This window comes from Mauremys mutica, chromosome 1 (genome assembly GCF_020497125.1).
Source record: "Mauremys mutica isolate MM-2020 ecotype Southern chromosome 1, ASM2049712v1, whole genome shotgun sequence".
Classification (NCBI taxonomy): Eukaryota; Metazoa; Chordata; order Testudines; family Geoemydidae; genus Mauremys; species Mauremys mutica.
Window position 1 is genome coordinate 267,188,239 of NC_059072.1, and position 72,089 is coordinate 267,260,327.

A 72,089-nucleotide genomic window follows, 5' to 3' on the forward strand; every position below is an offset into this window, starting at 1 on the left:
AGGAGCTTTCCCCAAAGGAACTTGGAATTGAGGATTTGCCTTATGAGGTATTCCTCCTGTCCTTGCACCATGAACACAGTGGGAGGAGACTGTGTCCCTCGTGTTTTTTTCAAGAGGCAGATGTGAAACTCAGAGTGCACTTGCTTCATGGGTGGTGGTGGCTGGAGACAGAAGGCAACCAGGTTAGTATGTTGAGTGACCAGAAAGGGGCCAAGATTCCCATAGTCAAGTTTCTAGGAGGGATGAAAAGTGTCCAATTGTCACATGGAAAGCCATTAAAGCAAATTGTGAAAACATTCATCATAGATTGTGTGTCCTTTCTCATAGTAGGAATTATGTCATATGTTTTTTCAGCCTCATAATCCAAATACCAAAGACTCCTGTTGATTTCAGTGGGCTTTGGATTGGGCTCTCGGAGTATACCAGCATTGATTACTGAACTACACAACTTGTGTTTATAAAATCTGTTTATAATACTTCATATAGATTTAAATTGCAATCTCTTGGATACTTTTCACTATTGTTGAATGAGCACCCTCTGACATGTGCATTAAACTATTCTATGGACCCAGAATTTTAAGCCCATAAAGAGAAGTTACTAATTGAAAATAAAGGAGCTGCTTTTAAAACAAAAAGAAAAAAACTATCAGCATTTATTCTTCCTGCTATTGCCAGTCTCAAATGTTCAAAAATAATGATTCAGGGCCCAAAATATCATTACATTGGCTTAAATATCATGATTTTAAAAAAAACACAACCTTGAGGTTCTCTGTTTGCTTCCTGTTTTTTCAGCCATTAGAGTACACTCTGGTCATGTATTCAAGCTTTCTTCCAGAACAATGAAGGTTAGAATCTTCTTTTAAATGACAGTTGAGATTCTTCCCTAATCACTTGACTTCAGGAGCTGGAGCTTTAAGAGGAACCAGAAGTAATGTGAGATCTGCAATACAATCACAAATGTTGGCAACAATGTCTTCCATTCTCGTTCTTATACCACACTCATTACTGTAGTAGTTGAGCAGCTTCCAGAATGTTTTAAGTGACATGACTAGCATTTTGTGTTTTGAGAATCTTTGTTTTCAAGTGGAATACCCTGTGAGGGTGGTTTTTTTTTAATGATGGTTTTTATTTATGTTATGTCTGATGTGCTTATTACTGAAAGAGCGGTTAAAAGAGTATGCCTTGCAACTGGAATGGAAGCAGTGAGCTTTGAGGCCAATTTTAGATCTGGTGAGGGTTTGTTGGCCCACTCCTCAAGAAAGCTCTGTCTTTTGCATAGATGAGCTTTACCTTCATTGTGGAGAGCTCCATTGTGCCCAAGGAAAGGAGTTGTGAACCAGGATCCACATCTAGAAACTTCAGGCTTTCTTTTAAAAATCCATTCAGCATCTTGAAGATAAACTCCATGGAGTGGCTTGTAGATTAAGACACAGATCTTAAATTTGACTTGATATTTTATGGGAAATAATTGTAGAGAGCAGTGGACAGGTTTGAGGTGCTTGCCAGCACTTTGTGTTGCTGAAGAGATACGTTGCTAAATTCTTTACTAGTTTTCCAAGGACATGTCTACACTAAGGGGACTATATTGGCATAGCTACCTTGCTATAGCTATGCCAGCGTTATCCTGTAGTGTAGATGCAGCCTATTGGAAGGGTTTTTTTCATTGGTGTAGGAACACCACTTCCCCAAATGATGGTAACTATGTAATCAGAAAAGCATTCTTCCATAGCCATGGCTGCATCAACACTGGGGATTAAATCAGCATAGCTATGTTGGCCAGGGGTGTAGATTTTTCAAAACCCTGACCGACATAACAGTATCGACCTAAATTTTAAGTGTAGGTCAGGGCTCAGAGATGATGGTGTCATGCCCAGGAATATTGCGTTGCAGCTCTGGGAGGTAGTGAAGGTATGTACATACATACTGTATGATGTATTTATATATCACTCAAGACTGATATCCTCCACAATCACTTAGAAGTACTTTTCCTCACTGTAACAACTGTTTCATGAGGAAGTGCAGAAAAATAGTTAAAAGAACATCTCATTAATATCATGGGTCAGGCTTCATAATTGTAAGTGTCAATTTTTACTCAAAGTGTGTTTACAAAAGCAACATTTCTCCCTCAAATAGCTCAAACTTCTGATCACAATAAAGCATACTTTGCACCAGGCATAATTCTCTAACATATCTTTGTTTGCTTGACAGGTTTGTGGCAATGCAAGGACCTGATAATCAGGGGCTCCACTGGACAGCAGCACAATCATAGGAGAGTTTCCAGAACTTTTCTGGTCTGTCCAAAAAAGTGCATTAACCTCTCAAAAACCATTCACACTTCAGCCTATGCCTCTGAGTTTCAGTAATTGCAAACATTAAAAAAATAGATTGAAAACATCCCCACCTAGTGGCAACGAATCTGAACACAGCAAGAATGGCTTCAAATCTTCCTGGCTCCAAAAACAGCCTTTCTGCCAAACTGTTTCTATTCATAATAAAGTAACCATTCTGAGAAAATTGGAAGTAACTTAACTATTCTGATTTATAAACTATATTTAAGTCTGGTTAAAAAAATGGTCAAAGTACAGTAGAACCTCAGAGTTACAAGCATGGAGGTTGTTTGTAACTCTGAAATGTTCGTAACTCTGAACATTATGGTTGTGCTTTCAAAAGTTTACAACTGAACATTGACTTACTACAGCTTTGAAACGTTACTATGCAGAAGAAAAATGCTGCTTTTAATCATCTTAATTTAAATGAAATAAACACTGAAAAAGTTACCTTACCTTGGTAAATCTTTTTTTTAAATTTCCCCTTTCCCTGAGAGCCCCCCCCAGAACTCCCGACCTATCCAACCCTCCCCCTGCTCCCTGACTGCCCCCCGGGACTCCCCTTACCACCATGCTACTCCAGCCACTGGCTCCATATGGAGCCATACCAAACAGGCTGCAGAGCATACAGCCCCTCCCCCGCAGAGTGCTAGTGATGCAACGCTGAGGCAGGGGGAGCAGGGGAGGGACTCTGTCTCCTGAAGGCCAATGGGAGCAGCTAACTCAGGCCCAGGCACCCAATCAGACACACTGCACTCTGCGGGAGGGGAGGGAGGAAAAATCCCTGACGCCCCCAACCACTTGGCGTCCTAGGCGGACCGCCTATTTCGCCTAGTGGTTGCACCAGCCCTGAGCTTATGTTTAACACAGTACTGTATTTGCTTTTTTCTGTTTGTTTCTGCTGCTGCCTGATTGTGTACTTCTTGTTAAAAATGAGGTGTGTGGTTGACCAATCAGTTCATAACTCTGGTGTTTGTAACACTGAGGTTTTACTGTAGTCACTTCCTGTTTCCAAATTACATTTTGCTAAATAAGGTTCCTTGCAAAAATCAATGGTTGAATCCAAGGAGTTTACTCTGATGTTTCCAGAACCCCTCAATGTAATGAGAGACCTGTACAGTTGCCAAAATATCTTTTCTCATAATACAGTACTCCTTTCAGTCAGGAGTTTGATATTAACTAGTCTTTACAAAAAGAATCATCCTTTGACTGATTAAATGGAAAGAGAAGAATTGCCAAATTAACATACTTCCCAGAAATCCTCCTCAACTGCTTTATTAACATTGTCATCGAATATTTAAGTGGAGTTTTTCACAAATTATCACTGTGTAGTTGACTGTAGGAGAAGGAAGGAGCTGGAAGCAAAGGGGTCTAATTCGGCAATATCTCATTTTGTGCTTAATGTTCAAGGGATGATCCTATTGCACGTTTTCCTTATTCTAGCCAGCTTTTGAAATCTCCAGCCCTTTATAGAAACTGATATTACAGAAAGCTGGTGTCTTTTCTTACTAGTACTTTGTCATGAACAGTGAAATTAAGCTTCCAGTGATCCAGACTTTTCCTGAAGCATTAGACTCAGGACCAGCTCCAGCTTTTTTGCCGCCCCAAGTAGTGAAGCGGAAAAAAGAAAGAAAGATAAAGCCACGATCAGAGGCATTTTGGCGGCAGCTCTACCGTGCTGCTTCATTCTTTGACGGCAATTTGACAGTGGGTCCTTCGCTCCGAGAGGCACTGAGGGACCCGTTGCCGAATTGCCGCTGAAGACCCAGACGTGCTGCCCCTTTCCATTGGCCGTCCCAAGCACCTGCTTTCTTTGCTGGTGCCTGGAGCCGGTCCTGGTTAGACTGTTCTGAGGTAGACATATCATAAAGCAGGAATTTCAGCAGTCACAACTGTTCCATTCACACAAGCTCTTTAATTGGTCACTATTCTAGCCACATTTGGCCTAAATTTCAAAAGTGTTCAGCATGCATAAGTCCAGATGATGTCAAAAGGAGCTGTGAGTGCTCCAAAACTCAGGTCCATTGTGGACACATTAAAATTTGACCCCCTGCCCTTTTGGGAGCATCTAGCTTCTCTGTCAGTGCTAAATATTCCCAATTTTTACTTGCCAAGAGCATAAGAACCATGTGTGGCCTCACCTAGCAAAGGTGCTCAGATGGCCTTATTGTGACCTCTCACCTATTTTTGTACCTGTGTGGGTCCAGCTATAATCTAGCCTTTCATCAATTACCCGAAAGAACTCTGGAAAGGGTCATTTAAAAAGTGGAAGAAACTTGGACTTAGCTATATTCACACTCTAATGTGAAGCTCTCCCAACTCTGTTCAAGCCTGTCCCCATTCAGCACTTCTGTTGTAAGCTGGATACTGTGATGGAGAGTATAAGTGGAATATTTGGCTGCTCAGGTCCCTATATCTTCACACAAATACAGAGGACTATCCTCCCCACTCCTACCCAATGCATATAGACCTAATACAATATATTTTTAATCTTTTCTGGATCCTGTGTCAAAATGTATAAGCTTCTAAGAAGATGGGTATTGCTATGTAAGTGCATAGCTTATTCTGTGCCCTCTTAACATCAAACTCAAAGATTGTATATTAAAAAAAATCCTCAGGAATGGTGAAATTCACCCTTGTGCAGAGAATCAGCACAAAACTTACACACTTCTTAAATCCTATTTTCTTCTGCACAGGGAGAATTTTACCCAAAGAGAAACTTTTTGTTCAGTAGCATTGTGATGGGGTATTCACCCCACACTAGCCCTGAAGGGGTTAATTTGGCTCAGAAGGGGCCAATTAACCTTATAGGCCTCACCTGGGGATAGTGAGGCTTAACTGATAAACCCGAGTTGCAGACAATGCCCACCTGGGGGAGGAGCTGGGAGTGGATTATAAAGAGAGGAAGAGTGCCTGAGACAGATTGTCCAGTGACAATTTGATACCCCAGAAGTAGGAAACCTGGCCTGTGGGCAAAGCCACGAAGAGGGAGCATCCTGAGTCAGGAAGAGGAAGCACTGCGACTCTCATTTCCACATAAGAAAAGTCTATTGGACAATGAATCAGAAACAGGTCTTTATGTTCTGACCAATAGTGACATCTACTGTTCTGTTCATGGCTTACACTTAAAAGTACGAATGTCCAACTGAGGGCACCCTGACTCTCAGAGTTTATGAAGTCATGTATACAGGTTTCAAATTTAGTGACAAGTGATCTAACATCCTTTTTAGTGGGCAGTGCAAAGCTGTTGGCTGGGTTCAGAGTTTTAGTTTTTCCAACCCACTCTTTTTAGCATTAAATTAATATTTACTTGATTTAGTTTTTCTTCCTTTTTACTAACATTTAATTTATTTATTGGCCAAAAATAGAGAGACAAGATAGCTGATCATTAAGAATTCTTAGTTTCTCAAAATTCTTGCATTACCAAGAACAACAGAATATAATGGACCAGGTCCTGAGCTGTGGCTGAGGAACACTTGGGGCAATTCAGGAGAGGAACATGCAGAGGTGTTGTTAAACCACCTTTCCACAGTTTGATCCTAGGGCTTTCCTAGTGCCTGGCCAGGAACTCGTGTAAATTAAGGCAGCCTGAAGGCTGTTTCTGATCCCAAGGTCTGCTCCAGCACCCAGGGGAGCTCTAACCAAGAGCCCTTGAGAGAACCAAAGACTAGTGCTAGCTGGTCAGGCTTTTAGGTTGACTAGCAGGTATCTTACCCAGGTCCCTGAAAGGTCCTGGACCTACATTGCTTATTGAAAGAAATGTGATTCAGTATCTTTTAATAAACGTATTAAAACACTTAAACCAAAAAAAAAAATCAAGAAAACATATCACAAAAGCTAAACTAAACTAAGACTAAAGCAACACAACAATACAATCAGAAACAAATCAAACAAGTTAGACTCAGAATTGAATTGTAATTAAATCATCAAATTAGTTAAATCATAATCAATCCTTACAAATTTTAAGGAGTCTAAGGAAATTACTGTGGGGTTTTGAATTCCAAATAAAGAATGTTACCAAAGTCAATCAGATATATAATTTGAATGGCTAACTATCTCAATTCTGAAACCAAATTATCATCTAACATCTGGACCACAGTGTCAGAGCCTATTATAAATCTTTCTCCTTTGACTTCAGTTCTTGTGTGGTGGCTAACCATTTCCTGTCTCCCCACCAATGACTTTACCAGAACACACTCACTAAGCAGAAGTTTGATAACTCTTCTTTATAAGAAATTACAGTTCACATTCAGCCTCAGATCTCTCAGACCTTTTCCAGACCTGAAGAAGAGCTCTGCATAGCTCAAAAGCTTGTCTCTTTCACCAGCAGAAGATATCTTTTACTGGACTATTACCTCACTCATATTGTCCCTCTCATATCCTGGAACTGACATGGCTGCAACAACACTGCAAACAACCAAATCTCTCAGGACTTTTTAACACAGAATACACTCTAATGAGTAATTTTATGAGACAATATTTAGGGCTGTATAGATCTGAGCAACATTTCTTTCATGTGCCTTCCTCAGGTGGACTTTATGGGTTTTCATACACACATACACAGTTTCACTTTCACACCTTATAAATAAACATGGGGAAAAAAGGAACTTGGACATCTCCCAGCTAATAAAAATAGAAAAAGGAAAAATCAGACACAAGATAATATGGGGTTCATGAGCTCTTCAGCTCTCACTGTCTTCTGGACTTTCAGAGAGTAGGAGCTGGAAGTGGAGTGAAGGAGCCAGTTGGTAAGTACATCTTGCTAGCAGGCTTCCTTTCGGGTGCAGGGAGAGAATGGTCAAAGGCTGGAGTGGCCTGTTTGTCAGGACTGTGACTTCCTTTCTCCACGGAGATCAGTCTTGGGGATTCTGGAAAGCCAGTCTTCCCTCAGGTGGCTTGTTTGACCATAAGACCAGGCTATTTGGCCTCACCCTTGATTCTTATGGTTTGCAGATTTTCTCATGGCTTATGCAGTGGCCACTGTGAGCAATGCACTGTCAGTCATGTCTAGTGCTGCCTGTAGAGAAGCGCAGCAATCAATTGTTGTCCCTTTGCCACTATGGATTTCAACTACTCCTGGTGCTCCTTGGGCAGTTTGTCTATGAATTGAGACAATCTGTCTCAGTTTAAAAATTCTAAGGGAGGGCCAGTTCTGTCCATACCGTCCTTGTATACAGGAGGTCAATACAGAGGACACTTCTTTAACTCAGCATACTAGTGACCCCAGTGCTGGTGGTTTGGCTATCATCACCCTCAATTTTTTCAGGAGAGGTAACTCCAGGCCTTCTGATATGTCACTCAAAATCAAAACCATATAAGGTTTCAGTGGCAAGAAAATTGGTACTGAGGCCCTGGGTACCATGAAGATAGTTGATTCCAAGGAGAAAGGTACGGGGTCCACAATAACAGAGGCACTTGGTGCTGAGACTCCAGATACTGATTTAAAGGGTACTGCACATGCTGCCTCAGAAGTTGGTACCAAGACACTAGAATGGGCCTTCTCCATCTTATGGGCCTTAGACGGCGGGTGTGTGGAGGGGTTTAGGCTAACTGAAACATATATAGAGAGGCCAACAGTCATGAAAAAGGGAAACTACATTAATTATACCAAATATTATATACAAGGCAAAGTCAATTGCACATTGGACAGAGTAAGCGGACATCGCAGGAGTTGTCTTGCTGCCACAGCTGGTCAGAAGGAACTAAGGGATGGCTGGACCTGCTTTGCCCTTTTTGCCCTTTGAAAGCGGTGGGAGTCAGGACACAAGGACACTTAGGGCAAAGCTACAGTCCCAATGGACACTGATGGCCAAAAGAATTGGATATTGCACACATGGGGCATCTGCACACCATGAGTGGAATCCATGTGGACAATCATGCAAAGAAGAATATTTGAGTGATATAGCATGGCCAGAGGGCAGCAGGAGAGTGATAGACGGGAGATATGTAAGCCCCAGAATGATGAGAGCCTTATTCCCTGTAGAGGGAAGAGAGGCTGCTGCAGATTCATTAGAGCACCTGAAACCAACTAAGCCAATTAGAGCAACTGAAGCCAGTCACCTGATAAAAAAAAAACCCTGCTTCAATCAGACAGTTGGAGGAGCTGAAGCAGAGTGGTTTGGTGTTGGAGCAGAGAGCAGTTTGAAGGAGAGCAGTTTGGAGGGAAGCAGAGGAGAGTTTGGAGAAGTGCTGTGGCAGGCCAGAAGACCAAGACCCTAGGTAAAGGGAAACCTGGCTTGTGCAGAGCAGAGGGACTCTACAGACACAAGGATTGGGAGAAACTTGGCCCAAGCAGAGAGAGGGCAGGAAGCCCCACAAGCTGAAGGGCTGGAGAGGGAAGTAGTCCAGGGGAAGGAATCGCTAGTTCAAGTGGTTCACTGCTATCCCTAGGGCCCCTGGGCTGGGACCTGGAGTAGAGGGCAGGTCCGGGTCCCTCCCCCTCCACTTCCCTTCTCTGGGATACTAGTGGGACAGTTGATACCCCAGTTCAGGGGTGAGAAACGGTGCCCTGAACCCCCACAAGAGGAGAAAGCACGGGACTCACCATAATAGTGCTGGCAATTTGCCACAATATATATTCATATATATGGAGAGCTGGCAACACCACCTATTGTTAAGGTTGCCTGACACTTTCTATTACAGGACGCTATTTTCAGCTGCTTATAATTTTGCCATCTTTTCATCTTATAGGCTGCAATATTCCATGCTGCATGTCTGCCTCAGGCTGAATTTTTAAGAAAGTTTCAGGAAAAATGAATTGGCCATTTCTCAAAACAAGATTAGGGGAAATACTTTGTTTTGCTCATGATCACATATTGTTTTTTCCACAGGAACCCAGCCTCATTCAGTGCACAGGACAGTGTTCTGGGGCTGAATCAGCACTGTGTAATGGAAGAGGCCATTATCTGTAGGACCCCCTGGCTTCTTTTGTTGCAGATGTTGGAAGGTGTGTAGTAAATGATGCAGGGGAGTGGAGGAAGGGAAAGCATGGGCTCAGTGTTAAGGCAATTGAATTCTGAACTGGATTCTGTTCCTCTTTGCCACAAAGTTCCTGTGATGCTGGGCAAGTCACTTAACCAAACTTGACGTAGGTGGCCACTAACTGGTCGTTCCACATTTTCTGGGTGCTCCACTTGAGAATCTAGGGTCTGATTTGCAGTGGCGCTGTGAAAATAAATTCATTAATGTTTATGAAACACTCAGATACAACAGTGATGAGCACCTTAGAAAGACCAGGAGGAAATTAATTATTCTGCATTCGAAACAGGGTTTGAATAGTAAGAAATCAAATAAGGCATGAAGAAGGAGTCAAAAACAAAACTGTGAATAGCTGCTCATTTTGTGATCACTATCCAGGATATGCACTGAATGAGGCAAGGTCCCATGGAAAAATATACTGTCCGATCGTATAATTGAAGACTATTATCACAACGCACTCAGAAAGAGGGAGAATTAAGGTTGCATAGCCAATCTTAATTCTGCCATTTCCTAATTTTTTACTCTGCAACCATAGCATTCTTTTAACATTGTTTTTGTGTGCAATATACAGACCAGATATATCTGAACATCGAGATTTGTATATGCCTTAAATGAGCAACTCAGTGACCTATAAGTGTAAACATTGTCCTTCCTCATGCCTTTCTGGTTGTTACCCTCACTCACTGTGTCATGTCTAAAACTAGGCTGTAAGTTCTTTAGGACAGGAACTTGTATTTTAATTGATTTGAAAGTGCCCAACATACTTTTGGAGCTGTGAAAATGATAAATAATGATGGCCCCAAAAATGTGCCTGAGGCTATCTTTAGATCTAATAATTAGAATAATTCCCCTCCTTTACACACCAGACCCACTTCTATCTGTGAGTTTGGATTTTTTTGATAAAACTTAAAATAATTCAGATACAATAAATATGTTTCTACCTTAGACCATAACTGTAGTATATATTAAAAGTCTCCAGTATTGGCTGTGAATTGTTATTTCTGATTTTTTGTGCCTTCAACTGGCATGTGCTGGGAAGAACACCAAGTCCTGAAAGTTACAATGAAGAGATGAACAGAAAGATTCCTCCTGTGAGATGCACAGAGAATAGGAATTCCAACCATTCCAAAAAGTCCGTAAGTAAAGAAATGGCACTTTCCTGCTGAAGTGAAGTTCCTGAATGTCTAAGGATCAAATTCTAATACCAATGCCTAGCTGGAGTAACTGGGCTATGTTCTAGGCAGCTATGCATGTAACCGTGCAGGACTCACCCCTGCGGCGCCTCCTCCTGGTACCTTCTGGGAATTAGCTCACCAGCCTCTGGAGCACCCTATGCAGGCCGGTGTCCCGCTTTTTCCTGGGCCCCATGTCCCTCCCAGACCTGGTGCCTCTTGCACGCCAGGGTGCTGCCCCCTGGCAGTACACCCCTCAGTCTCTGGGTCTCCCCTCCCCGGGGAACCCTCACCTCCTATCCCCACCTCGCCACAGTCTTTGGCTACCGCCCAGTCTCCATCTAGCCTCCATTCACTGGGGCAGACTGCAGTGTAAATGCCACTCATCACAGGCAAGGAGGGTTTGGACCTACTGCTTTTGCCTACCCCTTTGGGCTGCCTCCTGCAGCCCCAGTACCTATTCAGCCTTCCACTAGGCCAGAGCTCCCCAGCTCCCTGGGCCTTCCTCCAGCCCTGCTCCAGCTCAGGTACCTTGGTACACTCCCAGCAGCCAGGTCCCTCCCTCTCAAAGGCTAGAGAGAGACACTGTTTGTGCTCCTGGCCCACTGCCCTTTTATAAGGGCCAACTGAGCCCTGATTGGGGCGTGGCCACAGCTGAGCCTGCTTCCCCCAATCAGTCTGGGAACTGCTTGCTCCCAGCCACCACCCTCTCCTCAGTTTTAAGCCCTTTAAGGCCAGAGCAGGTGACTACCCCGCTACAATGCAATATTCAGGAATTCTTGTCCTGGTCCCCATGCAAGGATGTTGGTGCAGAGCTGTTCCATGAAAACTTATTGGCTAAAATCACCCTCAATGCCCCTTACAAGAGCCCTGAAGTGAAGGACTGGACAGTTACATGCCACTTGTTCCTATGGTTCTTCTCTGCCCATTTCACAGCTCACCACTGCCCCACCTCCATCTACCCCCTGTAAACACTGACCAGAGCCTCCCTGGAACAGGGCGCCATACAGCGCAAGATGGCATGTACCCTAACTCCAGTATGGCCTATCTAGATCTGTTTCCCTTACCTTTGCACAGGGGAACCACGCCTGTGGCTGAGTGTGGCTGAGGAGAAGGGGCAAGATTTTCCCCCACAGAGAACTGGAAATCTAAATAAGTTATATCAAAGGTTCAAAAAAAGGTAAAGGGGTGGGGAAATGCAAACTACTTTAAGAGCAGAGATGAGTCACTGGAAGATCTATGTAAGCGATACACACCCTTGAAAGAATGTGCACCAAGAAAGATAAGAAAAATACTCGTAGGTGTGTAGTAGAAACAGGGAAAGACAGGCTTTTTCTCTAAACACTACTAAGGACAGGTTTAAAAAGGATCTTCAAGGTCAAAATTAAAACAGAAAATCAAATGAGAAGCATGAACATCTAAATTAACGGATACAGGGAATCAGCTCCCGAAGATAGTATGTAGCCTCATCATGAGTGGCTTGTAGCTTACCTTGACAGATATACAAGGGGATTGTTTCTAGGTCTACACTGGCAACTGAATGACAAAATGTTTGTCTTTCAGAGGTGTTAACCTCCCCTTCCCCCAAAAGACAAAAGTTTTGCTGACAACAAGCACTGGTGTGAACAGCACTTTGTTGGCAGGAGCTCTCTCCTGCTGACAAAGCTAACACTGCTCATCGGAGGTGGGAGCTTTTTGTCGGCAGGAGAGCCAACAAGCAGCAGCTACACTGTGCGCCTTTTAGCGGCACGGCTGTAGTGACACAGCCATGTCACTAAAAGCTGCGTAGTGTAGACACAGCCTTACTCTTTGGTAAGAGTTGTATAGCTTGCTATGACAATAAGGTCTCATTGAATTTGAAGTGTCTAGTGTTTCCAATAAGATCTACCAAAGGGTGATCCAGAAGTGCACCGATTACAGGTGGAGGCTTCCCCTACCTCCCCTCCAGACCAAGAGGGAGTGCACAGATGTTAGAAGAGGTCAAGAATGACAAATTCCAGATAGATGTGAGGAAAGGGTCCTGAAGACCATTAGACTGTGAGGTTCTTATTTTTGGACTTTTCTCTTTACCCCAGCATGCAAATGGACTGAGTAACGACTCAGCTGGAGGGCTAGGCCATGGAAAATGCCAGATCGCTGTGGAACCAGAATGACTAAAAGGGGCACTGAACCGAAAAAAACCAACCAAAACCTGTAACACCACACCTGGACACATGCTAATGCTCAGGCAGCGAGAGACTCACCACGGAATAAGACCTAGCAAGGGACGTATGCAATAAAAAGAGGTTCTATAAATACATTAGGTGCAAGAGAAATACAAAAGAAAGACTTACCAAGGAAGGAGAGCTGATAACAGGTGACATAAAGAAAGTTGAGGATTTTAATATCTATTTTGCTCCAGTCTTCACTAAATAAGTAAATTGTGAACAGCTACTCAATACAATTAATATTAACAACAGGCGGGAAGGAACGCAAGCCAAAATAGGGAAAGAACAGGTTAAAGAATATTTGGATAAATTACATATATTCAAGCTGGCAGAGCCTGATGAAATTCACCCTAGGATACCAGCTGAACCAATATTGGAACCTTTGACAATTATCTTTGAGAACTCATGAAGGATGGGTGAGATCCCAGAGGATTGCAGAAGGCCAAACATAGCAACGGGAGTCCCATTTTTTAAAAATAATTTATTTTCTTTATTGGGAATTTTTTGTTAATTTGTTTTATCCATTTTCCAACCCTCACAGACAGAGCTGTCCCTAGGGGATGGTGAATTGGGGCAACTGCTCCAGGCCCCACACTTTGGGGGGCCCCATGGGCCAGCATGATTGGCCAGCACCACATGGGCAACAGGTGAACCACTGGCTGGGGGTGGCTATCCCCAGGCCTGCCCCTTCCACCCGAGGGAGAGTGTGCCCGCCACTGTGAGGGAGAGTGTGCAGTGGCACCGCTGCAGCCTCCCCAGTCCCGGGAAGGCGGGCGGCGTATCCCCAGCCCCCTGGAACCCAGCAACGCCACGGAAGTGGGGTCCTGGGCGGGGGCAGAGTGTGGGCAGGGCCATGCCTGGCTGTTTGGGGAGGTACTGCCTCCCCCAGCCTCCCCTACCTGCCCCCAGCGCAGTCAGTCCCGGAAGTGATGTCACTTTCACCCTGGGCCCCACATCCCCCCTAGGGATGGCCCTGCTCACAGAGGGTTGGGTCCTTCCTTGGGGAGGGGCAGACCTGGGGGTTGGGCCCTGCCTCGAGGGAAGGGGGTTGGCAAAGCAAGCCCACCCAGCCTCCCCTACCTGCCCCCAGCAGCTGCTCCTGATCTGCAGGGCACACACACACACATTTAGCCAGGACTCCCATCTGTCATCATGACAGAGGGGTGGCTGGGTGATATCTGAGCAGTGCTGAAACACTGTACTCTGGGTCACAATGCCCAGGGCAGGGATCTGGGCCCAGCACTGCAAGACAGGAGCCACACAAGCTGCTACTGTGGTATACATTTTTGTCATTTTAAGCACTGTTTGTTGTTTTTATTTTGCATTTCCAAAAAGTTCAGGGCTCTAAATATTTTAATTAATGACGTGGATAATGGAGTGGAAAGTATGTTTATTAAATCTGCAGATGGCTTCAAGCCGAGAGTAGTCGCTAGCACTTTGGAGAAGATTAGAATTAAAAATGACCTTGACAAATTGGAGAACTGGTCTGAAATCAACAAAATGAATTTAATAAAGACAAGTACAATGTATTGCACTTAGGAAGGAAAAAAAATCAAATGTACAAACCCAAAATGAGGAATAACTGGTTTGGCAGCACATCAGAAAAGGATCTGGAATGGGTTACAGTGGATCGCAAATTGAAATAAGCCAACAATGCGATGCAGTTGTGAAAGGCCAATGTTGTTCTAGGATGCATTAACAGGAGTGTCATATGTAAGACATGAGAGGTAATTGCTGCACTCTAGCTGGCACTGTTGAGACTTCAGCCAGAATACTGTGTCCAGGATTGGGCACCACACCTTAGGAAAGACCTGGACAAATTGGAGAGATTCTAGGGGAAAGCAACAAAAATGATAAAAGGTTCAGAAAACCTGAGCTATGAGGAAAGGTTACAAAAAAATGGGCACATTTAGTCTTGAGAGAAGAAGGCTGAGGGGGAAACCTGATAGTCTTCAAATGATCTGATAAGAGTCCTCAAATATGTTAAGGGCTGTTATAAAGAGTATGGTGATCAATTGTTCTCCAGGTCCACTGAAGGTAGAACAAGAAGTTATCAATTTAATCTCCAGCCAGGCTAGATATTAGGAAAATCTTTCTAAGGATAGTTAAGTACTGGAATACATTGCCAAGGAAGATTGTGGAATCTCTGTCATCAAAGATTATTAAGAACAGGTAGGACCTGTCAGGAATGGTCTAGGTTTACTTGGTCTTGCTTCAGCACAGGGGGCTGGACTAGGTGACTTCTCAAGGTCCCTTATCACCCTACTTCTCTATGATTCTAAGGCCTGGTCTATACTACACAGTTATGTTGACGTAAAAAAGTTTACTTCGACCTAATTATGTCAGTGTACATACTACAGCCTTGTCCCGCCAACATAAGTGCCCTACCACATCAACAGCCTAGGGCTTATGTCAGTGTAGGTAGAGCAACACAGTGTCTGTGTAGACACTGAGCTACTTACATTGGCTCTTGGCAGTCTTGTCGATTTGAGGACTCTATATTGGAGCTGTGCAATTGACAAAAAAGCCAGGCAGCTAGAGCCTGGCTGCCCGCAGTTGCCTCTGGCTCCCTGCTCCCAGCGGGCTGCGCCTGTCCAGCTCCCCACTCAGGGAGCTGAGAAGCCCAGGTGGCTGCCCCTTGCTGGGAGGTGAGAAGCCCAGAGGGCAGCCCAGAGAGAGCTGCACGGAGCTGAGAGCCCTGGCTCTCAGCTCCACCCATCCCACTGCCCTCTTCAGTCAATGGAAACGCTCCTGATGAAGATGCGCACCACCAACAGAAGGAGGGTAGTGTGGACATAGGTTGTCTTAAGTCTGTAGTGTAGACATGCCCTAAGTGTAGAAACAATGTTGTAATGAGAGAGAGAGAGAGAGAGAGAGAGAGAGAGAGGAACAGTTAAGATAGGTGCAACACATACAGTCAGTGAAGATGCAGGGGGAGATTTTCAAAGCCATAATGTGCAGTTAGGATACCAACTACCACTGGCATCCAATGCCAACTAGATGCCTATCTGCCCTTTATGCCTTTGAAAATCTCCACCTCAGTCAATATCTCCTCTGTCAAAGACAGGAAAGTTAGTCTCATCGAAAGCTTTATTTAGATGAGATCAAGCGAACTATTTCAGTCAGCATCCCTCCAAGATAAGCACTGATGCACCAAGAAACAGATTAAAGAGAAAATAGTGCAATACTAATACTTCAGCAAATGGCAGGATAGACCAAGTAGGCTTTGTTCTACATGCAAAATACATGCAAAAGTTCAGCTAATTCTGGGCAAGAAAAATCAGAGCAGGTTTGACTCTGGTAAGCCAAGTGACAAACTCAAAGCTAAAAACCAAACTAGCTCAACCGTATGTTTGTTTTGTTAAAAATGGGCATTAGTTTTATAAGAGTGTATTGAGTGTTTAGTCTATGAAATGCTTGCATTAATCTGGCTTGTAATGTCTCTATTCCATGCCATAAGGACATATGCAAATTTTGCTTTTTAACTTTGAAAATGTTTGCTCTGAACTTGTGAACCCAGACACAGGAATCATTTCCACTCCGCATCCCGTATGTCCATTCAGGAGGCCTACCAAGATTAAATGGGCCATGAAGGAATATCACAATACAAAGGATTTGTGAATGGCCCTATCAAACCTTGGAAATGCTATGTGCAAAGAAGCTCGTGTCATGGAATGGAAGGTCAAATGTAAAAGATAAAACAGGGTCACAAGAAAATTTTTCTTCTCTTTGCTGTTTGAGCTCTCATAGGGCCATAGACACTAAATGAAAGCAGAGATCCCCAGGGTCAACTTGAGTCCACCCTGAAAGACAGTTTGAAGGGACACACTACTACATTTCTGTGACCTTTAGAAACCATAGATGGTAACTCGTTTGTGTGTATATGTCTGCTTGCTTTAAACTGTACATAACTCTGATTTCTTTTTCCTAGTTAATAAACCTTTTGTTAGTTTATCACAGTATTGGCTACAGGTGTTGTATTTGGTGTAAGATCTAGGGTACCAATTGATATGGGGTAAGTGACTGGTCTCTTGAGACTGGGAGAAACCTGAATATTTTGTGACTTTTTTGGGCGGGGGGGGTGGTAAGTGACCATTTATCACTAAGTCCAGCTTGGCTGGATGGCAAGATAGAGTAGAAAGCCAAGTAGTACAGTGATCCAGGAGTTCATATTTGTTACTGAGTTGGTGAAATCTAATTATAGAACATACCACCAGTTTGAGGCATCTGCCCTACTTTTCACAGTCTGTCCTGAGGTGGGTCATGAGTCACTGCAGATAGCGTGACAAGGTTATTAAAGAGAGAAACAATTTTTCAAGGAGACAAACAATTAAACTTTGCCAAGGGAGGCATTATAGTGACAATATTTAATTCCCAAGAGACAAAATATGATGACTGAATTATTTTGTTAATTCATGACAACAAGGGCTTTAGCAACAAGTTGAAGACAACACATAACAGTGATAATCAATCTTGAAAAGTAGTAGAGCTACTTTGTCAAAGATTGGGTCACAGCAGCACAGCACTGCATGACAATATTTGCATTTGAGCACTGCTTCAGTATGTTATGTGATAACAATGGGGCATCATAACTCATTACTGGTTCTTGTTGATGTGGCATCACACTGATTTTATGGCACCTTTGACTCCATTCAGGGCAATATTTCTTCTCTCCTTCTGTCTACCTCCTTAGCCTGGGACTTCAGTCTGCTAGAACAGTAGAGACATTTCTTCTCTCTTCATCTCCACCCCCAACACTCCTGATGCCTGGGAGGGGGAGAGTGTTTCCTTTCTCTTTCTCAGCTTGAAAGTAGGTTGGATCCAAATGCCTTCTTTTCTCTTCCCACAATATAGAGGAAATAGTCCCTACACCTCTCAAACAGACCCACAGACTGTGAGAGCCACAGAAAGAGCCCTAAAGAATTGTGGCTTGAGGGAGAAAGGATTGTTTTGTGGCTAACATGCTGGAATAGGGCTCAAGAGATCTGGGATTAATGCCTGCATGTGCCACAGCCTTCCTGTGTGATCTTGTGCAAGTCACTAATGACACAGTAGTCAAAAGTGTCCACTAATTTTGAATGCCCCACTGGAGACACCTAGGAGCCTTAAGCTGTAAACCCCAAAACCGAGGCATGCAAAATGAAAATTTAGGCCTGTCAGATCTTCTCAAAACATTTTCATAGGGCTCCACCCCTCAGACTTCTCCCACACATGGTCTTCACCTAAACCCCCTATTCAATTTACACAAGCTAAGCACCGTGCTATACTCACTGCAATACAAATTATACCTTTGGGGAACAAAATACAAACATTTCTAACACATGCAATTAAATCACATTTGTTTGACAAGTGGTTTGGCTTCTCTTCTTGTTATGGTTATAGAAACGCTTTTGTTTAGATGGTAAACAAATGATGAGATTTACCTAATACCTACCCCCTCCTCTCTGGCAGTGCAGGCATCTTTGGGTCACAGACCTTAGCATGGGCTAAGGGCAGTGGAAAAGCCTTATGAAAATATTGGCAGCACGCTTTTGCTCTCCTCTTCAAGGTCAAACAGCACTGATCTAGAGCAACAGAGGTAATGTCTTTGAGAGTTTTACAGAGCATACAGACTCAGCTGTTGTCAGTGTGAGTTACACAAATAGGGTCTAGGTGCAGCAGGCAGACAGCTTGCAAAACAGATATGCTCTGAGGACTTCAAATTTGACAAAGTTTGTTTGAAGGGAAGTGATGCCAAAGAAATTAAGTCTAAAGAAGTTTGAGAAATGGTTGTTGCAGCAGGTGGGGATTTTCTCAGCATTTCTCAACAATAACTGCAAAGGTTAAAAAAGCTCCCAATTTGTATTAAGATTGCTGTGGGTGTGAGGAAAGAGTTCACAGTTTGGTATACATTTTGATAGCACATAAATGGCACATCTGTCTGGAACAGTCAGCAGGTGCACAATGGCAGACAGTTTTATATGCAATACAACTATTCAAACGAGTAGACAAGGGAAGGGGGAAGACTTACAAAGGGAATCTATCAGAAGCCAGCAGAAATTAAATAAGCAGGAAGAAAAAGATCAGTCAAGGAAAAAGTAGCAATATTGTTTTATTGTTAAATCTTGCAGTGAATTAAAGGTAATGAAAATGAGGGACTAGTAACATGTCTGGAATAAGACATGGCACAGGTAGGCACTGTGCAGGATTCCCCTCATGAACTTTATTCCTGGGCTGTCACCCATTTATTCCAGCCATTTATCCCAATTGAGCAGAAAATGTCTATTCTGCCAGTATATGAAATGTTGCTAGAATGAACACAAATTCATTTTCACCTTTAACTTAAGACCAGATCAAAACTTAAGTCTCCAGAGGTGGAACAACAGTAAACTAACCAACTTTGTCTACCAACCCCTGGAAGAAAATATTCTGATACAGATAACACAGGGGCCAATTTCAGCAAAGTTGGCATACAGAAGATGTACACCCTCTTGTGCCACATAAGTTGCTTGTAGCCACAAGGATCTACTTCCCTTTAGTTGCCTGCAAAAGGGTTTTCTGCAATAAGGACATCTTTAACTGTAACCATAGCTTATAGAGGGACTTCACAAGAGGGGCATTCTCCAGATGGCCAATCAGAGGACTCTACAGTTACCCTGGCCTTGCACCAAACCAATCACCTCTATCGATCTTGTGTTCCATACATCCCTCCTACTCCCCACTCCTCTATTTTTGTGGCAGAGGAGACCCACAAAACTGATCCAAGGACTGGAAAAATGCTTCCAGTGAGAGATTTAATCTATAAAGTTTATGAAAAAGAAGACTGAGAGGCAGAGGTGAAAGTAAGCCGGTCCGGTCTGGTACGGTGTACCAGCAAGAGCCAGTATGCCGTGCCGGACTGCACCAGCTTCCGCAGCGGGGATTTATAGGGCTCGGGGCTCCCCACTGCTGCGAGGAACCCCGAGCCCTTTAAATTCCCCCCGCAGCTCTGGCAGCCTGGCTGGGGTTGGGGCAGGCCATGGGAGTTTATAAATAATATGCAGAAAGTTCCTGAGCTATTTAGGATGCTGAGTAGATCCAGGCTGATGTTAGCATAGAATATATCTAATCTTGCACGGTCAATGACTGCACCGTGGAACACTGCAAAAGCTGATAACATCCCATGTCTATTATATGGATTATTGCATCACTATTATGCAGTAGTGGGTTAAATAATACAAAGAGATTTGTGAATATTTTCACAAATAAGCATGGCAATTTTGCCTGGGTGTTATTTGTCAGCTCCTACTATTTGTTGTTCCAAAGTACTTTTATGACCACCAGTTTATGAAAATATTCATGAACCCTGAAAGCTTCAAGTTCCATGTGACTTCAGTGAACAACAACAAACCACAAAACGCTGATAGTCAAAGAGCTGTAACAGGGTAGCTTGACCCTTAAGGGCAGCAGGGCCTGGAGCTTGCCAACCCTGATTACTACAGAGGCACACCTGGGTTGGAACAGGTAATTTCCTTTAAGAGGCAGCAGGTGTTTGAAATGAAAATGGAAGCTCAGGAACATGCAGGAATTAAGATTGGCTCCAGCGAGGAAAATGCTGATGCCATGGGGTTTAGAAGCCAGAGCCAGAAACCTGAGGCTTCAGATAGATAGGGCCTGGGAGTGGCCTGCCAAAACAGGACAGGCCTCAGGCAGAAAGGGCTGGGGATAGGATGACAGGAGAAGGAAGCCAAGTCCAGAGAGCTGAGCTCCAGCCAGAAAGGGCTGAGACTGGTGGCTTTCAGTGGAGCAGACTGGGAAGAACAGTAGCTCTAGGTGCAGCAGAAGAACCAGGACTGAATATGAGTTTTTGTGTTGTGGACTTCATTCTGGGACTCTGAGAATTGTTTGAATGATTTCTGTTCTTAAACCAGCCCTGAGTGGGGGTGCTGTTAGTCACATGAAAGACTTTGTGGAGTTCTTAAGGGACCAGCAAGAGGGAGCTAACAAGAGCAGGGTGCCTGCAAAGCGACCCCTGGCCATGAGAAGGAGCTCAGTAAATGGCAACGCTGGTACAAGAACAGTTCATGAACAACCCATGGACTTAGGGGTTACAGTGGACAAGAAGCTGGATATGAGTCAACAGTGTGGCCTTGTTGCCGAGAAGGCTAACGGCATTTTGGGCTGTATAAGTAGGAGCACTGCCAGCAGATGACATGATCATTTGACTCTATTTGGTATTGGTGAGGCCTCATCTGGAGTACTGTGTCCAGTTTTGGGCCCCGCCACTACAAGAAGGATGTGGAAAAATTGGAAGTCTCTCCAGTGGAGGGCAACAAAAATTATTAGGGGGCTGGAGCACATGGACTTATGAGGAGAGGCTGAGGGAACTGGGATTATTTAGTCTGCAGAAGAGAGGAATGAGGGGGGATTTGATAGCTGCTTTCAACGACCTGAAAGGGGGTTCCAAAGAGGATGGATCTAGACAGTTCTCAGTGGTAGCAGATGACAGAAAAAGGAGTAATGGTCTCAAGTTGCTGTGGGGGAGGTTTAGGTTGGATATTAGGAAAAAAATTTCACTAAGAGGGTGGTGAAGCACTGGAATGGGTTACCTAGGGAGGTGGTGGAATCTCCTTCCTTAGAGGTTTTTGAGGTCAGGCTTGAGAAAGCCCTGGCTGGGATGATTTAGTTGGGGATTGGTCCTGCTTTGAGCAGGGGGTTGGACTAGATGACCTCCTGAGGTCCCTTCCAACCCTGAGATTCTATGATTCATGGACTGAAGTTTGTTTGCATGAACTTGGTGAACAGTTACAAATACCATATATAGCTATATAAATCAGCACGGATTTGCAGACATTTTGAAGGGTTACATTTGTTGAATAATTTGGGTCTGATTTACTGCTGCATTACATTTATGCCAGTGTAAAACAATTTGGAAGTAATTGGTCACATCTCCAGTTTCAGGGTTTTTGTTTGGTGGGGTTTTTTTTCCATGAGAAAGGAAAATAATGCCTTCAAATGAGCAACAGTTCTAGGTTTAAGTTCCATGTCTCCAAATGATCAGGCAATTTAATCACAATGAATAATTCCCCTCATCTAAGCCTTTTCCTTTTCAAGGATAACAACTTCTCAGCTGTAGGCTTAAGTTTGCACATATTTAACTAAAAGTCAAATCTAGAACTGCTGATCCCTTGAAGGTAGTATTTTCTTCCTCATGAAAAAAGAAACCTGAACTGTAGAAGTGACCAAGTATTTTCAAATAATAGGTTAGCAGCTTGTGTGATCTTTCCTTCTGCATAATCCAGCAGATGACTGGCACCCAGCGATCGAAAAGACCTGCTGCAAAATGTGTACAAACACTGATTCCATATGAAAGATCTGTGCCAGTTCACGTTCTCAGTCAGTATCACACTAGAAAGACAAATGCGTCACTCTATCTAATATCTCTCTGGATACTTCTCCCCTCACCATACTATCTGAGCACTCTGACATGCATGCCAAGGTTTCCTTGCAATGCCACTGACATGAATGGCACAAGGAGGATAAGGAAGAAATCAGGCTTATAGTGCACCTGACAGTGTATGCATGCCATGGCTGCAGACTTTCCAAAACCAATATGCTGGAGGCACTTCTAGGAGCCCCTTGCTAAAATTCCACCCCAACCTGAAAGGATTGTTGAGGTGACTTCCCAACAGTTCACTTTTCTGTTGTTCTTGCTCATAAAGTATTTCTGCAGAGCATATTTTTGCCTTTAGGATGCCCCACATTACGCCATATCACTTATTTTACCAAATATATCCTGGGGGTGGATACACTCTGATGTCTTCACAAGGCTTTCACTCATAGACTCATAGACTTTAAGGTCAGAAGGGACAATTATGATCATCTAGTCTAACCTCCTGCACAATGCAGGCCACATAATCTCACCCACCCACTCCTGTAACAAACCCCTAACCTATGCCTGAGCTATTGAAGTCCTCAAATCATGGTTTAAAGACCTCAAGGTGCAGAGAATCCTCCAGCAAGTGATCCATGCCCCACGCTGCAGAAAAAGTAAAAAAGCCTCCAGGGCCTCTGCCAATCTTCCCTGGAGGAAAATTCCTTCCCGACCCCAAATATAGCGATCACTTAAACCCTGATCATGTGGGCAAGACTCACCAGCCAGCATCCAGGAAAGAATTCTCTGTAGTAACTCAGATCCCACCCCATCTAACATCCCATCACAGACCATTGGGCACAAGATCAATTAATTGCCAAAATTAGGCTATCCCATCATACCAGCCCCTCCATAAACTTATCAAGCTTAGTCTTGAAGCCAGATATGTCTTTTGCCCCCACTACTCCCCTTGGAAGGCTGTTCCAGAACTTCACTCCTCTAATGGTTAGAAACCTTCGTCTAATTTCAAGTCTAAACATCCTAGTGTCCAGTTTATATCCATTTGTTCTTGTGTCCATATTGGTACTAAGCTTAAATAATTCCTCTTCCTCCCTGATATTTATCCCTCTGATATATTTATGAAGAGCAATCATATCTCCCCTCAGCCTTCTTTTGGTTAGGCTAAACAAGCCAAGCTCTTTGAGTCTCCTTTCATAAGACAGGTTTTCCATTCCTCGGATCATCCTAATAGCCCTTCTCTGTACCTGTTCCAGTTTGAATTCATCCTTCTTAAACATGGGAGACCAGAACTGCACACAATATTCCAGATGAGGTCTCCCCAGTGCCTTGTATAACGGTATTAACACCTCCTTATCTTTACTGGAAATACCTCACCTGATGCATCCCAAGACCGCATTAGCTTTTTTAACGGTCATATCACATTGGCGGCTCATTGTCATCCTGTGATCAACCAATACTCCGAGGTCCTTCTCCTCCTCTGTTACTTCCAACTGATGTGTCCCCAGCTTATAACAATAATTCTTGTTATTAATCCCTAAATGCATGATCTTCCACTTTTCACTATTAAATTTCATCCTATTACTATTACTCCAGTTTATGAGGTCATCTAGATCTTCCTGTATGACATCCCGGTCCTTCTCTGTGTTAGCAATACCTCCCAGCTTTGTGTCATCCGCAAACTTTATTAGCACATTCTCGCTTTTTGTGCCACAGTCAGTAATAAAAATATTAAATAAGATTGGTCCCAAAACCGGTCCCTGAGGAACTGTACTAGTAACCTCCGTCCAGCCTGACAGTTCATCTTTCAGTATGACCCGTTGTAGTCTCCCCTTTAACCAGTTCCTTATCCACCTTTCAATTTTCATATTGATCCCCATCTTTTCCAATTTAACTAATAACTCCCCATGTGGAACCGTATCAAATGCCTTACTGAAATCGAGGTAAATTTGATCCACTGCATTTCCTTTGTCTAAAAAATCTGTTTCCTTCTCAAAGAAGGAGATCAGGTTGGTTTGGCACGATCTACCTTTTGTAAAACCATGTTGTATTTTGTCCCAATTACCATTGACCTCAATGTCCTTAACTACTTTCTCCTTCAAAATTTTTTCCAAGACCTTGCATACTACAAATCTCAAACTAACAGGCCTATAGTTACTCAGATCACTTTTTTCTCCCCTTTCTTAAAAATAGGAACTATGTTAACAATTCTCCAGTTGTACGGTACAACCCCTGAGTTTACTGATTCATTAAAAAATCTTGCTAATGGGCTTGCAATTTCATGTGCCAGTTCCTTTAATATTCTTGGATGAAAATTATCTGGGCTCCCCGATTTAGTCCCATTAAGCTGTTCGAGTTTGGCTTCTACCTCGGATGTGGTAATATCTACCTCCATATCCTCATTCCCATTTGTCATCCTACCATTATCCCTAAGCTCCTCATTGGCCTCATTAAAGACTGAGGCAAAGTATTTGTTTAGATATTGGGCCATGCTTAGATTATTGTTAACCTCCTCTCCATCCTCAGTGTTTAGCGGTCCCACTTCTTCTTTCTTTGTTTTCTTCTTATTTATATAGCTATAGAACCTTTTACTATTGGTTTTAATTCCCTTTGCAAGGGAAAACTCTACATGGCTTTTGGCCTTTCTCACTTTATCCCTACATGTTCTGAACTCAGGGGCGGCTCCAGGCACCAGCATGCCAAGTGTGTACCTGGGGCAGCAAGCCACGGGGGGCGCTCGGCCGGTCGCCACGAGGGCGGCAGACAGGTTGCCTTTGGCAGCATGACTTGCATGACTTGCATCTGAAGAAGTTGATATTCACCCACGAAAGCTCATGCTGCAAAACGTCTGTTAGTCTATAAGGTGCCACAGGATTCTTTGTTGCTTTTACAGATCCAGACTAACACGGCTACCCCTCTGATACTTCATTAAAAACGTTAAAAAGGTCTCTATCCATATCCAAATCGGATCCTGGCGGTCTGTAGCACACCCCAAGCACTATCTCCGGGGAGGCTGTAGTAGCTTTCTTTCCCAATGTGATTTTTGCCCAGACAGACTCTGTCTTATCCATTCCATCCCTTCTTATTTCTTTACAGTCTCCCTCACCCTTAGTCAAGTCCCACAAGTAGAACACTGTGGCATACTACTGATATACTCACTATATATATATGTTTTAGGAATAGTAGTGTGAACATTTCTAAACCTGTGCATTCAGCCCTGGTTCTTCAGGTCATGCCACCTCTCTCCTTGGTTATGAAGAAACATTTTCCTTTAACTGGAAAAAACGAATGTATTCCCTAGTTACACTTCCTTCCTCTTTGAGCACACACTTATCTCTCTGTTGTACAGGTAGGTTATTAAAGGGAAAGAAGGAACATAGTTTGGGGAGCCCTAGAGTAAAATATTGGCAGCACATCACTGAATCAAAGGAAGATAACTCCCTAGCTAATTCCCTTTCTCAGAGCAGAAATGTCTTGGGGAATCATTGGAGGTTTGAGCTGTGTGCAGCTTCTCTGTGCACTAAAATAATCTCTCACTTAAATAACTACCACCGAAGAGTGCCTGGGAGTGTTTGACTAGACCAGGGACAACCAGTTTAGCCAAACTAGACAGGTTACAAGCAGTTTCAGCTGAAGTGATGGGTTACATTCTCTCCTGTCCATATGACAGGCACACACACAGCTCCTCTATACAGGAACTGATACAGGACATCTCGCTGGGGATGAGAACTGTTCACAATCAGGACGGTGGAGCATGCTCTGGTTTTACTCTAAATATAACAACCGGCACCACTGGAAATGGATACAGATTATTCCCAGAGGCAGCTCATTAGGTAAGGTGTTTTGCCTGTGCCTTCACAGACAGTCTCAATATACCCGTTTTATTTTATGGAAAACAAACTTACCACATACTGCTCTGCAATACTCAAGGTTCCAGCTATGAAGAGGTCAGAGGAGACTGAAATATTTACAGGTAAACTACATTTTCTGTTGTTAACATTTTGACATTGGAGTGGAGGAGACTCCTGAGCAGCCATTTGGGCTGTAACAAGAGACTCAAGTAAGCCCTCCTACTCTTCCTTGAAATTTGCAGCTAAGAGCCACAGCAATGAATTATAAGCAGTAAGAAAAGGAGTGTTCAGCTCTTTCATCTTAAACCTAAAACTCTTGTTTCTTAAATATGATGATGTATAAAATGAGATAGTCACCTGTCTTTAGCTAAATCCTATTTAGTTTACTCAGCTACACATTTGTATGAAATACAGCATTGTCTGCAGCCATTGGACATTCATTTCCATCAGGCACTAATTAAACTGTCACAATGCAAGAGCAAATGTGTTTCCTCCATAAAAGACTTCAATTGAAGGCAGGAAATCACAACATTTTAAGTGACTCCAATCAATGGGCTACAGTACAGAATATCACCTAATGGATTTACAGTTGTGACTGCACAATTAAGACTGAAAGAATGTTTCTGTTCCAGTACTCTAGTTCCCTTTCAGTATGGGTTCTGCTGTTGGATAAATTATTTAAGGTCCATGGTCTGTCTGCACAGTACTTATTTGTCTTCAACTTGGGATGCAGAATTCCCATTCTGGTCAATTATTCAGTGTTAGAATTGGCTCCAGTAGGAACTATTGCCTAATTAGAGTTAAGTTTTGGACAAATTATTTGTGAAATTCAGAAAACAAAATAATAAAGCCAAGCAGCAGAGCCTGTCTCCTCTTTTTTGTTGCTCCAGTAACAGGTTGTATTACAGCTAATAATGTGACAGACATTCAGAACTGGACTTAGGCCAATATATCACACACATTTGCACAGGACACCTCTAAACACCCCTCATGCTCATCAGCAATAAATTGCTTGCTGATTGATTTGCCTGCAATCTGGCACACCCTAAGGGAGTCTTATTTACACGAAGAACAGTGGCAAGGCCTGCTATATGAGACACTGTGTAAATAATAAAAGGAATGGCATTTGTGAAAAGCAAGTGAGCCAATCTTTTAGTCAGCAGGGACTGTACCTTTTGATTGTCACACTCCTCAGTGATGTTAGGGGTCTGTTTTGCCCTCTGTATAGCTTTTCGTCTTTGGCATGTTGGGAGCAGGGACACGCTAGCAGCTGAAAGAGTCCTCTAATAACATCGGTACCCTTCACATTTTTATGGTTGTACTTTCTAAGGGCCAGGACCTGTATGGCATTGAGTATTTCCTGTAAGAGGTAATCCATTAAGACCTCCTGTTGCAGGACTGGACCCTTTGTCATTAACCTGGTGAACACCTAAATCATAGTGATAGGTTTAAACCTATTTCAAAATGATATTATAATCTTGTTACCCACTGCCTGCTTCTTTTAGCCATATTTCCATCACTTCCCCATCATTTAAATGCTGTATTGTGAGCCACTTCCCTATTAAACCTAAAGCAGGGGTTCTCAGTTTGGGGAAGTGTTTCTCAAACTGGGGTCACCGCTTGTGTAGGGAAAGCCCCTGGCGGGCTGGGCCGGTTTGTTTACCTGCCCTGTCTGCATGTCTGGCTGATCGCAGCTCCCACTGGCTGCAGTTCATCGCTGCAGGCCAATGAGGGCTTCTGGAAGCAGCAGCCAGTAAGTCTCTTGGCCCACGCTGCATCCAGCAGCTCTCATTGGCCTGGAGCAGCGAACTGTGGCCAGTGGGAGCAGGGCCGCTCAGAGGATTCCGGGGGCCTGGGGTCTTTGGTGGCTGGGGGCCCCCACTTCAGCAGTAATTCGGAGGCGGGGGGTCCTTCCGCTCTGGGACCCGCCACCGAAGTGCCCCGAAGACCCGCGGTGGGGGCCCCCCCGCCACCGAATTACCGCCGAAGCAGGACCCGCCGCCGAAGTGCAGCCAGGCCCCCCCGCCGCTGAATTACCGCCGAAGACCCAGCTGCACTTCGGCGGCGGGTGCCGCTTCAATGGTAATTCGGTGGTGGGGGGGGTCCTTCAGCCCCGGAGCGGAAGGACCCCCCGCCGGCGAAGACCAGGAGCAGAAGAAGCTCTGGGGGCCCGGGCTCCTCAAGAGTTTTTCGGGGCCCCCGAGCAAACGAAGGATCCCACTCCAATGGCCCCAAAAAACTCTCATGGGGGCCACTGTGGGGCCCGGGGCCTGGGGCAAATTGCCCCACTTGCCGCCCCCCACCCGGGCGGCCCTGAATGGGAGCCGCGATTGGCCAGACCTGCGGACGGGGAGGTAAACAAACTGACCCAGCCCACCAGGGGCTTTCCATACACAAGCGGCGACCACAGTTTGAGAAACACTGGTCTAGGGGTAGCAACCTTCCAGAGAGGTTGTGAACAGCTGTCAGAGGGTCACAACTATCCTGCCCTTCTCAGAATTCTAAATGGGAGGGAGATTCACATATAGAAAATGTTGAGAACCACTGGCCTAAAGATATGTTATTGAATTAGCTAAACCTTCCTTTATACTGTTTCAAACTACAAAGTGTTTAAAGCACTGGCAAATATTTGACATGCCCCCCTGCACCTCAACTGGTAATCCATTATTTTAACATTTTTTTAAATATTCCAATACAATATTTTTCACAAATTGTAATTAAAATCTTGAACATGGGCTGCGATTTTGTCAGATCTCACAACTCAGTGGAGGTTGTTCTTGGTCAATACTTGGGATATGAAACCTAAAACACGTCCCCTCCCCAACCCTTGATGTTACAGGGGATTAGACTGAGACTTTAAGGTCAGAAGGGACCATTATAATCTTCTAGTCTGACCTCCTGCACAACTTCTCTAACATACCCCTGACCTATGTCTGAACTACTGAAGTCCTCAACTTGTGGTTTAAAGACTTCAAGGTGCAGAGAATCCTCCCGCAAGTGACCCGTGCCCCATGCTGAAGAGGAAGGCAAAAAAAACCCGGGGCCTCTGCCAATCTGCCCTGGAGGAAAATTCCTTCCTGACCCCAAATATGGCAATCACCTAAACCCTGAGCATGTGGACAAGACTCACCAGCCAGATACCCAGGAAAGAATTCTCTGTAGTAACTCAGATCCCACCCTATCTAGTGTCCCATCACAGGCCATTGGGCATATTTACCGCTAATAGTCAAAGCAGCATTCTTCCTCTTGAATTAGTACAGAACGAGTGCCCCAGTGATTGCTATAGGACACTGTGCTATTGGAAGTGGCATCTTTCTGGAAAGAACTGAATCAGGGATCACTTGTGATGATTACTAAATCCATCACACTTTTCAGAAGAAAGGAGGTGTTAGCACAGGGGTATTGACCAAGTTGTAAAATGAGAGATTTTCTTCTTCCTACCTAAATTCCCCCTGTACTTTCAACTGGACACAGTAGTCTCATTTTCCTAAACTGGGAGCAGTGGTGAGGAAGCTGCTTTTCAAAGGGGGAGGGAATTATTCCAATGTTTCAGAACAGAACATACAATTTTTATGTCAAGCACCATTATTAAAACCTTGACAGGCCCAAACATATGCATATCAAATAATACTAATAACCCTTTCATTAAAACACTAATTTATCAACTTCATAAACTATAATAATCACAGTGTTTCTTCCACATCTAGCTTTTTTAAGAAGGAGAATGAAGAACGTTATCTGAGCACCAATGCCACAAGGGAATACTTGAAGGATATGAAGACATTCCCTTGCCCAGGGGCTGATTCCATATAAAATGGCTGATGCTGGCTCCACCCTTTCCCCCTCTCCAGGCCAACACTTCAAATTGTTCAAAGCCTCCACTATTAAAGTACAGGAGCAAATGAGGGCTCATCATATAAGTTCCAATCCTCTTCCATTTCCCCATTCCATGCCTACTGATCACCTTTGGCCAATACCTGCATCCCTTTTGCACTAAAGGGAAGAGGTGATGAGCTGACTCAAAGGACATTTGGCTTTCCAAAACATAGGTGCCACTGCAATAGTGCATAATACATTGCTGCTGAATGAGAACATTGTGTGGCCTATTTTTGCCTATTTGTTTTTGACAACATTTGCATCATTTGCATTGGAAATTAAACACAAAAAGTTAAAAATAACAGCATGCCAAAATTAGTGCTGATGGCATCAGCTTGCAGATGCTAGATGACTGGCAAGAAGCTATCCAGATCATTATTAGTTACAGGATAAGTAGATTCCTCTCTAGCTTAACAGCTAAAACTTTCCCTGTGGAATCTCAGAGTTATTGATTCAAGTTCAGGTACTGATTCCAAGTCTGGAAAATTATGGTAATAGAAAACCTAATTTTTATTATTTCAAAATAAAATAAAAACAGAATTAAGAAAAAATCAATGACCTGCTTTTCAAAGATTGCCTGATAATTTCTTGAGACACTAAAGCTATGGAAAATGCCAGAATAGTTAAAAAAGCAGCAAATTGGGCACAAAATTTATGATTTTGAAAAAAAAATGCAATAAATGATTAAATCTGTTTTGTTGGCCAAGGGGGAACTTAAGAGATATCATAAAAATAAATGATGAATGTCACCGGACATAGCACTGCTAGGCTGCTTTTCTGCTCTGGCTGGCCCCTGCTGAATGCAGCAATAAAAGCTCGAGAAGATTCCCTGACATTACTGAGGGGACTGTTTCATGCCCTAAAACACTGAAACTGCCTTTAGTTGTAAGTGTGGCAGCTTTGTCATTCATGTGCAGTACCTCTGTCTCTGAGACTTACTTTGTAATGCTGAGCTGATCAGGTTAAAAATACCATAAATTGTAACTTGAGAAAACAAAGGTCACCCCATCAGATCAGCTCCCACCAAAGCAACAAGTCCTTTTCTTATTAAAAAAGATAATATACCTCTACCGCGATATAACAAGACACGATATAATACGACTTAGGATATAACGCGGTAAAGCAGTGCTTCGGGAGGGCGGGGCTGGGCACTCTGGCGGATCAAAGCAAATTCGATATGACACGGTTTCACCTATAATGCAGTAAGATTTTTTAGCTCCCGAGGACAGCGTTATATCGGGGTAGAGGTGTACTATTAAATTGGGCAGTTATACTGAAGGACTTGATGCTTTTTCAGACTGAAAACAGCCTTTATTACAAGTATTTTAACAGACTTTTGTGTTTCGATCTGTGAAAGTCCATTATACAGTGATATGGTTAAAGCACTGCATTAACTTATTAGTGAAAACTAAACATTTTTCTTTTCTTTACCATTTGCTAAAGCAGTAAGAAAATGGCCATGAATACAACTGAAGACTTAGCCAACTTAACTTCATTGCAAAGCCATGCAGATGCTTTCACAAACTGTACCGATGTAGATGTCCTTCTGAAGAATGTCTATCTCCCTCTTATGTACAGCATAATCTTTTTGGTGGGCTTCCCAGGGAATATTATTGCAATTTCTGTATACAGTTTCAAGATGAGGCCCTGGAAGAGCAGCACCATCATTATGTTGAACTTGGTATTCACAGACCTACTGTACTTAACAAGCCTTCCTTTCCTGATACATTACTATGCCAATGGAGAGCACTGGGTCTTCGGAGACTTCATGTGTAAATTTATCCGTTTTGGCTTCCACTTCAACTTGTACAGCAGCATCCTCTTCCTCACTTGCTTCAGCATCTTTCGCTACTTCGTGATTGTCCATCCGATGAAGTTCTTCTCTATTCAGAAAAGGAGATGGGCAGTGGTGGCTTGTGCTGCAGTTTGGGTGATTTCCCTGGGGGCTGTCAGTCCTGTCAACTTTTTAATCACCTCAAGAGAGGACCAAAACAAATCCATTTGCCTGGACCTCACTAGTTCTGAAAACTTGGACACTATTAGGTGGTATAACTGGCTTCTGTCTGGGTTAGCCTTCTACCTGCCATTAGTGGTTGTGACTCTGTGTTACACTGTCATTATTTACACTTTGGCTAGAGGGCCTCATACTCATGCTAGTTACAAGCAGAAGGCTCGCAGACTTGCCATTCTGCTCTTGGTGGTCTTTTATGTGTGTTTCCTACCCTTTCATGTCTTTAGGGGTGTTCGGATAGAATTACGACTTCAACCAGTTAGCTGCCACATTGAAAACCAAATCCATGCTGCTTACATTGCCTCTAGACCATTAGCTGCACTAAACACGTGTGGTAACCTATTACTTTATGTTGTGATGGGAGACAACTTCCAGCAGGCCATCCTTTCTCTTTCAAGATGCAAGTTAAACAACTATGCGCAGCACACCGGGAGCAACAGTGATGTGAATAAGTAAGTCATCCTTTTGAAAAAGTCGCATAGAAGCATTTGATCTCACTTGTCCTGTAACCTCTTTTATGTTCAATTTTATTTGTTTCCTAATAAAATTGCAGGTGGCCTCACTGCCTCTCCAAAATATCACCCCAAAACTGCAGAGTTTTAGGATTAGGCTATATGTATGTCATGGTTAATAGGTGACTTGTATTACTTTTAAATTAATTTTTTTATTTGTTTATTTTATTTTATTTTATTTTTTGGGAAAAACTTATGGAGTTGGTCAGAAATTACCTGAATAGCCCATCTTTGAGAGTTCAGTTAGCACTCCATTCAATATGGATTTGCCAGTAGCATATTTTAAACACAATGGGGGCCTCAACATTGACCTCACAACACAAATACAACTTCCATGTTATCATTGATAAGGTATCTTATTTAGTGATCTGTGCCAAATGCCGCAGATGATGACGGTTGAAAAGTTGAGTTACAAACATAATATATTATTTTGTTAGTCATTTAATAAAACATTACAAAAACTAACAGGTCCTGAGCAGAGCCATTTCTTGATTAAGTAGGTAATATAACTACATGAAAACATTTTAATATGCATCGCAGATATTGAACTCTATAGTTTTGAAAGTATTTTAAACTTTAAAGCATCAAACACTGAAAACATTTTTACAAACAGTACTGCAAACCACTTAACATGTTTATTAGTTTAGATTGCCCATTTTTATTATTGCAAATTTTTTTATTGAAGTGTGGAGTTTGCTTATTAGCCACTAGGTGGCAAGCATGTATGTGTATGCCAGTGAGCCAGAGACCTGGTTTCAGGAATGCATCTTTGATTCAAACTCAGAGAGGATTCCATGCCAATGTAGTGTGATTACTGTGGGGGAGCTAACCATCACATGTTTCTTATGGTGCTAAAATACAATGAATTCTAATTAATAAGAGATGAGTTGTGCTGCATAGTATCTTTACAACACTTTGCATATGTGACCTTGGTCAATGTATCTTTTTGAAAAGTTTTGTTCATTTCAAAAAAAGCCTGCAGAAACCTTATTGCCTACAGATGTTTGTTTAATTTTCTGGTCTGAAAAAGTAAGAAAGACAACATAGCAGATGCTCCTTCAAAACAGGGATTGTACCCACTGGTATGTCTGTTATTAGACTACATAAATATTGTATTTCAGCAGCAAGAACTTTCTGCAGAATGGATCAAGTTGTGGATTCTCAAATGTAATCTTTCCTCATGTTCCACTATAGTGAGATGGTGCTGCTGTCCAGAATCCAAGTTGTCAAGTATAGTCTGCTGACATCATGAGGAACTATAAGGTTATGGGAGGAGCAGTAAGCCCTGGGAGGGTCTCATCCCCTAGCCTTGCTACACCTGGCAGAGTCAGTCCCTATTCCCCTCTTCCTAGCCTACATGACTGGAAACTTGGCACCTGCATAAATTCAGGTACACACCATAAGAAATGTGTGTCTTGGCATTACATTTTGTGACAGAATGTGAGGAATTTTAATTTAGATAACCTAATATATAAGATGTTGACTTTACTTTTTTTGTTTTTATGCCACGGCTTTTTCTTAACACAAATTACTTTCTGATCTCATACAATGTCCCCCTTCACCAAAACCATACCCTGACACCGGAAAAAGCATTAGTTAGGTTTCCCAGAAAAGAGCCAAAAATACAGTAGTCTACTAGGAAGAGCAAGATGATTGACTAGTATGAGGAAATTGACTAGTATGATTGACTAGGACAGGGAAGCCGGGGCCAGCACATCCCTCAGCCCGCGCCACTTCCCGATGCCCCCATTGGCCTGGGATGGCGAACTGCGGCCAGTGGGAGCCGCGGTCAGCTGAACCTGCCAACGCAGCAGGTAAACAAACTGGCCCGGCCCGCGAGGGTGCTTACCCTAGCAAGCCGCGTGCCAGAGGTTGCTGACCCCTAGACTAGTATGAGCATCCAAAAGCCAAAGCAGAATTTAACACATATTTAATATAAGCAAGTTACAATGCATATGAATAACTTGAGAGCTTCTCCTGCCAACATAGCTACTGCCGCTCCTAGAGGTGGAGTTATTAAGCCAGTGGGAGAGTTCTCTCCTGTTGGCTTAGAACCACTTCACCAGAAGCATGTGTACAGCAGCGCAGCGGTAAGGTTGTAGTGTAGACTCTACTCTTATTTGGTTGCTTCCCCCCTTTTCTAATTTTGTCTCATGTATTCCTACCTAGTTTAAAGTCGATTTAAGTCTTGCCTGTTTTGAACCAGCAGTTGCTACCCTTTCTGGTTAAGAAGAGACCACCTAAATCCAAACAGCTGCCTCTGGTCACAGAAGGCATTCCAGTGTTTCCTGGATACAAAACATTCCCCTCTACACCATCTGTGCACCCATCTGCTGGTTTCTGTATCAATCTAATTGAGGAGTAGTCAATAGGTAGACCGTGGGCCAAATCTGGACCAATAGATGCTTTCGAACAAACTGCAACATTTTTATTTACTTATTATCATTATTGTTATTGCAGTGTGAATGTTTTTTTCTGGAGTCTGGACCTGGACCAAGAAATTAGGACCTTGACAAAAAATAATTGACCACTCGTGGGCTAATTTCTTCACTCAGACGTAGCATCTGGTAACAGGATGGCCACTGTCTCTATCCATGCAGTTTCCTATACTGCTGTTCATTGTCAATTATCAGAGCATCTAAACTAACCTATTGTTCAGCTCTTGCCACACCTCTGTGTGTAATCTTGATTGGGTTTTTTTTTTCCTAAGTGCTGTAGGAAGTGGTAGTGCAATTTAGAAGTGGCCATTCTTTGCTAGCCTTTGGTATTAAACCAATGCCACAGTAAGGCACTCAGGGTACTGTGCCACTAGAAGTGCCATCTTTTAGAAGTGCCACTTATGGCCATTACAGATTAGCGTTATTATATGTTCGTGGTAGTGCACAGAAGTCTTGCCATTGGGGCAAGACAAATATATGTAGAATGAGATGGCCAAATTCAGACTGTATATCAGTTTGTAAAGAATTTGGGGATTGTGACACATGACCAGACAGGGTTAAGCATCCTACAGGGTAAATGGCTCAAATTCAACCCTTAAAAACATAGGGGGAGATGTTGTTTGTGTTTTTGTGTATTTACATATACAGTATATTGGTTAAAAATCAATGTAATCAAACAGTCCCTGTCTATGATGTATTCTGTTAATTCAGAGATCAAAAGAACATCTTAGCATTTAAATGAACTGTAAACATAGGATGTTGCTGTATTCATCTCTTTGAAACGTATAGCAAATCATCCACGAATGGTGGAAAAACAGGCAATTGCCTTGTGTTTAATTGCCTGTGTGGATAATTACCGGCTATGTTAGGAAATGGGTCCACTTCAAAGTCCACACGAGTGCCTATTGTTTGACTAAGGACTCTGACCTGTCAGAGAAGGCCTGGAATTGTATTAAAGACCTTTGAGTCCCAATCCTTTTTAATCTCAGATCTGCTTGAGGTTTCATGCAGGGGAAGCCTAACCCACAAGGACTGAGATCCCAGTTCTGACTGGACCACCCTGAAATATAAACATTGGACTATAACCTTTGAACTATTTCTGAAAACTCCTTGCATCTACAAAGCTTGCCATCTCTGCTATGCATTTGAGTCTCAAGATTGACTCATGTCTGTATTGTCTGTTCTTTTAATCATTTCTCTCTCCCTTTTCTTTTTAAATAAATTTTAGTTTAGTTAATAAGAATTGGCTATAGTATGTATTTGGGAAAGATCTGGAATATCCATTAACCTTGGAGGTAATGTGTCCAATTCTTTGGGATTGGTAGAACCTTTTTTATATGATGAAATAAGATTTTCAGAAATCCTCATCATATCTGACTTGGGTGTCTAGGTGGAGGCCTGAGGCTGTGTTGCTTTAAGGGAACTGTGTTGTTGCCTTCTGAGTAACCAGTGAGCTATAACAGAAGCCGCTTTGTGCTGGCTTGGTAAATCTAAGTACTGGAATATCCACCAGTCTGGGGGATTGCCTGCCACATTCTTTGCAGTTTACCCTAACTGAGTGACTCAGCTGGCTCCCCTGGGATTCAGATCATGGGATCCTTCCAGATAGGAGGTGCCATGTGATTGCAAGATCATTATCATATGTGATTCATTCCTTTTGTTTATTGTGAGAATTCTTTAGTTTCTTCTCTTAGCAGCTGTAATTTTACTCCTGAAATAAGCATAAGTGTTTCATTTCCAGCAAAAGAAAGAAGATTTTTTCTTATAACCTCTAGCCAGAGCACTATAGCAACTATGTGCCTGCATAACTGCAGATTAATATAACTGTGCTCCAGAATGCAAGCTTCTATTAAGAAGTCTCTAGTTTTTATGGCTGCAATGACATTCATGTGGACTAAGTATATATCAATGCAGTGTTAGCTGCCTGAGTCTGCAGACAGCCTGAAAAAAAATAGCTGGGCAGCAAATGAGGAGTTCACAGCTTTCAGGGGGAAGTTAATGCTGATGCCTGATGATTTTAATGTCAAAACTATTTAATTGGTGATTGCTATTGTGGACAGATCTAGCTCCTGTGCCAATTAATCACAGTCATATACAAACTGTGTGAGTTGTAGTGAGAAAGTTATTTGAGATCAAGGGTTCCTGCGGGAGGGTAATGAGCACATCTAATCTTACTCCCTTCCCCCAAATTACCTCTTCCTTTGTGCATGAGAAGGGCCCTAACCCAACTGTCAATCTCCAGGTTTAATCTTCTGCAGGTCAGTTACACGTCATAACTTAGAGCTGAAGCACACTGAAAATTTAAGAGTTGGGGCTGTGTAAAGTAAACTGAATTTAATAACCGCTAATAATGTGCTGATTAGACTGCTAGGGAAGCAAGAGTGAAACACCTTGGAGCTGGTCTCTGCTTAAAGTTGTAGCAATATAACTGTCAATTACAGGTGGGGTTTTTTGTTTGTTTGTTTTTGGCTGACAGTTATACTGGTAAAAGCCCCAGAGTAGACACATTTATACCAGCATAAAAGTTTCCAAACCAGAATAAGCAGTACAAGTATGATCACTTTTATGGTGGTATGACTACATCTTCACTAAGGAGGTGTGCCACTTTAGTTATAACATAACACTACACTAAGGTAAGGTTGCCAAACCCTTGGAAGGAAATGCCCTGTAATTTCAGACTCACTGCTGAATAACATAGGCCTAATGTAGGTCTCACCTATGGGTGACATGATAATGAAGCTGAACTACAAGTGCAAACAAAATTTAGAGTGACCACTAGCATCACGCATTATTTTCTATTCTGAAAACGCAGGTTGAGTGAGTTTAAGGGTATGGCTACATTGTAGCAGCATAGCCATGTTGCTAAAAGCTGCATAGTCATGCCGCCAAAAGCCGTGCAGTGTAGCTGCTGTTTGTTGGCAAGAGAGCTCTTTCCTACCAACAAAAAACTCCCACCCCCCACGAGCGGTAGTGGCTTTGTTGGCAGGAGAGCGCTCCTGCCGACAAAGCACTGGTCACAGTGATGCTTTTTGTTGGTAAAACTTTTGTCATTCAGGGTGTGGGTGTGTGTTTTTAACTCTCCTGAAGGACAAAAATTTTGCTGATGAAATGCCAGTGCAGACATACCCTAAGTTAAACAAAAACCAATGGAACCTTCCTCCCAAAATTAACAAAATGCTGTTCAACCTCTTCCTGAACTTGTGCAGACAAGTGTGTTTATTTGACCCTACTGGCAGAAAAGAAAGGAAGAAAGAAGAAAATACTTTGTTCTTCCATGGCTCAGTTGTTTTCTGAAAGTAGAAGCAATCAGTAGTGTTAGCTGAAGTTGGCTTAAAGGAGTAGTTGTGCCATTAAGGCTAGAGAAAAGAGTTCACCCCAATGAAGGAATATTTCAAGGCTTGTTTTCCTAAAAGCAGAGAAAAATAGTGGCCTTATTGACTGAAGTGCCTCATTTGCTTAGCGCCTGAATAGACACAAAGGCACTTTAGACAAACCTGTGAGAGAGAAAAGCCCCTTTTTTATTTGAGTCATAGCGTAGGACTGAAAGTAGAAAAGTAAAATGAGTTTTCAAGTGCTGAAAGTCCTTCAAAAAAATAAAAGTCAAATGCTAAGGTTATAAAAACAGAGAAAACACAACCTCTCTGGGCTGCTGCATGAAAGTGCAATGCATATCATCATCAGTTCTTTACCATTAAAAATTCCACAAATAAACTGAAAGGCATTTTATCTTCCAAGATCTCCTTTCAGGGCTCTTTGTTTACACAACAGCAGATGTCACCAGTACCTAAAATAGAGCAGGAAGCTGTGGTCACTCCCTGGATACAGGTATTACTTATGTTATCTATGCTTCCATGGCAAATAAAGCCCAGAACTCTCACTTTGGAGAGGAAGTTACTTTAATTGTGGGTTTGGTTTTTTATATATATTTGTAGTGTGTGTCACTGGGCAGGAGGGGACATGTGGGGTTGGTCACATGTCCTCCCCTTTAAAGTGTGCCCCCCCTTTCTCCTCCAGTATGGGGAACCACCGGTCATTGCAGGAAATCCATTCTTTCCCCTCCAACCCTTCTGCTACAACCCTTGTCCAGACCTCCGTGGGGGAGGGGCGGGCTGGCTTGGGAGGGGCAGGAGGAAACCATCCACCAGCACTCACCGATGGTGCAGCTGGGAATGGGTCATTGCACTTCCCACTGCTGGTGAGTGCAGGCCTGACTCTGCTGCACTCCTCAGGGAAGTGGGGCTGTGGCTGAGGCAGAGCAGGGATGGGAAGAGGTGGGGCAGGGGCACAGTGGAGCAGGACGGGGCTTTGGGGAAGGGGTGGAGTGGGGGTGGGGCTAGGGAAGAGGTGGAGCATAGGGAAGAGGCAGGGCAGGGGCTGGAGCAGCACAGCTGCGCAGGGCAAATTTCCTGGTGCCCTACACAGCTGCGTACTTTGCATATGGGTAAGGACAACCCTGCTTAAACTAAAAATCACACCACATCAGGTTTCTCCCAGTCTCAAGAGACCAGTCACTAGCCCCAGATCAATTGATACTCCAGATCTTACACCAAGGACAATTCTGGCAGCCAATTAAAAAAAACCAGGTAAAATATATGTACAGGTGAGTAACAGTCTACAGTTCCAAATGGTAGCAGAGGTGTAGTAATCTGCCAGTTTCCCCAAAGTCCCTCAGGGGTACCCAGAATAATTCTGGGGATCTCTGCCTTCTCAAGCAATCAGTTTTTCTGCCCTGCTAGAATCCAAACAGTCCAGAGACAAAGGATCTTTCTTTGAATCCATATTTATAGCATCTTCACACAGAAAGGAAGCTGACGGTGTCCCCACCCACGTGGGCTTTCCCTTTGATGATGTTGAGTGAGGAATGCACTTTGAGTCTCTGACCGCAGGTCATCACACCATGATGCCCGTTTGCTTTGGAATTAGCCTTTTCTGTTAAAGTTATTAAGTCCTTCATTTGTATTTCACAAAGCTTCTTTGATGTCTGATGAGTTATTTAGTTCCGGGGGTAAATGTTTGCTATTACATTGTAACAGGAACAGATAAGTGAAAACAATACAAGTAACATTCCACAAGTTGTTGTGAAGCTTAAACATCTGAATACATGCTTATACATTTAACACTTTGATCTATACAAACACTTAAATGAATTGGCCTGGGGTTCTGACCTGAGCTGGTATCTGGTTTTCCAGCATCACATTTACATCTTGCCTTTTACCTAAGTGCACCTCGGGCAGACAAGTGACCCTCTGTCTCCTCTCTGGCAAGAATATTTGTCTCATGGAGGCGCTATCAGAATTAGTATTTGCCCAGTACCTTGAAAATATTAAGCCATTTAGAAATATTATTAGAAGTAGCTTCTTGCTTATAGTAAAGTACACATCCCTCCCTGTACTGTAGTTATACTAATTGTCACAGAGCCCCAAAGATGGACAAAGACAATGTGGTTTGACAAAAAGTTGGGGTAGGCCTATAGGTGGAGTGTACTTTAATGTGTGAATGACCCTAAATTGGAAACTCTTCAATGAATACATGGCTTTTGCCCAATTGTTTAATACCACAAAGAGAATGAGTAGTGGATGTAAGAAAGACAAAAATTCTACTGAGTGATTTGAGGTTTTAATTTTTTTTTTAAATGTCTATTCCGGTCATTTTATTATGTTTGTCAGCAGGAATTTTTCCTGACAGAAAAGCCACAGTTCCTACCCAAAGGAGTTTTCTGAGGCATAACTCCATGTCTGCAATCCTTGCGTACATTATCTGTATTTTACAGATTAGGACACTGAGGCACAGAGAATTTAAGTGACTTGTCTGAGGTCACACAAAAAGTCTGGGGGCAAAGCCAGGATGAGAATGCAGTTCTCCCAGTTAAGGGGTTCAACTAGTAGACATGCTTCCAACAACAAGAGGATGGGTGAGGGATCTTGCAGCAGACACAGGCTCCTATAGCAATACTGACAACTTTTATGTCTAGTATCAGAGTTTGCACTTTTCAAAACATTACCCAAAGTCACTAAGGCATTTTTGAGAATTTTACCTTTAGCCTTTTTGGTTGTTAATTATTAATAATAAAATTTCAACTAGAACTATGCAAGCTCAGTACATGCCACCATCCAGTTCCTACACCCTATTCTGTGTCTGTGAACAAGAGAAATCCCCTTGCTGCTCCTCAAGCATGCATGTCTGTGTAGTGTAAAGATGGGTTCAAACCAACAATATCTCACATCTGTACACAGATGGGGCCAAATCCTCAGCTGGTGTATATTGGTGTAGCTCCATTAACTTCAGGATAGCTATGCTGATTTACACTAGATAAGAATTTGGCCCCCAAACTTCGCTGCAGATCTGGCTCTGGCCCATCTCTCTATATTGGGCTGAACTAGAACCCTGGATAGGAACAGATCATCCAAACTGTGGGTCAGAATATCGATCTGAATTTCTAGCTTGTTTCCCATCTTTGGTCAAAATGCAGTCACCTACCTTCATGCCAACTACAGTACGCTGTGCACATGAATATTTCCCTTTCACACTCCCGTCTCTCATGACCCAGTTTGAGAAACAGCCCTACCGAAACAGGTAATTATTCGCACTACATTAAGTGCTATAATGTCAATTTCCACTAGAGGGCAGACAAAACATTACTACAGTAACTCCTCACTTAACATTGTAGTTATGTTCCTGAAGAGCGCGGGCCGGAGGATTCAGGACGAGCAGGGGCAGCTGTGCAGCCAGTGGCTGGAGAGAAGTGCCGCTTTCCCCTTCAAAGTGCTGCTTCTCTCCGGCCGCCCGTGCTCGCAGGGCCGCATTCCGAAAGGGGCTTTAGAGCTGCAGACCAGGGCCCTGGGGCCCCCTTAACCCAGGGCCCTGCAGCCCCTAAAGCCCCTGCATTCCAGCTGGCACTGCTTGCGGGAGGGGGGGGCATCTTCCCCACTCCCTCCCGCCTCCCTCCCAGAAAGTCCTAAGCGCCACCAAACAGCTGTTTGGCGGCAGGGCAAGTGCTGGAAGGGAGGGAGGAAGAGAGGGGGAGGAGGCGGAGAAGAGGAACTTGTGCAATGCTCCCTTGTAAAGTCAGCCAAACGATATTATAAGGGAGCATTGCACAACTTTAAACAAGTATTTCCCTAATGGAGCAGCGACGTAACTTCGAAGCAACGTTAAGCGGGAGGACAGTAAGTGAGGAGTTACTGTAGTAAAAAAGGACCACTTGGAAAAAAGTAACTAGCCCAAGCTGCTCGCCCTCCCCACTACAACATCCACACTGCTATTTTTAGTGTGCTAGTTCCAGCTTTGTAACAGTCTGCCCTGAGGTTGGTACTCACATTTGTGCGTCAGGCTGCCTAGAGTGGCTGACACTCAGAACATTTTAGAAGATTAGTGAGGCACTATTTCCCCTTATGAAAGCCAAGTTGACTCTTCCTCAAGATACTGTGTTTGTGTCTAATAATTCTGTTTTTTACTATCGTTTCAGCCAATTTACACCAGCTGAAGAGCTATTCATAAAGTCTGATTCAAGGCATAATAGCCTATCTAGCAACTCTTATAATAGATTTACATTGGCACTGCCCAGTGAGCTGTGCAGTAGCAGAGTTGTATTTTGTGGGAGACTCATCATACTATGGGTTTGGTCAGAAAACCTAGCATTATGCTAGGTGAGACAGTCACCTACGGCATTGTTATATTTCTTTTTATTGTATAGCTGCCTAATAAACTGTGCAGTTTGAAAAATAAATCCTATTGTCAAAGGATTTTTTTTGCAAACACGCAAGCCCTCTGCTAAGAGCCTGTTTTATTATCTCACTCTTCCTCAGAAGTGTAATCTGTCACGTGATGGCGTGACTCCCCCACCCCCTCATATTACACACTTTAATAGACAGTGTCACAGTATTTATAATATACAATGTCAACTTTGACAGTAATGACAAAAGTACACAGCATCATTGTTCTAACACTGCTGTGTTTATGCATTACCACAATAATTTTGTTTGCTGTGTTACTCATGTTAACTGTTTCATTGCTGATGAAACAGCATGGTTTCATTGCTGGTACATTTAGCAAAATGAAGCTCGTGTTCTGCTCATTTACCAGATATTTCACTTAGAAGAATGTGACAATGTTCTACTGCTCCACAGGGAACCAGCTGCACTGGGGACCAACAGTAAAAATTGTTTAAGTTGTAATGTCAGAGTAGTAATATCATATCTCTTTCCTGCAGTATGATTTTGTGGTAGCCCTATCTGCATCCAGTTGGCAAACTATGTTAAAATGTTAAGAATTAAAGAGACTTCAATCAATTAGAGTAGATTTTATTCTCAATCTGTCATTAGTGGGGGTATCAAAGCTTCAAAGAGGCATCTAAAATAAATCTTTATTGTTCCCTCATTGCAGTGATTGAGCACAGCAACATTCTTTGAAGTCTATACTAGGTCTCCAGCTGCAGCACTATTGTGCTCATAGTATGTCACTGTAGCACTTAGTGTAGATGCTTCCTATTTTGAAAGAGGGTTTTTCCCCCATCGACATAGGTAATCCACCTCCCTGAGCAGTGGTAGCGTGGTTAACAGAAGAATTTGCCATCAACCTAGCTGCCTCTTCACTGGGCGTACATTAGCTTAAATATGCCTCTCAAGGGTGTGGTTTTTACACATCCCTGAGCAACGCAGCTAGGTCAATCTAAATTTTAAGTGCGGACCAGGCCTAAAAGACCAACATGGTATGTCAGGCAATGCCAGCGATGCTCATGCCCAGAAGCAGATTAGCTACTGGGCCTGTACTTAGGGGCCCCGGCCAACTAGGGGGCCCCAGAAAAAAATCCATTGCCAGGTGGCGGAAGCCCAGAGACCCAACCCCACTCTGGGGCAGCAGCACTGAGCGGGAGGGGAATCTCCCCATTGCCCCCTGACCCAGTCCCAGGCAGAAGCCGTGGGGCAGCAGGGCAAGCCCCACACGCAACCCCCTCCCTGGCAGAAGTGGGGGCAGGGCGGGAGAAGCCCCAGCATCCAGATCCCCACTGCAGCCCTGCGACTGGAGAAGCTCTCTCTCCTCCTGCAGCCCTGTGGCTGTGGCAGGGGGACAGAGCTTCTCCGGTACTGGGGCCACAGCTGGGAGGAGGCGGCAGAAAGGAACAAAAGGGGTTGCAGGGCTGCATTTGGGGGCAGGGGGAAGACCCTCGTGGAACAGGGGAGGGACCCGAGAAGGGGCAGAAATGGGTGGGGCTGTGAGCAAGGCCAGAGGCAAAAGGGGCTGAACTGGGGCAGTGCTACAGGCAGAAGGGGCCCCTCTACTTGCTCTGGTCCAGGAAACCTTAATCCGCCTCTCCCCATGCCCATAGGTACCAACTGAAGTCAACAGCAAGACTTCAACTGCCTTGCTGGGAGCAGGGCTTGGCCCTAGCTCAGGGAGCAGCAGTGAAACCCTCAGCGCGAGGAAGCCTGGAAAGCAGAATGCGGTAACAGCTGGACAAACACTGAAGTAGTACAACTCTATCTGCTCTTATGGGTGCAGACATGAGACACAACCTTCCACTGTAAAGAGAAGCTTCCCTTTTCCCTCCCTCTTGCAACCTCCCTGAGCCATGCAGAAATAGGTAAAATTAAGAATGTCTGTTTGCTTTTGCAGAAGTAATTAGTTGTTTGTATTTTTTCCTCCCAGATAAGAATAAGTGAAAACACACTAAGATTTATGATAATTGGCCACTTTACATAGTGGCAACCTAATGTTTTGTGAAAGAGACAAATTGCAAATACTTTTGTGGAGGAGCTCCCATTATGACCATCAGAATTTGGCTCTTGTCACAGGGTGCTCTGCTCACTGCTAGGATGGTGCCACCTCCTGGCAGTTCTGGGGATTAGCTTCATGAGGTCAACACCCCTTCCCACAGGGGTACACCATCTCTCTGCCTCTCTCCCCATGAGCTGCTGCTGCTGCTTTTTCATGACTCAGTCCTCTGGCCAAGTCACTACACATTTTCCCCTTCTGGGGTACTAAAGTCTTTCTTCTGCAATCCTAGGCAGTGTTCCCATTCACTGCCACATAGTGCCACATCCTCAGTGGCTGGCAGGGGAATCCAACCTCTACTCCAGGTTATGGCTCAGGGACCCTCTAACCAGCAGTCTGTTCCCTCCTGGACTTTTACTGCCTTTCCCTCCACCCTTTCCTTACTATCTGGTGCTCCCCTCCATCCACGTTTGCCAGCTTCACCACTCTCTCCTCCCTGGGGAGAGCTGCAGACCACATGTCTCTGCAGTCTCCAGCCACGCCTTCCTTCTCCCAGCGAGTGACTGCAGACTTTCCCAAAAGCCCCCTCTGCTTCCAATTTCCTGGCTTTATAGACCCAGTCCAGCCTGTTCCTTCTCAGCTGGGCTCCCTCGCTCTGTCAGGGGATCACTTAGCCACTTGATTCCCCTCAGCTGTGGCCTCCTTCTCAATCTACTTTAACCGTTTCAGGGCATTTGTGGGGTAAACACCACAACACAGCCCCCAACAAAGAATTGTTATCTCAGACTTGAGGCAATAAAGTCTGAAAATATATGTGGTTCAACCTAAAGGAATCTCTTATGAATACCAAACATGTGAGTAATTCATTAATCAAATTCTACACCAAGTACTGTGGTTTAACACAGACTTAAGGGAAACATTTGTATGTGGGTTGTGTTATTTCATAAATTGAAACAGAAGTTATGTCTATCCTTCACTGCAGGAAAATGTACATTTTAAAAACACAAAAATGGAGTCCATGCCAACTAAAACCAACTCCCTATCCCCTGCAACTCCTACCATTTAAGCTACCCCATCAGAGAAAAGTCTGAGTACATAGCTAGCCCTTACATTAAATGAGAATGTCAATACTTAGAACTTAAGTAATGCAAGACCCTGGCCCCTTTTCTGAAATGGCAGTGCAGTACAAGAGGAGGATGTAAGAAGTCCTACATAAAGATTTACACAAAACGGCAGCCTCTGTGATCAGGGACTGCTACTGAGCTGCTCCACTGGGCAGTAACTCACTGAAAAGCAAGTGAGGAGTAACTGGAGTAATGATTCTGCCTCACCCATCACCAAGTGAAGCTGGCCAACCACAAGGAAGGAGGAATAAAATTTCTCTCTGGTGCAAACAGGGAGCTATTGGATGCATTGTATCTCTCTGGGTATGTCACCACTGCATTTTAAAACCTGCAGCAGCGAGTCTCGGAGCTCCTGAAGAACAGGCTGCAAACATCGCTGTATTTCCCACCCCCTCTCCCCAACATTCCAGGAGGTAGGGTTTGGGGGGAGAGGAGTACAGTATCCTTTCCACTCAACAACATAGCACGGTACTAAGAACAAAATGTGGCCATTTGAAGACCTTTGATGGGCAAGACTATTGTGCTTTTACAGACAAGGTGACTTGGTTTCTCCCCTCCCAACTTCATCACATCATCTGTTCAAGGTTAAATTCTTTTCCTGGTCTTTCAGTTTCTTTATGTTTATGCAATAAATGTCAACATTTCAAGAATGAAATACTCTTTATTTATTCCACGCATGGGAGGTTGCGGGAGGAAGGGAAGGGCCAGGGAAACCAGTGCAATAGAGGGGATGGTATGAGAAGGCACAATGCAGACAAGCGGCACACATTACTGTGGATCATTATTGAAACAAGTTTTCAAAACGTCCCAGAAACTCAGTGCTTCCTGCTGGGCTCTTCTTATTGCCCTGGTATCTGGCTGCTCAAAATTAGCTGCCAGCCTATCTGCCTCTACACCCCATCCCTGCAGAAATTTCTCTCGCTTTGCACCACAGATATTATGGAGCACACAGCAGGCAGAGATAACAATGGGAATTTTGCTTTCACTGAGGTCTAACCTAGTAAGCAAACTGTGCCAGCGGCCCTTTAAATGTCCAAAGGCACATTCCACCACCATTCTGCACTTACTCATCCTATTGTTGAATTGCTCCTTACTGCTCTCCATGCCATGGGAGCAAAGGGTGGGCTAGGTCTGCCAGGATCACTATTGGCATTTCAACATCATCAATTATTATTTTCTGATCTGGAAAGGAAGTCCCTGTTTGCAGCTTTCTGAACAGACCTGTGTTCTTAAAGATGAGTGTCATGTACCTTTGTTGACCTTCCCACGTTGATGTCAGTGAAACACCCCCTGTGATCCACCAGTGCTTGCAACACCATTGAAAAGTATCCCTTTCTGTTTATGTACTCTTTGGCAAGGTGGTCTGGTGCCAAGGGATATGCATGCCATCTATTGCTCCACTGAAGTTAGGGAACCCCATCGCGGCAAAACCATCCACTATGTCCTGCACATTGCCCAGTGTCACTACCCTTCTTAGCAGAAGTAGATTAATGGCCCTGCACACTTGGATCACAACAACTCTCATGGCAGATTTACCAACTCCAAATTGACTCTCCACTGACCAGTAGCAGTCTGGCATTGCAAGCTTCCACACAGCAATTGTCACGTGCTTCTCCATTGTCACAGCAGGTCTCATTTTAATGTTTCTGTGCTCAAGGGCTGTGGAAAGCTCTGCACACAGTTCCTGGAAAGTGACCTTCCATATTTGAAAGTTCTGCAGCCACTGCTCATCATCCCATAGCTGCATAACAATGCAATCCCACCAGTCAGTGCTTGTTTCTCGGGATCAGAAACGGCGCTCCACCGTGTTCAGCTGCTGCATGACTGCCAGCAGCAAACGTAAATTGTTTTGTACTATGGCTTTCAGCTGGGCTACTGAAGGACATCACAATGTTCTGTATGGTGGCTCTTGTCTCAGCTTTGGAAATACTGCAGGATAAGGGACGAGGTGTTTGTAATGCTCACAACAACAGTGCATAGCTGAGCAGGGTCCATGCTTCTCAGGCAATGACATACATGCGGCTAAGCCAGCCTTTTGAAAAATGGCACGAAAATGTATGAGCTGCTTGTCATGGAAATCAGGATAGGAAGGAAGGGAGGAAACTGCTTCGTGAGAGGTTGAAGCCAGGTTTCTATTTCCCCCTGCAACCATGTTTTGGTCCCATGAGGCACTGCAAACTCTTCTGAAAGCCCCCTGAGGCTAGCTACACTGAGGATAGCTACCCACAGTGCACTGCTCTGTACATTGACGCAAGCGCTGCTGCTAAGGATGCACTCCACTGACACAATGAGTACACACCCGACTGACTTAATTACTGTGGCAGCTGGATATCGACTTATGTTGACTTAACTCTGTAGTTGACATGCCCTGAGGTTTGCAGGGTTCGCGCTAAAAACAGCAATGTAGACGATGCAGCTCGGGCTGAAGCTTGGGCTCTGAATCCCTCTCTCTCTAGCCAGAGCTCTAGCCAAATGTCTACACTGTTGTTTTTAGCACCAGAGCGAGAGCCCTGCGAGCCTGAGTCCATCTACCTGGGCTCTGAGACTTGCTACCAGGGGTTTTAAAACACAGCATAGACATACTCTTGGAGGCACAACACCTCCTGACGCTTCCTTTGCCATGGTCTGGCTCTGCACTGCCCCTTGCAACAGGCTGTGCCATAAACGCACAATCTATCCCATAATGACTGAAAGACTGAGTCAAAGTTCACTGATATCAATGGAAATAGTCTTAACTTCAGCTTTTGATCAAGCCATAGCTACATATCTATTGCTATTTTCACCTCTCAGATAAGCAACAGCACATATCCAGAGCCTTGCAGTCAGCTTCCTGTTGGAAGAGGATTCAGTCACACAGAGTCTGAATATATTTCTAGTGACAAACCCTGAGGCAAAGGGCAGACTCACTTGCTACTTGCCACAGAATCCCCCAAACAAAACACATCAATAACACTAACAATAGAGCATTTTGTGAAGTTGCACTCCATATGCTTTATGGAAGTATGCTTATGAATATGACATAACTGGAATATGCTTTACGCTAAATATCCCTTGTATGGTGTCATTAAAATGCTTGTAGTCTACTAAGTGTGTTCATCCTATTTGTTTGCATGTATTATTTCTATATCTGGAGTTAGGAGAATAAGATATAAACTTGTATCACTGATGTAAACCTATTAAGTGGAGGCCATTAAGAATGCTCCAGAAACAATCAGTTGTAAATGGCCTTAGTTACTTGAAAGCCTTCCTGTTTTCGTGTGGGCCAGCCCATGGGGAATGGAGACTAGGGATTTTACAGTGACATGTGACCGTGTCACCTGGTAATGAAATCCATCTTAAATCTGGTACTTTTCCATTTAGAAGGAGGGGTGGGGACCCATAGAGACAAAAGATTCCTGCCTTGTGCCAAAGCTATAAAAGGGGGTGGAGCAGGACAAAAGGGGGCCAGTCATGAGAAAACCTCTGCTTACCACCTAAGATGTCTGTTGGATCTAAAAGTCTGTACCAAGAGAAAGGATTGGGCTCAGACTAGGAAGGAGTCTAGTCTGTGAAATAAGCTTATTGGAACACCTCTGAGAGTGAGATATTACCTGTAATCAGTTTCTTAATGTATTAGGCTTAGACTTGCATGTTTTTGCTTTATTTTGCTTGGTGACTTACTTTGTTCTGTCTGTTAGCACTTGAAACCACTTGGATCCTACTTTTTATACTTAATAAAATCACTTTTGGTTATTAATAAACCCAGAGTAAGTGATTAATACCTGGGGGAGCAAACAGCTCTGCATAAGTCTCTTTCAGTGTTATAGAGGGCAGACAATTTACAAATTTACCCTCTATAAGATTTATAGAGAGTAAAACGGATTTATTTGGGGTTTGGTTCCCATTGGGAACTGGGTGTCTGGGTGCTGGAGATAACTGAAAACAGCTCAGCAGTTTACCTAAGTTTGCAGCTTTGGGGGCGTGGACCAGACCTTGGGTCTGTGTTGCAGCAAGCTAGCATGTCTGGCTCAACAAGACAGGGTTCTGAAAGTCCCAAGCTGGCAGGGAAAACAGACTCAGAGGTAATTTCAGCACATCAGGTGATGGTCCCAAGGGGGTCTCTGTGACTGAACCCATCACACATTTCTTCCAGGAATGAAAACTTGCTCACATAGTAAGAAAAGAAATTTATGAGATAATGTGTATCTCATCTAGTAATTCCTTCTATAGCACTTTTAATGGAAGCCATGCATCTAAAACCCCACACGTTTAGAGAATTGACCTCAATTTTGAGATTAAAAAATAACACAATAAACACTTCCCATTTGACTGTTCAGACTGACATATCACAGCTGCTTCTCAAGAGGTGTGCCAATAAACAAAAAGGTCACAATTGTGCTGCCCAGCCTCAGGTGATGATGGTTTGGTTTTTATTGGCAGTTGGGAGGATTTTAGCAGCTATAGGTGCTTAAATTTGAGCTACTTCATAGCTGTTGTACCTGCAGCAATTTTATCCACCAATTCCTGTATTCAAAAGAATTTTTAAAATATTGATAAAGAAAGCACATATCTGAAGAGTCCGGGGAAGGTCTAATTCTCACTCTAGCAAGGATATGCTTAACTTAAAGCAGATGAGTAGTCGGGGGGCAATGGCACTACTCATCTGTTTAAAGTTAAGTACATGCTTAAGTGCTTCACTGGACTGTGGCTTTAATACCCCTGCAGCCACCAAGTGCTAGTTTGCTCCAAGGGCTAGTACTAACTGAAAGAGACTGCCTCCAGGCTATGCTTTCCATTTTTGCAGTTATATTCAACTACTTCTGCTCAGCTGACATTACAACCCTGCATATATCTCAGATTATAATTCTGATTTTCCCTCTGCAGAACTTTATTAGCAACTCCAATTACATAATATAGCTGGATGGCACCATTGAATAGTGACTAATTTAGAATTACTGTGCACTTAGCAACAACAAAATGCTTCTCTGACCAACCTGTCTGTGTGCAGAACTAAAGGGAAAACCAGAGCTGATTTCCCTCTGTGCTGCAGACATATCACTCTCAACAAAACTGAGCGTCTCTTGAAGGTGGTCTGATAAGAACTGTAATTAGGTATTCCATCACAGACACACTAAGATCAGCCAAACAAATGTACATCTGTTAAGGGAAATAGCCCATACAAAGCTTATACTTTTGCTGAATCAAAGTAAAATACGTAATGAAAAGCACTTAACACTGTGGAACCTAGCACTTTCCTATTGAAATTGTCTATTGTCCTGGGTACTTATTAAAGAAAACCATCCATGCAAGCTTTATTGCATCAACTGCTGCACCATATGAATCACTATCGTGTAAGTCAATCTAAAGCTCAGGGAAGTCAATGTTGGTCTTTTCATGTACTTCAGTGGGTTTTGAATCTGGTTGTAAGTTATCAGAATTTATTCCTGCTTGGGAGAGGTAGGAGGTGTTTGAGGATGCCTCACACATGAAAGGAACTGTTAAAATCAAATCCAGCTGTCATGCAACAGTATAGTATCAAATCACTGCTTAAGACCCCTCTGCCACCATGTCTACAAGGGACTAACATCACACAAATCTAGCTAAGTAAAGGGGCAGTTTGGAATCAGCCACATATTTAACAAAGCAAAAAACACAATAAAAACATGATTATATTATATCTCTTTCCCAACCATCTAGCTGAACAGCACCTAACCTACTGTGCATGCTATTATAATATAAATAATAATAAAGATCTGAGCATCTACTTCATTCATCACTGCCAGCCCCTGCACACAGAAGAGTTTACAACAGTAAGGGAATGGCAGATTTTACTTTTAGAGGGATTATTTAATGAATAAGCTTGCCACCAAATGACTCCTGTTCTATTGGATACAGTGCTCAGGGCCAAGCGTTGTGTCCATGATCTCTGTATGTTATAACAGGGAGTTCCAAGGGCTGTCACATTAACAGTGGTGTGTTGTGACATTTTTAGTAAGCATGTAATTCTATACTTGCATGCAAGGTGTCAACTCACAATACAGTGCAGGCAAGGTCACGCTATGAGGAGGATACCATTTTGTTCTACAAAATGATGTCCTCCATGCATGTCTGGGGACCAGACAGAATCGTCCTGCAGGCACACTGCTCACTGCGCCCCCCAGAGTAGCCCATATCTCCAGGGAGAGAGCTGCTGCAGGGCCCTCCTAATCCCCCCGCCATTTGCAGTGACCCCCAGCCTCTCTCCTTTGTCTCCCCGCCCCCCGGAGCCCAGCCACTGGCTGGGGCCTCCGCGCGCAGCTGCAGCCCAACTGTGCTCAGACCTGTTCCTGGAGAGAGCAGCCCAACTTTAGCCCCATGCTTCCGTGCAGCCCATTCATCTGAGACTGACACGCCCACAGCCCCTTACCTGCTGGTCGCATGGTCCCAAGATGAGCCCGGCGGAGCTGACTACAGGGCAGGTGGCAGTGGTTCGCCCTGGCCCCCGCCCCTGCCGTCAGCTGCATTCAGTCCATAGGGAGCTGGGTCAGCCTCTCCTTCTGCACCCACCAACCAGAGAGCAGCAGGCTGGGCAGGGAGGGGGCCCGAAGGCACTTCCTAAAGGTCACAATGCCCATTCCGCAGTGAGCCCCCAGCCACCGCAGCAGCTGCTGCCTGGGGTTAACCCCGCTGGCCCCAGGCTGCAGCCGAATGGCTTTCCCAGCCCCTCCAATGGGATCCATCCCCTACCCACCGGGGCTCCACAGAGAGAGCTGCTGCAGGCCTCCTCCTCATCCCCCGCCATCGCCAACCGGACTTTTAACAGCCTGGTCAGCAGTGCTGACTGGAGCTGCCAGGGTCCCTTTTTGACCGGATGTTCTGGTCAAAAACCGGACGCCTGGCAACCCTAAGGCACAGCCAGTCAGGAAGTCATATTCAGGGCTTTTATATTCTTGTAGATATTAATTCTGGAGCACACAATGCATGAGTTGCATACATAGGCCACACACTACTGCACATTAGCTTCCCTCTGTTGTTAATAACTGCCCCTTAGACAGGGCTGTCCTTAGGATTTCTGGTGCCCTAGGCGAGATTATTAAACTGGTGCCCCTGTGCCTGATCTGCTCTTAGCCACACAAATATAAGCATACAGTATTGGAAAACTTGCCACATTCACGTTATTAAAACCAGTTTAACTTAATTAAGCACACTGTAATGCTGATGCACTAGCACTAAAGAAGTAGCACTATAGAAAAATTTCTGATTTGACAGAATGATGCAAATAATATAATTTTTTTAATTTGTCAAAATTTTATTGGAAATTTATATGAAGAGGTATTGAAACAAAGATTTGTTTTTAATTAAAAGCAATCTTTCTGGCTTTTTTGGCTGCAAAATCAGTTTAATAAGCTGGGTTTCCAAACAGTGGGAAAATATAACCCTAGTTTTACTGCTAGGTAAAGCACAAAGTGACCAAAATGAAGTCAGCACAGAATCATCTCATCTAGATTAAGGTAGCACAGAAATGTTACAGAAGTCCTATTGTACCTTATTTTTGTTTGGAAAGACATTAGCAATAGCAGCACATTCACATGATAAAATACATGATAAATCACTGCCTCTAAAGTTCCATCAAAAACTGACATTTTCACAGCTCTAGCATGATCTGCTGTACAGATTCTTCACAAGGAAGTGTCCCTGGCCTTTTTAACTCATATTAACTATGTATTTACTTTATGAAAGTTGAAGAAAACATTGTGAAAACGTAAAACATTGGCTGCCCAACTTCTGGGCTGGCAAAAGCTATACTGACTCACAGGAAAAAAAAAAAGCAGGAGAATCTTAGTACAACATATGGTCAGTCTATACCAGGGGTCGGCAACCTTTCAGAAGTGGTGTGCCAAGTTCACTGTAATTTAAGGTTTCTCGTGCCAGTAATACATTTTAATGTTTGTAGAAGGTCTCTATGTCTATATTAAATAAATAAACTATTGTTATTATCTGAGGTCCTGGCCACTGGTCCTGCTCAGGCCACTGCCAGCTGAGTAAATGAAACCCCAGACCGGCAGCGGGCTGAGCGGGGCTGGTGGCTGGAACCCTAGACAAGGATCCCAGGCCCTGCTCAGCCCGCTGCTGGTCTGGGGTTCTGACCACCAACTCCTGCCAGCCAGGATTCCAGCTGCCAACCCCCGTCAGTTCGCTACCAGCCTGGGATTCTGCTCACCCAGGCTGGCAGGAGGCAGAGTGGGGCCGGCGGCTGGGCTCCTGACTGGCAAGGGGCTGGCAGCCGGAACCCCGGAGTAGCAGTAGGCTGAGTGCTGCCGGCACCCCAGACTGGCAGCAGACTGAGCCACTCAACCCTCCACCAGCCCTGCTCAGCCCGCCACCAGCCCACTCAGCCCGCTGCCGGCTGAGTGAATGGAACTCCAGGCTGACAGCAGGTTGAGTGGTTCAGCTGGCCTGCTCAGCCCGCTGCCAGCCTGGGGTTCCTTGGGGGTCCCCAGGCCAGCAGCGAGTGCTGAGTGGGGCTGGTGGCTGGTATCTCAGCTGGCAATAGGGCAGCAGCCGGAACCCCAGAGCAGTGATGGGCTGAGCCGCTCAGCCTGCCGCTGCGTACCATCAAAAATCAGCTCACCTGCCACCTTTGGCACGTGTGCCGTAGGTTGCCGACCCCTGCTTTATACACTAGTAAGGAGATGAGCATATTACAGTTGTTGGAGGGCTCTTATCAGGAGTAACAGGCTATAGGAAAGTCAGTCAACATTTTTTGTTTCTCTGATGAAAACTGGCCCACTCCCTGCCTCAAACCAAACCTGTCACTAAGAATTGTCAACAACTTAATTTTCTGTTTTTGGCTAAGATATTGATTTTAAAAAATATATTGAAATTGGATTCAGGATTGTTAGCAAGAATTTTTGGCAAACAAAGTTGTTAAATGACAATCTAAATGGCACCACAGCACTGCTTTCATGCTTGGCTCACCCTCCAGCCTGCTGGTCCAACAGCTGCAGTAGACCCCAAAATCCACCTCTTGGGGTGCAGAGTGGCAACAGCAGCAGCAAACCCTCAGGTCCAATCACACGCCAATGGGCACCACCACCAGCCTTACGGACCATGGTGAAGTTAGCACAGCATCTGATCTCAGGGACAGGTCACCCATGGAGCCACAGCAGCTCATCCTGCCTGTGTAGCTCCCCCCGGATGAAGTGGATCGCTGGCAGCTGCCAGCCCCGGGGGAGAGGCGCTCCCCAGATAGGGTGCCCAGATCCAGATGTCTTGATTTTATAGGGCCAGTCCCGATATTTGGGGCTTTGTCTTATATAGGCACCAATTACCCCTACCTAGAGTGACCAGGCAGCAAGTGTGAAAAATCAGGACGGGGGGGGGGGTAAAAGGAGCCTATATAAGAAAAAGACCCCAAAATTGGGACTGGCCCTATAAAATAGGGACATCTGGTCACCCTACCCCAACCCCCTGTCCTGATTTTTTACACATCTGGCTAACCCCAGCCCAGCCCTGTGTGACATTCCAATCCTGGCCGAGGAAGTGAGTTACTTTCACTTTCATTCCTCAGCAGGCAGGCAGCCAGCCTCCTCCCCCCACCTACCCCCCAGCACTTCACCCAACCCAGCCCTGACGGAGGGGAGGGAGGAGAGAGCGAGGGATGCTCCTGGGGAGGAGGGAGAAAGGAGGGGGTGCTCCATGGGGCGGTGGGGGGGAAAGAATGGATGTTATGGGGGACAACAAAGGATACTGGTTCCAGAGCCTCTGAGCCTGCCTCACCTCACCTCAGCCGGGGGGGGGGGGGAAAGAGTCACACTCACAGGTTAGCTCCTTCCCCAACCCCTACCCCCTCCCCTTCCCAGAGACCCCAGCAGCCAATCCCCTCCCTCAGACTGTGCTGCATTCGGCTCTCTCTAGGACCCAGCAGCCTGCTCTTACATGCTCCACTGCTTCCCTTCTGTCTGGGCTCCCGGCAGAGTGGTGCCCCCAGACCTTGTGGTGCCCTAGGCGGCTGCCTATTCTGCCTATGCCTAAGGACGGCCCTGCCCTTAGAGTTAGGAACGGTAGTCACAAGGTCAGGGAAAATGACACGTCTAACATAAAACCATACAACACAGATTATAAAAACAAGAGTTTAACTATATTCACGGCACAGGATGGCCGTGTTCTGGGGAGAAATCAGGGTTGTTATGAAAGAGGCTGTTATCTATAGGATGCCTACCCCATTTGTTGCAGAAGTTGGAATTTGTAAAGTGAATGAGGCAGCAGACTGCAGAAAGAGAAAAGATGGGCTCATGGCTAAGGTAATTGAATGCTGCCCTGTCTCTGCCTCTCCTACAGAGTTCCTGTGTGATGCTGGGTAAGCCACTTAAACCAAGCTTTTTACAGGTAGCCACTATTTGTGTGTTCCTCATTTTCATAGATACATTAGGTTCCAAGGCCAGAAAGGCCACTTGTGATCCTCTAGTCTGATCTCTTGTATAACACAGGCCATAGAACTTCCCCAAATAATTCCTAGAGCAGATCTTTTAGAAAAACATCCAGTGATGGAGAATCCACCATGACTCTTGGTAAATTGTTCTCATGGTTAAAAAATTATGCCTTATTTCCAGTCTCAATGTATCTAACTTTAACTTCCAGCTATTGGACCATATTATACTTTTCTCGGATAGACTGAAGAGTCCATTATCAAATATTTGTTCCCCAGGTAGGTATTTATAGACTGTAATCAAGTCACCCCTTAACCTTTTTGTTAAGCTAAACAGATTGAGCTCCTTGAATCTATCACTATAAGGATTGTTTTCTAATCATTCTTGTGGCTCTACTCTGAACATTCTCCAATTTATCAACATCCTTTTTGAATTGTGGACATCAGAACTGGACACAGTATTCCAGCAGCGGTCTCGTCAGTGCCAAATACAGAGGTAAAATAACCTTTCTACTCCTACTCAAGATTCCCCTGTTTATGCAACCCAGGAACACATAAGATCTTTTGGCTATAGCATCACACTCAGAGCTCCTGTTCAGCTGAGTAACCACCACAACCCCCTCAGGGAGAGGGGGTCTAGCTTGAGACCCTGGACCAGACTTTCAGAAGTGCTGAGCACTCACACTGCAATTGAAATCAACATATATATTAACATGCTTTGAACATTTACAATGCCATATAATACTAAATAGTCTGAAAATAATCAGGTCCTAGGCATCCCAAATTGGGCACACAAAATTAGGGGATGCTTTTGACATTAATCTCTATACCATAGTTTCTATCTGTAAAATGGAGATAATACCACCCCCTAACCTCCCAGGGCTGTTGTGAAAATAAATTCATTAATGTTTGTGAGGTGCTCAGATACCATAGTGATGATCACCATAGAAAAGCCCATGAAAAAATTAACACTAATTTCAGAACATCATTTGAATGGTGTGTAATAAACAAGGCCTTAGCCACATATTAAACAAAGAGGAAAAAACAAAATATTAAATAGCTGCTCATTAAGTCAGCACTGTCCATTATATGAACTGAATGAGGCAGTGATTATGTGAAAAAAATAGCATGTGAGCATGTAATTAAGGACTGTATCATAATGCACATGCACAAATGGTCAGAGTTAAGGTCACACAGGCTTAATTTTGCTTCTTTATCTTTCTTTTACTTTTTTAGGTACAACTTCCTAGGTTTTAAAAAGCAAATTGAAAAAACAGTAATTTCGTCATGTGGTATCATAATGACACCTACATGGCTCATCAGTAGGGATCAGTCAGTGAAGCCTGGCAAACCCTTGACCATGCATGGATTAGCTTGCTGGATCAAGGCCTCAGTTGCAAGTTTCAAAACTTAGGCATTGTGCAGACCTTGGTTTTTTAGTTTTTTTAAGCAGACTCTCGCGCTTTTGTTTTTTTCACCTTGCTCACCAATAAAAAAAAGTAAAAAGATTTTACTAAAGAATTCTCAGTAGGCTGAGCTCATGCAGGGAAATTGCAGCCCATAGGAAAAGTGTTTCAGAAAGTTACAGGATCAGAAAACAAGGATTCAAAACGGAAACTATTTTAGAGCTTCAAGTGAATGCTAATCATATATATTTTATTTACAAAAAATAAGTTTTACATATGCCACAGTTCTGAAAGCCATTTCCATATAATGCCCAAAGGAGCCTGAAATATTTTTGCCCCATGAATTTTCAGCCAATCCTCGATATGGCAACAAGACTCACATGGCTTGGCAGTCAGGATCGAACTAGGGGAAATGAAGCAAAGCCTAATTTTCTTATACAGAAACATATTAACATATGATCTGAGATTTGAACTGTAATTTTATAAGTAGGGAACCTCTAACTGCAATGTACAGATTGCTGCCTGCAAAGAGGCGTCTGTGACTGTTCCTGCTCCTGGAAGGTGCAATAGATAAGGTGGCAGGAGAACTCTTACAACAGGGCAGGACTAAAAGCTGATACATGAGCCAATAACAGAGCTCTTCCATCAGTCTTCTAAATTTACTGGTATGTGAAACCTTAGTCTGAATAAGTAGAGTTACTGTAATTGATTGCAAAGCCATATAGAAATTGCATATTGCTGCTTTTCAAGGGCATTTTACTAAAATTTGTTTTACTGTATGGAAAGCTCTCCACATGTAATTCATAGTACTTTATGCTCCAAACAATGAATGCAAAAAGCAGGATTACAAATAATTTCCAGATAAACAATATTTATTCACTTGCACATTTTGAGATGTTCCAGGGTAGAGCATGAGGTAAAGAGCTGATCAAGGTTGAAAAGAAGATTGAGGTCGGGGAGGGGGCAAGGGGAGAAATAGATGTAGCAGGATTGGGATTGATCAAGAATTTGTTTTTTGTTTTTCTTTTAGTTTAATCTGAAGTATACTACTGAGATCACAGCATTAAGCTGTAGTAGTAAAATCAAATAGGATGGAAGGGAGAAGATGCAGCATTTCACTAGCTTTGTCTTGAATATACAGTAGAAACTCAGAATTACGAACTGACCAATCAACCACACAGATCAAAGTAAACTCCTTGGATTCAACCATTTATTTTTGCAAGAAATCTTATTTAGCTGAAAAATGTAATTTGGAAACAGGAAGTGACTATAGTAAAACCTCAGCGTTACAAACACCAGAGTTACGAACTGATTAGTCAACCACACACCTCATTTATAACTGGAAGTATGCAATCAGGCTGCAGCAAAAATAAACAAAAAGCAAATACAGTACAGTACTGTGTTAAACAAACTACTACAAAAATTAAGGGGAAGTTTAAAAAAAGATTTGACAAGGCAAGGAAACTGTTTCTGTGTTTGTTTCATTTAAATTAAGATGATTAAAAGCAGCATTTTTATTCTGCAAAGGGAAGTTTCAAAGCTGTATTAAGCCAATGTTCAGTTTAAACTTTTGAAAAAAACAACCATAATATTTTGTTCAGAGTTACGAACATTTCAGAGTTACAAACAACCTCCATTCCCGAGGTGTTTGTAACTCTGAGGTTCTATTGTAAATCTTAATTTGATTAAAAAAAACTGCACAATATTTACCTAATGTACCTTTAACTTTACGCTACTGTACTGAAACTAACTTTCAGGTTTAATTTAAAAATTTCTTATCTAATACATTATGAGACCGTTCCACTTCCTAATTCAAACTCTATTTAGTGACTCTTAGTTTAGTTTGTCGTCATATTTTTGGTATTATATTTCAGATCTGATAAGAAAGAAAAGGTGATCATGTTTCATTGATCAGTGAAATAATGTAGGGACATAGGAATTGCCATACTAGTAGTGTGCTAAGTATCACTTCAAATAAAATGTATATTATAAAACAATATTTCATAAAATGTAATAACCCAGTTTTAACTATGGCTGCTGTTATTTTGCAGTGATCTTATCCCAGATGTTCCATACCATGCTGAGTTTATTCTAAACCAATGTACATTATAGAAACAAAAATCATTGTACCCGATTCTACACTGCTTTGCACCTTGTGTAGTCATTTAGGGCTAGATCCTTGGGTGGTATATATTTGAAAAAAAAACAACCAACAACAACAGTGGAGTGATGGTGATTTGCACTACTTGAGGATTGTGCTACTACTCTGCCAAGTGAATTGAATGTAGGGGTAAAGCACTACCAAGAATGGTTATGTTTTGGATTCACTTTGGAGAGCTGGAAATGACTATAGAATGTATAAGGCAGTTTCAGAATCAGGCCCATTTACTCACAGTTCGTATTACAGATGAGCCAAGATTAACACATTTGCCTGATACCTGCCACTTGCTGTGAACGTTGGAGGCCTAATTCTTCATTCACTTACAGTAGTTTTACACCAGTGATATTCCACTGACTTCAGTGGAGTTAATTCTGATTTACACCATTGCAAGAGAGAGGAGAATCAGGTCCTGAAACTGTGTCTGAACCAACCCCAAAAAAAACATTTCCCTTTGAAATACAAATAAGCCCAAACACACACACACACAGAGTAATTGTGCTTCCTCAAATATTTAGGGGTCAGACAAATTAGCCTAGAAGCCCAAAACCTAATTGACAAAGTTTTGCAAAATATAAACCAAAACCATCCCCTAATTTATACTCAAGTGGCTTTAAGATTATGTAGCAACTAAAGGTGGGATTTTCAAAAGCACTCAGAGTTGGCCTAAGTGTGCTCCCATTGAAGTCAACTGACGTCAATGGGAACAGAGTTAGGCCAGAGCTGAGCATTTTGCCAACCTCCAAGTATGCTATGTGATCCATATTACTAGCTCTAGTGGAGAAAGATTTATCTAGCACATTTGTACTGACTGATCAATTAAAAACTAAACATTTGATTTTCCTAAAGCTTTAAGATGATAATGATGAATACGGTATCCGAAGACCTAGCCAATTTTACCACTTTGCCAAGCCATGCAGAGACCTTCAAAAACTGCACAGATGAAGAATTCTTACAGATAAAATCCTATCTGTCTGTTCTTTACAGTATAATCTTTCTGGTGTGCTTCCCAGGGAACGTGATTGTAATTTTCACGTATATTTTCAAGATGAGGCCCTGGAAAAGCAGCACCATCATTATGTTAAACTTGGCTGTCACTGACCTGTTGTACTTAGCTACTCTTCCTTTTTTGATACACTACTCTGCTAATGGAGATAACTGGATCTTCGGAGTCTTCATGTGCAAGTTTATTCGCTTCAATTTCTACATCAACTTGTACAGCAGCATCTTTTTCCTCACTTGCTTCAGCATTTTCCGCTACATTGTAGTCATCTATCCAACGAGCTGCTTTTCTGTTTGGAAAAGGAGATGGGCAGTGGTGGCTTGCACTACAGTTTGGGTGATTTCCCTGGTGGCTGCCAGTCCTCTGAACTTTCTGATCACTTCCAAAGAGAATCAAAACAGATCTATTTGCATGGATCTTACTACTTCTGAAGACCTGGAAACTAGCAGGTGGTATAACTGGCTTCTGACTGTGTTTGCCTTCTTCTTACCCTTGCTAATTGTGACTCTGTGTTACATTGTGATTATTTACACATTGGCTACAGGGCCTCATACTCACACTTTGTACAAGCAGAAGGCTCGCAAACTTGCCATTCTTCTCTTGGTGGTATTTTATTTCTGTTTCCTACCCTTTCATGTCTTGAGGGGGACTCAGATAGAACTACGGCTTCATCCAGTTAGCTGCATCACTGAGAACCAAACCTATGCTTTATTTATTGTATCTATGCCCTTAGCGGCACTAAATACACTTGGTAACTTATTACTCTATGTTGTGATGGGAGATAACTTCCAGCAGGCCATCCTCTCTCTTTTGAAATTGAAGACAAACAAGACCACGAAATAGAGAGGGAGCAACAGTGATGCTGTTAGTAAGACTTGGAGTAATAGGCTAAATTCACTATTGATATAAAGGAGGGTAGCTCCACTGATGTCAGGGAAGTTACACCCACACCTATGTCAGCAGCAAATTTGGCCTAGTCTATTGAAGTTGTGAACTCATCATTCTGACAATAAAGTTTTGAACACACTTGCCATGTACCTTCCCAGAAGTACATTTGTACTTGTTACTGTACATTCTTCATGCTCATATTGTAATATGGCCAGTAACGTAACTCCTCTGGCAGTTCTGTCAAAAGGAGTTCTTATTCATGGAAAATATGAGTCCAATGTCCACAGTCACCACTTGACTATTCACGGATCAGTAATAAGAAGTCACACGCTTTCAAATGATGAATTTTCATTCTACCTAAGGTGTTTCTGGATTCATTTTAGTTCAGAGGTAGATATTGGACTAGATTCTCAGCTGGCATAAATTGAGGTTTATTTATTCATATATTTCAGGAAGGCTATGCTGATTTACACAAGCAGAGGAACTTGTCCTATGATCATGGATACTAAGACAGATCTGAAAAGCAATATCAAGATTTGTTATTATGCGAAATTGGTCTGATGCTAGAGGACCTGGTCAAGAGGTGTAACAGTAGTGAAGGGGATTCCTACCATAATAGAAATAAATTAATAACACCACCAATAATATGGAGATGAGCCCACAAGCACAACAGTAAAGTGGGCTTCCCTAATGTAACTTTGCAACCCACATTTCCTGCCTTACCTTCTTTGTCACCAGCAATAAAATGTCCATCATAACCAACGCTGGCCTCAAGAACCTAGTGGTTCTCTCTTTACCAGCACTCAGCCTCTGTGTCTCTGGCCCTTTCCCCACACAATTCCCAGTGTTTCTGCCCACTTACCACCTCTACTAGAGATTGACAAAATAGGTTGCTTCTCCTGCTTCTCCCCTGGGCTTCTGTCTCTCCACCAGTATGTCTAGCAGTCCAGCATCTTCAAGAGTTATCAGAGTGCAGCAAGCAAACAGATGTCTAGGAGGCTACTTGAAAGGGTAAGAGTGGGCGAAGGGGGAGAGAATCTGTCATGGGCCTAGGAATGAAGAGTGAGATTTGGGAATGGGAAGAGCTAAGTTCTTCCAGGGAAGGGTGGAGGTTGGACTATGAAGAAAAAGTGTTTGAAAGTACCCAATCAAAGAAAGTAACTGTGCTGTTGTGAAGCTATCAGCATCCATTTAATTCTTCTTCCACCCCTGCTGTAATTCTTCTTCAGTCAGAGGTGGAGAAAGATTTAGAGACTATAAAGATTTTGATACCAAGATGCTGATACCAGTTGATACTGTAATTAATTCCAGTGACATAAGAAAATAAGAACATAAGAACGGCCATACTTGGTCAGACCAAAGGTCCATCTTGCCCAGCATCCTGTCTTCCAACAGTGGCCAATGTCAGGTATCCCAGAGGGAATGAATGGAACAGGTAATCATCAAGTGATCTATCCCCTGTCACCCATTCCCAACTTTTGGCAAACAGTGGCTAGGGACACTATCCCTGTTCATCCTGGGTAATAGTCTGTTTATAGCGCTCAGATTGAACTTATCTAGTTCTCCATGAACTTATCTAGTTCTTTTTTGAACCCTGTTATAGTCTTGGCCTTCACAACATCCTCTGGCAAGGAGTTCCACAGGTTGACTGTGTGTTGTGTGAAAAAATACAACACAATTCTGGTACTGTTAAGATTTAAATCACCAAAGATGGGGGAGAAAAGATTATTCACATTAATATCTTGAAAAGGTTGATTGTACATCAGTAGGGGTAGATTTTCCTTTTTAGTTATAATTTTTAAAAGTCTACACAAGTATGTCAGAACTGATACTCAGTAAAAGGTCCAGATACCTTCCACCAACACCAAACTAATATGTTTAAGGAATCTTCTTAGCATATGCGCAACATGCCTCAGGTAGCATGTGACCAGGATTCATCACCGAATTTGGTCAAGTGGTTGGATCATTAGCTTCCCTGGCCCAGGCCGGGTACTGACGGGGAGCGCGACATGAATGCTGATCCATGCCCCCTGTTTAAGGAATAAAAGACAAACCCATGCATGACACTCTGTATCCCAAAGCAATACCCTGGTGCCCCCATACTCACCACTGTCAATATAATTATGATATGTTTTGTATGAAGTATGCCTTGTGAGGTATCATTTTAAAAGCCTTGATCTGTTGAACATTAATATCCTGTTGGATTGCATGTGCTATCATTGTATGTAAAGTTATGAAGTTTTGCTATATGTATGTTACTGAATATGTTGTGAAGTTGGAAACATCCACAACCAGCCCTTCAGGTATAACAATGAAGAAGCCAGACAGTGTTGATGGCCCATTAAGTGGAATCCATACTACCAATGACTATTACAGGATCTATGTACAATGAAGACTTCTCAGAGGGAGCATGCAAACAAGGATCTTTCCAGAAAGCTGGAAGAATTTATAAAGGAGAGGAAGTGACATCATTTATCCTCACTCTCCTCACAAATCAACACCTGGAAATACATCTGGAGAACAAAGACTGAACTGGGGAGATGGTCCCGGGGTGAAAGGGATTCAGAGCCTGTGTATGGAAGATGTGCGACCTGCTTGTATTGTCTATCAGGGTGAGACACTGCTTGATTCAAATCCTGTCTAGTTTATAGAGCTCAGATTGCAATTTTACTTTTTATTTCTTAGGTGACCAACTTTGATCTGTACACTTACTACTTATAATCACTTAAAATCTGTCTTCCTGTAGTTAATAAATCTGTTTTATCTTTTACCTAAAACAGTGTGTTTTGCTTGAAGTGCTTGGGGAATCTGCTCAGTGTTCAAAAGCTGATGCAAGTCCACTTTCCTTTGTAGAAGTGGTGGACTGGGAAATAAACTTATTCTGGTCAGGCTTCTGACCATTGCTAGATAGTATAGCTCTGGAGTCCTAGGCTGGGAAGCTATGGGGAGTTGGCTGAAGCCTCTCTATTATTGGTTCCTGAGTGGCTGGCGAAAGCATTCATGTAACACAGTTGGGTGTGTCCCTGCCTGTGGATGTTTGTGTTAAGTGCAGTACCTGGAGAGATTTGCAGCTTGTCACAACATCACAGCGTGAGAGGGAGCCCAGGCTGGTAAGACAGAGGGCTCAGTGGTACCCCGGTTCCAGACCGCACCTCAGGGAACCTTTCACATCATGCCACTTTCATTTTCATCCTTAGTTACGTAGCACTTAAACTGTTAATATGTACCACACTACAATCATTCAATGTATGTTACTGGAATATTCTTGTAAGTCTGGATCACTGTGATATCCAGTGTCTGGAAACAGCTTCTTTGGGAGAATGCAGGAGGGTGGACAGCAAAGCCTGTCTCTGGGTTGAGAGTGCAGATTATTCAGGATTGATGTGGGGTTTGAGACTTTTACCCTCTGTAAGTGAATTTTTTTAAAAAAAGGAAGCACTGAGGTAATGTAGCTTTTCTCTTCTTGTTGCTCATACTCTTTGGCAGCCTGAGGTTTGAGACATAATTGGGGTTGCATAAGGCCCTACTCCTGCACAACCACCAAAGAGAAAGAAGGAAGTATTTGTGTTTGGCGTATGTGTCATGGCCTCCGGAATCAGGAGGGGAGCCACCTGAATGGGGACACGTCTTATTTTGTGTAGTGGTACAGAAAACCTATGCAGCTTTTTATGTTTGGTTCAAAATTTAACCACACAGGACAGGCATAGCACAGGGAAACCACCACAGATTTATAAACCATCTCTGTCCTGTAGAAGCAAACCTGAGCCTCAAATAAATACAACTGTGATTATTGAAACATGGTATTTACAAGAGGTTAGTGTCAATAAAAAAAGTTAAATGCACAAATAAGATGCAAATAACTAGAACAGCCCACACAAATCCATTTGCAGTACAGAATGTTAAGAACAGATTTCCACAGTGCAAAACCACCTAATCAGGCATAAACCCCATGGACTGGTGATAGGTTTACATAAACATAACCCAAGGAACAGTGGCAAACATGACTTCACTTACAAGAGTGTACAGGCAACAGGAGTGGAGACATCCTTGGAGGTTCAGGTGTTAGTCACCAGGTTTGATGACCCTGTTATCCGAAGTTTTCCAGAGCTGCAGCCAAGCAACCTTTCTATGCCTGCAGCACAATATTGCAGAGCTATCTGCCAAACCAAACAACAAAAAAGGTTCATTTGATTTGGTTGAATCGAATGTGGCTCATTTGGGGGGATTTCTGAATTCTACTTAAAAACCATCAACCCAGCTGTAATGAACAATCATGCTGTATTCTAACACTCTATTCACATCACCACACATACCACTTTTCACTGAGGGAACCAATCCTAGTTCCCACTGTTTATGCATAGTGACTTGCATGTGGCTAATAGAAAACCAGGGGAGAGCAATATAGCCCCAATACATACATTAAGTACACTCCACTTGACAGCATATCCATTGTGAATTGGGAAGTTTCCCACAGCTGCAGCCTCACCAGTGCCAGGAACAACAGAAGTAGTCACATAGATCAAATGGCAGCTAGTTGCTGGTTTACACAGAGATCCCACTGTTCCTGTGGAGCTGAACAAGTGCAGAGGTAGAGGATTTACCAGGAGGTGCCAGGGTAAACAAGACCATGGATACCACATAGCAGGCAAACAGCACCACAATGTCTGTAAGATGGGATTTTCTGGTGTTGCAAATAATTCTAGTAAGCATGCACAGACTGCACAACTATTGCTCCACAGATACCCAGGTGCTGCTATAAACTGCACGGTGCCAATCTCTACCTCAAGAGGTGTTGGCCCCAACACTACGCTCTGGTAGCTTTAGCCATTTTTCAGTTACCTTAGAGCAGCAAAAACCACAGAGTTGACATTGCCATCAGGGCCCAAAAGAGACATTTGTCTTTGTTAGACTTTTCCTTGCCATGTTTCACTTCTTCATGTGGTGAAAAACCAAGACTCTGCAACAGAGAATCCCCAACAGGAAAAAACAAAAACCAAACAAATAAACCTGCCTAACTAGTACATCTCACAATCATTTTGCACACATTACCCTGGGGCTAGATTACACCATTTAGGCACTGTTCTGGAGGCAGGGGGTGTGGGGCTGGCTGCGGGCAGGGTGGCGGATATTCACGGGGAGAGCGGCTCGGGGCAGCAGCGCACGGAGCAGCCCGAGCGCCACAGCAGGACTCAGCCCAGGCCATCAGAGTAGCCAGGGACCCGCTGGGTAGCAGCAGCAGCGGGAGCCCCATGGCCAAGGGAGCAGCAGAGCAACAGGGCCTGTGCCCAGAGCCAGGCAGCGGCCCACATGGCTCCCGCTCCAACAGCATCACGCCCCCGGCCGGAGTGGGGCCCGAAGAGGAATTACATCACTTCCTGGCTGGCCAGAGGCCATCAAAGCCGCAGCGCCCCCTCGCACAGCGGGAGAAAGCAGGTTACACGTTTAGCCAGGGCTGGGTGAGCATCCCAGACATGCTGCTCCTGCAGGTAACTCTAGGCTTACCAGGCCTCCCTGTTTTCCCAGACATGTTCGACATTTTGGAAATTCTTCCCAGACGGCGATTTGAGAACCAAAAAGCCGGACATGTCTGGGAAAATACAGACATATGGTAACCCTATGTTAAAAGAAACTCCATTCACACTACTGCATTAACTAGCCATTCCTCTGAAGAACCACTGACCTGAGCTGTGGCTTCTGTACTGGGTGGGGCAGCCCTGCAGGAAATGGCAGGTGAGGGTAACCAAGATGGCTCCTGGGGAAGAAGATGAATAGAGATCCACACTGACAGTTGAAATTATTCTAAAGCTCAGAGCAATGTTACCCCATTTGTGTTCTTCTGCGGGGGCTCCCTCTGGCCGCACTAATTTGTGGCAGCTAGTTGAGCTGCAGTGCTCGTACCCAAAGCATGATTCTGAATGCAGCAAAAAAGAAGAGAACTCCTGTGGAGGTCACATTAACATCCCTTAATTTAATTATGCTGAGCCATACAGGCCCCCCTTTTGCTCTAGCACTCTAGGGGGATTCCCACTGCAAGTGCCAGCTGTAAATGATATAGGTCCTGATCCTGTTCCACTCAACTCAATAGCAAGACTCCCATGGGAGTAGGAGCAGGCCCACAGAAAGGCTGCAGACCACATCTCAATCCCTCTTCCATATCTTCAGATATTTGGGCTAGATCCCTGTAGTCCCCTCCATGATGCTGGAGGCTTCTGCAGCCACTACAAAGAGCAAGAGGAAACAAAGGTTTTCATTACGGGGAGCCACAAAGTCTGGCAATTGCTGCAGAGAATTAAATGCATTGACTGGTAGCCTGTTATGAAGCATAATTGGCAAAGAGATCACACGCATTGTCCTAACCCCCACCCCTAAATATAAAAAGACAGAGAAACCAGCTAATTCTCTTCTTGCCTCCTGGCTAAGGACAATAAGCAGCAAGGAAGAAAGTACTGTGAAGACATTGGCTATGGTTGAGAGGTGGGGGTGTTTAGTCAATTGTTGGTTCCAAGCCAAATTTCTTTTGGTTTGTTTATGTATATTTAGGGTGACCAGATGTCCTGATTTTATAGGGACAGTCCCGATTTTTGGCTCTTTTTCTTATATAGGCTCCTATTACCCTCCCCCGCGCCATCCTGATTTTTCACACTTGCTGTCTGGTCACCCAACCAGGGCCGGCATTGGGGGGTAGCAGGCAGGGCAATTGCCTGGGGCCCCACGTTACAAGCCCCTTGAGCTTGGGCTTCTGCCCCACGTAGTGGAGCTTGGGCTTTGGCTTCAGAAATGTTGGAGAAATCCAATGTGTGAGAAGGTAAGGGAGGCAGGGTGGTCTGTGACCCAGTGAGTCTAATGCTGACCCTGTATCTAACTCGGGATAACACCTGGCTACCTGGCTTTGTACTATGCCATGGAAATAAGCTGTATTTGCCTATGTGATCAATGTTAATGAGCTATACTAAAATTGACTTTGCCTGTGTGTACACACAAGCGTGGGATAATTTATATAATGATTTGCTTGCGTAAAGTTTGTCGTAAATAAGTTGCTATTTCAACATGAGTGTGTGGCTTACTTCACCACCACAAAACTGGTTTATGATTAGTGGGTTTTATTGTCCAAACAGGTTAGGTTACTTAACTTCTCAAAAACATTTTTAGGCAGAACACACACAACTTAAGAAGCACCTAATCATCATAATATTGAGCTGTGTTGTGAGCTGCATATGCAATAAGGAACAGTCAAACTAAGATAAACTAAAACCAAACCCATGTAAAAAACTGATGTGAGTATAGAGTTGAATATCATAAAAATCTGTTTGCAAATAGTACTTGGACTGTTTCTACACTTCTAAAAAATTTCCTGTTTGCAAATGTTTGTACAACTAAAGTTTTGTTCAGGTCAATGTTTGTCAACAGTGAATTTTGAACAATTTAGGCAAGATCTGTTTAAGTAAAAGAATAGCATTCATTTTGTGACAAAATGAAATTTGGGTGGAAGTAGTTTAACAAAGGCTCAATCATCCAATCAGGAAAAAGGAACAATAGCACATGACTTAATTGAAAACTCACAAAAATGGTGAACTATAAAAAAATAAAATAAAATAACTAACTGAATTCCTGCTATGAACCATCTATAGCTCAGTTATGTCCAGAAAAACTATTTGAACAATGTTTAATACCAAACAAGTTCATATTGATCACAAGTTGTTTATAGATAATTTAAGGACAGAAAAATGGATAAATAAAAATTGTTTACAATAAATAGATAAAAAATTGTTCGGGCAGCTCTACATGTGTAGTTGCAGCATTGGGGCACTATTCATGAGAAAGGCTTCCTGTTTTGTCACAAAATGAAATAATACCATCTGCTGAAGGAGTGAATGCAACCGTTTGGGAATTCTTTTCACTAAAAGTGAATTGTCAAATGACAAATAAAAGCTGTGCCATTGGCTTGCTGTAGAAATACACTCTAGGAACTGGGAAAGTTTTCTGGCCTCTTCATTACGAAAGGAGACACCCGTAATGCAACATTAACAATACTGGGAAATGTCCTGGCCCTCTCTGGCTGCTGATCCTCTAAGAAGCATCTATTAATAACCAAAAAAATATCATCCAGTAGAAGTACTTAGATTGGCTTGTCTTAACTTTGTTAGCATGACATTATAGTGGAAGGATGGCTTGTGGTCAGTGGATTGGCCTGGGATTCAGATGACCTAACCCTTAATCCAAGACGGAGCCTTATACCATTCCCTAAATTTCATCAGATTCAATTAACCATTTTCTTTTCTCTTATAACCACTGTCCATCATATACATCTTTTCTGTTCTTCCGGTGACTTTATCTCCCCTAGGGCAGTATGGCCTCCATGAAGGAGGAAAATGGAGGCAACTGAGGGACAGCAGTGTTAGCATTAAAATGGCTGCATGAAGGACAGTCACTGAAGTCTAACACAAAAGGTAACCTCTGATTGTCAGTAGTGTAGCCTATCTACACAGGGAGACCAAAACTACCTAGAAAGGCCATATTACTTGCTCTGGAAAGGTTTTAAATCGCTGCCCCGTGGGCTGGTTTGTAACTGCCTGCTTTGAACTGGCCAAAGAGTATCAGGACAAGTATAGGGACATAAGTCCCTTCCTTCAGTAACCCTGTCCATTGTCTGAAACAGCACCACAAAGAGGGAAGGCGGAAGGATGGAGACTACTCTATACGTAAAGATGAAGCAGACATTCATTATCAACCTGATTTTAACCTATTCCCTTCTCCAGACCATAGCATCCCCAATGAGACACCAATTTTCCTAAAATTGTGCACGTTGTATCTCCTCCCAAGGTAATGTTGTTCTGGGAAGTCTGATAAAAATCAGACATGGAGTTTTGAAGTTATGGTGATTTGAAAATTTACCTGAAACTCACTTTTGAAAATTTTCACATCTTTTAGCTCATTATCTTCAAAATGGCCTGGCTTCAAAAACCCTATATTTGATTTGTTTGCCTTGCTGAGGAAAGGTGACTCTTAAATTTGCTGTTCGGCTATTTTTGCTGTATGGCGGTGGGAAAAGAGGTAGGTTGGACAGGTGGGGAGAAATCAGTGAGGAAAAGACCTAATAAAAATTTAAGAATAGCTTGTGATATCCCACATACTAAGATAAGTAGAGAAGGTATCGACTAAGGAGTCATTCATAGAGTCTGAGGCCAAAAGAGAAATTGTGAGCATCTAATATGATCTCCTGTGTAACATAAGCCATAGAACTTCCCCCAAAGAATTCCTAGAGCGGATATTTTAGAAAAACTTCCAGTCTTGATTTAAAAATTGCCAGTGACGGAGACTCCACCATGACCCTTGGTGAATTGTTCCACTGGTTAATTACTCTGTTAAAATGTTTTATTATTATTTTTATATTATGTCCCATCAGACTTTGTCTAGTTTCAGCTTCCAGCCATTGATCATGTTATACCTTTCTCTGCTAGACTGAAGAGCCCGTCATTAAACCGTCCTTGGCAAAGCTTAGAAGGGGACATTTTATGTCCCTTATCTGCCAAGCAATTTAGCAAGTAAATAGTGTCTGTTTCGCATGTTACCTGATCAGGAGAACAAACCAGGACTTCATCCACATACAAGAGATAAGTGGACCCACCAGGTAGCTTAATATCAGCTAAATCCCATGTCAGGATAGAGGAGAAAATGGTTGGCGATTCAACATATCCCTGTGGTAGCCGAATCCAGGTCAGCTGTTCTGCCCTCCCAGTCTCTAGATCCGTCCATGTAAATGCAAAGATATCCCAGCTGTCTTGATCTAGGGGAATACTGAAAAAGGCATTACACAAGTCTATTACCGAATAGCAAGCAGTACCTGCTGGAATGGCAGTCAGGATAATGTGAGGGTTAGGTACCACGTTGTGTCTAGCCTGAATGACTTTATTCACTGCACGCAAGTCCTGGACAAATCGGTATACCGGTTTTCCCTCTGGATCCGTGTCAGGTTTTCTGACTGGCAGAATGGGGGTGTTGAAAGGAGACTTGGTGTGAACTAGCACTCCCAACCACAGGAATGTGGTGATAAGGTTCCGGAGGCCTAGCAGAGCTTCTTGGGGGATGGGGTACTGATGAATTCGAGGAATTACAATGCCTGGCTTCAAGGTTATACACACTGGTTCTGTCCGTAGAGTGCCCAAGTCTGTTTTTAAAGTGCCCCATAGGGAGGCTTTTACCTCCTGTCTGAGTCACTCGGGTAGGACCGGGTCCGCAGGCAGGATCGAGTCCTCTGAAGCCTGGGTCAGAACAGCACACAGCTGGGGAAGTTGGTTTTGAGGTAACCGGAGGACGATCCTGTCATCTGAAAAAAAGATCTGAGCATGCAATTTACACAACAGGTCTCTGCCCAAGAGGTTAACTGGGGAATCCGGAGCTAGCAAAAAGGCATGGGAGGCAGAGACACCAGAAATTTCCGCAGTAGTCTCCTGCAACACAGAACAGTCAAATGGCTTTCCGCCTATACCCATTACTGGAATACTTTTATTCATGAGGCTTCCCTTCTTTGGCATGACAGTAACAGTGGAGAGGGCAGCCCCAGAATCCTGAAGACAAGACTAAACGGTTCCTCCCAAAGTTAGATGGACCTGGGGGTCATTGGAGGAACAAACATAAGTGGTAAAATCATTTGAATAGGTGACAGAAGAACCCCCTGGTCGCCGTCATTCCTC

The 72,089-nt window shown here is 43.5% G+C and overlaps 2 protein-coding genes and 1 long non-coding RNA gene across 3 annotated transcripts in view; all 3 read left to right on the top strand.

Annotated features, from left to right (window-relative positions):
* LOC123361327 overlaps window positions 1-2,467 on the top strand; it is a 10,854-nt gene extending 8,387 nt beyond the window's left edge. The window contains exon 3 of the long non-coding RNA XR_006576144.1: window positions 2,209-2,467. This is a non-coding gene — a long non-coding RNA (uncharacterized LOC123361327). The remainder of the gene's footprint in view (window positions 1-2,208) is intronic.
* A 28,746-nt stretch (window positions 2,468-31,213) lies between these two features.
* LOC123358864 (2-oxoglutarate receptor 1-like) lies at window positions 31,214-32,227 on the top strand. Its single transcript, XM_045001033.1, has one exon. The coding sequence runs from the start codon at window positions 31,214-31,216 to the stop codon at window positions 32,225-32,227; it is 1,014 nt and encodes a 337-aa protein (XP_044856968.1).
* Window positions 32,228-60,372: 28,145 nt separating this feature from the next.
* Window positions 60,373-61,353, top strand: LOC123368531 (2-oxoglutarate receptor 1-like). The gene has a single exon (XM_045013395.1). The coding sequence runs from the start codon at window positions 60,373-60,375 to the stop codon at window positions 61,351-61,353; it is 981 nt and encodes a 326-aa protein (XP_044869330.1).
* The last annotated feature ends 10,736 nt before the right edge of the window (window positions 61,354-72,089 follow it).

Coding starts and splice junctions, on each gene's coding strand:
- LOC123368531 (XM_045013395.1), top strand. CDS start 60,373: ATGAATACGGTATCCGAAGACCTAGCCAATTTTACCACTTTGCCAAGC.
- LOC123358864 (XM_045001033.1), top strand. CDS start 31,214: ATGGCCATGAATACAACTGAAGACTTAGCCAACTTAACTTCATTGCAA.